Here is a 72,089-nt window from a genome sequence, read left to right as displayed (position 1 = left end):
ATTGTAGGGCGACAGTCTGGAAAGCGCTTAGAGTACTGTATCCAGACATGTCTGATATGGGAGCTATAATGACGAAAAAGATGCTGGACAGAGATGATCCGCTTGTTTACATTCCGAATTTTCAGGAACAGTGGTCCTTGGAAACGCCCAAATCTTGGGGAAATTCTATACCTGTGTTCTATCATATATTGTGCCAAGGGCTGCCAGACCCTGTACAGAAACAGCTCAAGACGTTAGTAGGTATAGAAGCCAAACCGTGGTTGGAGATTCAGCTGACTATTGCGCATTATTGTAGACTCTTGCAGGAAAAGAATCGCAAAAAAATGATGCTAAGAAAAGCGAAGAGGCGAAGTTACTACAGAAGAACCTGTCTAAATATGCCATTGAGGGGGCAATGTTGACTAGTGTAGACGGATCAAATTCACAACAGATGACGAATATGCCACAGGTGATTTACCAAAGGCAGTTTGATCAGGGTAATAATGGATTCACTCCGCGAGTAAGGAGAGGATTTCGAGGAAGAGGTTTTCACAATAATCAATGGAATTGGCAGAATAATCAGGGAAGCTTCCAGAACAATCAAGGTGGATTTCGAAATATGCAGAATGACGGTCAAAGCATGGAGGATGGGCAGATTAGGAGGCCACCTATATGTTGGACAGGTAGGATGACAGGGCATTTTGCTTGTGTGTGTAGAAGTCAAGGGATCGTGCAAAACGGACAGTTTTTAAGAGCGGGGGACTTCAAACACACCTGCGTATTCACAGCAGAGTGGTGATGGGGTTGCTTAGAATCAAACGATGCAGCAACAGCTGACGCCGAGAGTCCAGCAAGGCTTGCAAATGCCACAGGTAGCAGTCAATCTGCCGCAAGGGCAGTCACAGCATTCGCCCACACAGATTCAGCAGAGTACAAGTACAGGACAGTTAATGACTCCTAGAGTAGGGGGTTTCACTGTCAATGGAGGGAATCATTTTACAGGTAACAGTATGAGGCTGTACCCACAATAGGACAGTTCACTGGGAGATTTGATGTGTTCAGTACTATCTGTGACACCGAATCCTAATGTGAAACCGAGGGTAGACATCAATATAGGAGGCAAAGGTTTTTCATTTTTAGTAGATACGGTTGCAACGTGCTCATGTATACGAGAGGGAAAGTTTTCAATATCTGCCAATGCCATAAATACTCAAAGTTTTTCAGGAGCTACAAGTAGAGTTCCTTTTACTAAAGAATTACCAGTCTCTATAGGAGAATGTGACATGAATGTGCCTTTGCTATATTCAAGGCAGACACCTGTCAATATATTGGGTCGGGATCTAATGACAAAGTTGAATATGACAATCTTGTTTACTGATGAAGGCATAGTGTGCTCGACATCAGGAATACATTATTTAAACGTGAGCATATTTATTATGGCATTTTCAGGACAGATAGCCATGAGTGCAATACGTTTAGAACCAGAGGTTTTTCATTATGGAGTATGCATTTTATTGACATGGCTACCAGGACTAGTAGGCAGAATGATGCGAATACCTGATGAATTTCTCTTTAGACCAAAAATACCTATGCATGAAGAAGAGGGACAAGTTTTTCCCTTGGAGCTACAAGCAGCCATAGTGCAAGGTGAAATGGCTTTGCTTGATGGAAATGATGATAGGGGCAGAGGATGGTGTGCAGTAATTGTCATCGGGGAAGGTTACAGATTAACTGACGTCACTGATGACAATCTATTTGGAGATCATCCATCTGATGACAAAGTGACATTTGATATGAGTATTACTTATTGGGTGAGAGCAATCAAATGAGGGGTTCCTCAGAAAATGATGCTAGCTCAAAAACGTCCTGAGTACTTTGACGAAGATATGGCAAAAGTGCCAGTTTCATTATGGACCACAGGCCCTTATGACTTAGGCCTGAAAAAGGGGGTTGGAGAGGTGAAGATTAAATTGAAACCAGGAGCAATTTTACCTCAAGCACGACAGTATCCCATGTCTCGAGAGGCAGATGAGGATATTTTTAGGACGATTTCCGCCATGATGGATCAGGGTATCTTAGTGACGTCAGAGTCACTGTGTAATACTGTGATGTACCCTATCAAAAAACCTCAGGGGGGGTCTTGGAGACTAATTCAAGATTTACACCCGATAAACCAGATTGTAGAGGCCAAGTTGCCTCTAGTTCCTAATCCTGCTACAATCTTATGTAATATGCCTGTTGAAGCACGATATTTCACTGTGATTGATTTGAAAAATGTGTTTTTCTCAATCCCATTGCAAAAAGAATCACAGGATCTGACGTCATTCACATCCAGACAGACTAAGTTGAAAAGCATGAGATTACCTCAAGGGTATTGTGAGTCTCCATCGATGTTCAATAGAGTCCTGCAGATGGACTTAAGCAATATCGATTTAGGAAGTGTTGTGTTGCAATACGTAGATGACATTTTAGTACAGCACCTCAGAGGAAGAATGCAGATGTAATTCTGTTCAGCTGATGATTACACTTGCTGACAAAGGATATAAGGTTGAAAAAGAGAAGTTACAGTATTGTCAACAAGAGGTGTTGTATATTGGCCAATTGATTTCACATGACGGAAAGAAGGTTACTCCTGAGAGAGCTAAGGCTATTTTGAAGACCACAAAGCCACACACAATAAAACACATGCAGAGATTTCTTGGATTATGTAACTATGTCAGTGCATGGGTCTTTCATTATAGCTCATATATAAGGCCTTTATTACAGGCTTTAAAGAAAGCACAGGGAACGCAGGATAACATCGTTTGGACTGAGGAAATGGAAGAAGGGTTTGAAGAGTTGAAAAAAGCAATTTGCACAGCTCCAGTTTTAGGGATTCCTAATTATCCTGAGGAATTCTTTGTATTTTCGCATACAGATGGCACTGTTATGACAGCAGTCCTTACACAGAGAACCACATTGGGGTACAAGCCCCTTGCATATTACAGTGGGATTTTGGACCCAGTAATGAGAGATCACTTTCTGTGCAAACAATCACTGGCAGCCGCCGCTTTCGCAATAGAAAAAGCTGCAAGCATAGTGATGGGATGCTCTATGACGTTATTTGTTGAGCATGCACTATTTGCCATTCTAGAGACACAAAAAGGCACATTGACTTCTCAAAGGGCATCTGCCTATGAGGTAGTCATATCAAATCCGGCGATCAAAATAGTTCAATGCAGAATAGTGAATACTGCCATGTTTGTAACTGAACCACTGGCAGAGGATGAGCATGCACATGATTTTTTGAACTATGACGAAATCCCTATGATAAAAGAAAATGACTTCACCGGTGGAGAAATAGTTTATATTTATGGTTCTTCAAGAATTGATCAAAACGATGGACAGAGATACACAGGTGCCGCTGTGGTAAAACACACAGCTAATGGGGAGTTTCAGACTTTGGTAAGTGCACGACTCCCGTCTCATTTTTCAGCACAGGCTACAGAGTTTGTGGCGCTGATTGTCGCGCTTGAGAATCATGTAGACCAGGAAGTAATGGTTTACAGTGATTCCGCCTATGTTACCTCAACGTTGCATGCAGGGTTAGCACGTTGGAAAAGGAGGGGCTACCTCCGAGCAGATGGCATGCCAGTGCAGCATGCCACCTTATTGGATAGACTTAATAAGGCACTGCAACTTCCAGGAGCCACTGCAGTCATTAAATGTGCAGCACATACTAAAAGGGCAGACTTTATCTCACATGGTAACCAAGCAGCAGATGATGAAGCAAAACTCGCTGCATGTTCAGAAAATGTAATGACCTTTGATAAACCTGATGTAAATGAGAAAATGGTTGTAATGATGAACGTGTCTGAAAGATATAGTGATTTGTCAAGAACGCAGTTGATGGAAATTCAGGGGGAAACACCTCAAGATGAGAAGGATCTGTGGATGCAAAAAGGGTGTTCTTTAAACCCCTCTGAAGCATTGTGGCAACAAGACAGCACTGGTAAACCAGTGATGCATGTAGCCTTATTAAGGGTGGCACTGGAACAGCTACACTACCCTGGACACACAACTAGAGAGAACCTTGCTGCAACTATTGCAGAGGATTGGTTTGTACCAAATTTGTAAGAACATGTTGCGTTCTATGTAGTGAACTGCATCGTGTGTCGAAAATGTACGGCTGGGCACACACTGCGCACAGTTAGGGGAGTTATTCCAAGACCTACTGGCCCCTTTCAGCATTTGCATATCGACTATGTCGACATGCTGCAAGTATGTAATGGATATAGATACATGATTGTTGTAGATTGTCCTTTTTCAAGATGGATTGAGGCTGGTCCATGTACACACCCAGACTCTACCTGTATAGCCACATTCTTTGAGCAGGAAGTGTTTCCCAGATGAGGAGTATGTGAAGTAATGAGGTCAGACAATGGCCCACATTTTGTGAATCAAACATTTGAGTAGATCAGCTTGTTTCCTGGTATAAAGCACAAGTTCTCTTCGGCCTATCACCCACAAGGAAATGGGATCTGTGAATGGCTCAACAGCTTGCTTAAAGAAAGGATGGCCAAGTTGTAGCTTACCTTGAAGAAAGGGTGGTTGCATTGCCTAACACTGGCATTATATGCATTGAGGAACCAACCAGGTTCGGACCACAAACTCACCCCCCCATGAGATAGTGACAGGGAGACGGATGAGGACACCCCTCATGCCTCCATCCATGGTTAGAAGTGATGCTCAGCCAACAGCAGAACTGTTAGGAATGGAGCTACGTGAGTATCTTATGTGTATGACTTCAAGTAACTCTGTCATTTCAGGTCACCAATAGCGAAAAGGGTGTGGGGCAGTACAGAACACAGAAAGAGATGCTTCAACAAGTCATGTTCAAGAATTATGTCTTCCTCAATTATTCCACGGAGATGCAGTCCAAATCCGTAACTTCACGAGGAAGTGGCACGAGCCAAGATTTAATGGCCCTTTCATTGTGGAAGGTGTCACGGCATCTGCAGTCAGAGTGCAAGGCAGATGTGCTTGCACTTTCTTATGCGACGTCAAAGTTTATACTGGAGAAACCCCTCTGCCCCACCCCCTAAAGAAGCAAGCATCGGCGAAGAATCTCAGCAAATGCAGACAAGGTCTATGACGAGGAAAAGGACGCAGAGGCTGTCGAGTAAAAAGAAAAGATTTCATTGGACTGTGGCTTGGTTCGGGACACTCTTTTAGCCATCTCTGAAAGGGTTAAGGGAAGCTGATGTGAACACTCTCTGCTGTCATTTCAGGGTGAATGAAAAATCTTTTGTTCTTAAAGCCACAGGAGCATTATTAACTTTGGACTGCTGCATGCTTTAAGCCTTGATAAGAAGAGAAATATGCCAAATTCTGAGTTCATTTTCGACAACTCGAAGAGGGTGCAGTACCCCAATTCATTCCTCACTGAGTTCTTGTTTGGATTTGCCCATGGTGATTCCCAATGACAACATTTCAAGGATCATATTTGAAGTTTTTCTCTTCATTCTGCGCACGTATCTGGCTATTGTGGGGAGAACTGCTAGTGTTTTATATTTTTCTGCAAGATCCTAAGAATGGTCCAATTGTAAGAAGGTTGCTCACAGCATTTATTGAGCAGATTCTGCAGTTCCCAGAGTATAGTGAGGACAGGACAAATGCCCCTATCCGCTGATGAGGCTCACAGACTAGTAGGTGTTGTTTTCCATTGTCTGATTGAAGAATACCTGCATCTTGTTTGAAGACACACTGATGTGCACACATTCCTAAGGGATCTGAGAAACAGTGCAGCACTAAACAAATTCTTCAGAGGCGTCACACTGCAAGTGAATGCCTATTCCGCAAGAAATCTGAGATCAGAGTGAAACTTTGCTTCAAGGGACAGATCGAGAGGTTGCTGGTTAGACAGAAGGTTTGTTTCATGCTGAAAGAAATTCATCATGTTGTCTGGTCTGAGGCAGATTCGAGGAGTAGACTGGGAACTAGTGCATGTCGTTGAACTTGTCTAGACATACTGAGAGCGTTTTTTTTTCTAACTGGTTAAAGACTGGTTCCAAGGAGACATTGCAAGTTTATTCTTGGTATCCAGGAAAGCAGACAGCTGATCGAGGATGAACTTGCTGAGTCAAGACAGCAGCTTCCAGAAGCATTACACAATGTTGATGTATTAAAGTTGCTTTTTCCTTCTTTAGGCAATTAAGATGGGAAGCATAAGCAGTAACATCGTTATGCCAGATGCAGAGAAATGTCCATGTTGTCCACAAAATCGATGCTGCAAATTCACATATCTCTGTGTTATTTATGCTTGCATTATGTTCATAATTATACTGCTTTCACGCACAGTACGCACATCGTACTATATTGATGTACGTGGAGCTAAGACTCCTGTGAATCTTCCTTAGCAGAAGGAAGGTGCAATCGTGGAAACTACTGGGCATCCGGGACCCTATTTAGTTATTCCTGTTCCAAAGAAAGATGATACATTACCTGAGTCTGAGATAAGTGTCACTAACAATCGTTCACATGCAAGAAGTATCTTAGAGACCCTTTTTGAACACAAGAAACAGGCTTGGCAAGACAGGCAGGACAAGAGGTTGTTGATGATAAACCTATACAGGTAATGCATGCAAACACTCCTTGTCTTGTGGTAAATGACCCAAAGATGATCCCAAAAAGACAGTCACACATGGAGATTTTGCAAGACATTTTCATACCCAAATGGTATGTTGAGAGGATGAAACGTTCTTTCTGAACTTTCTCCTACTCAGACAACACATGTAGGTGTACCCCGACCACTGTTAGATGTACCTATGATTTATCCAGTCAGAAGGAGTTATGCTGACACACTTCATGAAATGATGAGGAGAATGAGAACTAAAAGAGGGACCCAAGAAGATGATTTCGAACTGAATGATTACCTAGACAGTTCAGCTCACTTGAGAAATAACATCTGTTATCAGCATATGAAAGAAGTGGGAAGAAGAACCTCAAACGAGGAATGCGTTGTGTGTGCACTCCTGCCTTACAGTATGGGGAAGTCTAAAATCTTTATTGCTATTGAAATAGATGTCCGAACAGCACACTGTCTTTCGTACGTAGCACTTTGCAAAACCAGAGGCCAGTACATGGGTCGAGATCCCTACCTCAAATGGACAACTGAATGGACATATACAGATGATGATGACTATATCCAGGATGCAAAGACAAGAAACAGAGCCCATACTAAGAATCATGTGATCAGATACGAAAAGCCTGGAGTGAAAGGAGCTGGAATCAGATGGGAGGTAAACAAAAAATTGGAGAGTCCAGGAAAATCTGCAGAGGACATTCGAAGATGGAAGAACAGAGGACAGATGTAGATCTGGGGATCAGTGTTATCACCAGACGGATGGGAAGAAGGAGTGGTGATCTACAGAGCCTGGGTGGTCATTGGTTGTTACAAACCTGCCATTGACATAGTGCAGAATGGCTGTAAGTGATTATGGCCAAGACTTGCTAAGCTACTGATTTAGGTCGAAGATGGAGGAGGACTCCTGCAGATAGTGCCATTGGAAAGTTCAAAGCTGTGCTTCAGAAATAATGGCACAAGAAAAGTCAGAGAGAATCAGAACTGTGGTTGAATCTTTGATGTAGCAAGAATGATACATGGAACAGCAGTTATCATGGATCATTATTGGACTTGTGGATCCAGGGCATACCTGAAGCTACCCAAGGATTGGGGAGGACGGTGTTCATTAGTGAATGTCCATGTTCCAGCACTGGTGATTCCAAAAAGTGACCTACACCTTGACAGTTTTCCAAAAGCAGATGCCCACCTGAGGAAGAAGAGATCTGATGCTGATAAAGAGGATGAAAAGGGAGAACTATTTCTAAGCTAAGTCAATAAAAGCTTTTGACTCCATTCTGTATGAGTACAGGCTGCTCAGCCAGACCTCATCAGTGTTCACCTTAATTCTCATGCCGAGAATCCAGGTTGGAGCAAATACGAAATGGCTTCAAATCACCATATGGGAATTGCTACAGATGATCAACACTACCATAAAGGGGGTCAATGCTATCAGAGAAGAGATGGGAGCTATACGACTGATGACTCTTCAGAACAGATATGTCTTGGATTTGATTACAGCAATGGATGGAGGTATTTGTGCAAAAATCGGAGAATCATGTTGTACATGTACACCTTCTCATGATGACGAGAATGGAACCTTGACAGAGGCCATAGACATGTTGACGAAGCTCCATAGTCAGATGATAGATGAAGTAAAAGACATTGCTGATTACAGCTGGTTTGGATCACTCTTCTCTTGGATTCTACAATGGATGGCAGACATGTTCAAGTTTCTTGGAGCTCTGATTGTGTTGGTGTTGCTTGGATTTTGTGTGATCAAGATACTAATCTCACAATGTAGGAAGACAGCAAAGAAAGCCGTAGGGATGAAGATCATGATCAATGTCAAATCAGGATGGAAAGCTAGAGACTTGACAGATGAAGAAATCAGAGACTTTGCGAAAGCCAGTATCCATGCACCTGAGGGGACGAAGTTCCTTTAGCCAAAGAACCATAAGAAGTATATAGGGAAGATTAATGTATTGCAGTTCAAGTGGACAATGTAGTCTTATGACATAGAACAAAGATGAGCATGTTAAATTAGCTGGACCTCTGAAGGGAGTCATAAAGATGTGGATCCCAAAGAAGCTCTTCTTCAGACCTAAATGCCTGGATGTGAAGGATGATGAGAAAGTGGTCGATGAATCGCTCAGAGGGGGGAGTGTAGAGGAGGAGCCAAGTACCCATACCTCAACCGTTCCGCCCCTTTTAGCTGTATGTTGGAAACCAGAGTATGTGACATACAAAGAACAGTTGAACCAACAAAGAGCAGAGTATGGACTCTGTGTGGTACCAGTGAAAATACTGACAGCAACGAGACTCCTGGAGGCAAGGTTCCCATTGAGAAAACCATACCTGCATACAAGAAAATATGATGGCCATTTGAATAAGACCCCTGAAGAAGCAGAGCAAATAAAGGCAAGGAAGAATGATAACGTCACCAACCATCGCCAGTATACGTCACAAAGACCTGAGATGACGTACCTAGAAGAGATGCAGGGACCAGAGAATGCAGATATTCTATAAGGCATCAAGAAGGTATCAAGGATAAGTGACATCATGGGATCAAGGTGAAGAAGCTTATGCCACAGAAACAGATAAAGACATGGGGTCATTTTACACATGTACAGATGCAAAAGAAACGCAAGCAGGCAAAGTAATCTTGAAAGCTAGCCTCAAGTTAATAGTGAATAGATTGCGGCAAGTGCCGACATATACATATATGCAAATAGACAAGTAAAGGATGGATGTTTCCACTACGCATTATAGCAGTGCTGGACAGTAGCAAGAAGGCCTCATTTCTCGTGTGTTGAATCTCAGCAGACGAGGCTGGACGAGCCAAGAAGCCAAGGTTTTATCAAACTAGAGTGCACTGACATTGGATATAAATCGTGTGAAAGAACAAAACTCCTGTTCAGAAGGCATGAACATAACATAACAAGAAAGACATCACAGGTCTATTAAAAAATAGTATTAAATGCACCAAAAGGCTCGATTCCATGGTCGCTACTCACATGGAAGGATGAAGTTGGACGAACGAGATGGTCACACCTATGCACGAGTGCAGAACGTGCCCTCACTCCCTGAATTTCTCAGAGCTAAGAACACTCCCAAGGCCGAGCTTCAAAGCCGAATTGACAGTAGGCCACTGAGGAGATGATGGATGATGGATTGGTGATGGTTAAGGTGAGCTAACCAGCACCTGGATGGCCAGCCTGGATGCTGCTAGACATAGATGGAAAGGTACTGACTGAGGTTTGAGTGCCAACCAATTGTAGAAGACTGCGTATTTAGGGCTCCTATAGTTGTGTAAACCGATGGGACATTGTGTATTTTACGCTCGTAGTGGTCATTTTTAGGGGAGGGCTTAGTTGCCCCACCTGATGTTAAGTAACCAATCACATATTCACACTTTTTTAGACTAGTATGGATCGTGTATTTAGATGTTCACTAAGAGCCAATTACCCATACTCATAGGTTTTTGTAGTTTGCCACGTAGGATGATGTCATTGATGATGAATTTCTTGTATAAGACCCCAGTTTTTACTAAGAATGTTTGAGTAAAAGGATCGAGCAAATTTGTTGATGTTCATTATGCGCCCTGTTTTAGATAATTGATATTAAAACAGTCTTCCTTTTGCCAACTACCTGAGTCGTTTTGATTATTGGTGTATGAATAGAAATCTGCATCCCCATCCATCTCCAGGGTAATTGCTACTCACCTTAAAGAGCTGGGCTATCAGGTTCACAAGTTATAGCATCGCTGAAGAAGTGGGCATCGCTCGCTGGGTGACGGCATAAGATGCAGTGATTTACTAAATCGAATGCCGCCGAGAAGTCCAACAGGAGAAGGATGGCTATGTCGCCTCAGTCTCTTATCTGATCCATTTGGATTTTAGGTCAACCAGGGCCTTTTCCGTGCCATGGCCTAGGTGGAAGCCTGATTGTCGAAGCCCCAGCAGATTATGTGTTTCTAGATAGTTTTGGATTTGTGCATATGTAACCCTCTCTAGTATTTTTAGCAGGAAAGGCACAGTCGTAATAGGCCTGTTGTTCGTTGGTACTTTTGGGTCTAAGGAAGATTTTTTCAGTAGGGGAAGTATGCAAGCTTCCTTCAAATAATCTGGTACTTTATTGGTGGGAAAAGAGTTATTTATAAGTGAGGTGATGAAAGGTGCCAGGTTGTCAGTGCAATCTTTGATTAGCATAGCAGGACAGATGTCACCTTGACATCGTGATGGTTTAAGGCCTTTTATAATTCGAGTGTTTTCCTCTAAGGTAATGGGAGAGAATTCAAACAAGGGGGACAGTTTAGGTGGGTTAAGTTCTGCCGTGGTTTGAGCAGGGGTGGCAAGTTTCAGTTTTTTCAAATTCATTTTTGAGTTGGAGGGATGAGATTTTGTCCATCAGAGCCTTTTGTATATTTTCGCACCAGGCTTGACCCTTGATGCAGAGGTCTGGGGGCTAAGAAGGTGATTCTAATTCTCTCAGGACTGAGAAGAGTTCTTTCGAGCCAGAGTTACCATTCTCTATAGGTAGGGTGTATGCGTTACTCTTTGCTTGATGGGTGGCTTCTCTGTATTACGTGGCTAATGTGGCGAATTGTTGTTTATTAGTGACTGAGGTTATTTTTTTTCCAATTGCTTTCTACATTTCTTTTTTTTTGTTTCGTAGGTCTTTGAGTTCAGGGGTGAACCAATGGTTGATGTGTGATTTAGGTTTAGCTTTGCAGTTGCCCAAAGGTGACACTATGTTGATTGCTGCCTCCATGGTTTGGTTATAGGTGACTACCAAGGAAGAAGGATCAGCAGAGTTCTCGGTGTGTGTGTGGTGAGTTGTGTTGGAATATGCTGCCAAAAAGTAATCTTAATATTTTCATCTTTGTTGGAATCAGAATAGCATTTAAAGGCTAGCATTGGCAATAAGAAGTAGGGGTATTTGTGTTCTACCACAAGTACTCAACGCTCGTCCTATTTTGTCTCTTTCTCTGCCCACCGTCAGGTCCTTTCAATACTTTTCCCTTATTCATGGAATTATTTGCCTGTAAAAGTGCAATTTGTGTGCCATTCTGCACGCAAATCCCTGTTTGGCGAATGGGGATTTGTGGGTAGAATGGCTCGCAAATCCCCGTTTTGCACGCAAATAATTCCATGAATCAGGGCCTTTGAATTAAAAGATGCTGCCACCCTTTAACCCAATGGGCTCCCTGGCAAAGAAGCCTTAGTAGGTTTTCTTAAGTGCTCATTTAGGGCTTCAACTTACCACTCGCTGTCTTTCTTTGATTTCCTGTACAGAGGCCAATACAATTGTCCAGTGATAATCTGCAGCTACTGACCCCCTCCCTGCATGGCTTTATCAAGGATTTTGCCATAAGGTGGGGCCGATGGTATGCACATATTCCCCAAGGAAGCAGCAAGCTGCCACATTCCCCACAGCATGGGTGGATGGCCAGCTTCTCATGCCCAGGAAAAGGTAGGATCAGCCATTATATGCCCGATAGCAGTTGTGGCCTGTCTCAACATTCCCAGCAACACACATGACCAGCTGACATGCCCATCACCTTATCCACCAGTGTCCACATGTTCAGCAACAGGTATGATCAATCCCCACACGCCTACTCAAGCTCAACCTTCTTTTTTCTTCTGCACTCACTTTCCCTTTCTTTCTATTCCTCACCCTCCTCAACACATCTCAGCCAGTCAGATAGCTCAGTCAGCTAAGATATAGCTGTCTTCAACCTCAGTATAAGGGGTATACGTAGCACCAGGACCGACTTAGACTTTCAACCTAAAAGCAGCATAAAAGCAGCACCTTTTATTCGTAGTGTACTACAAATCTAAAGTGGTTCTAGCTCTGCTCTGCATTAAACACATTATTATGATTTTGTATCCAGCTTTATATCTTTCCCTCCCTTTTTTTTCGCCTTCATTTATTTTCACACTTCTTTTTTTGTTACCATACCAATATCATTTTTTTTATATTTCTTTTTATCGATTTAGCTGAATTGAATCAACTTTTCAATAATAGATAATAAAAGAAATTCGTTTTTTTAAAAAGACATTTTGCAATACAAGTCAACCAGATCTAAATATAGTGAAATTAATCATATGACATAAAACCATTCAAGTTGGTAAAACCATTATTTTCTTTCTCCTTTACGCCCTCTTTTCTCTCGAGCTTCATCTTTTTTCTTGATATTTCTAAATGCCACTCTTGCATCCCTCCTTTTTCTCTCTTTTGCTGTTTTCCCTGTTTCTCGTCGGTCCAGATTAATCCCCACCCCCTTGCTCTATATCCCTTATCACTCATTGTCTTCCTCTTCACTCTGCTTTCTTTTAATGTTTTTCTCCATCTCTTTTTTCTGGTCTGTCGCATTTTTTTCCCTTTCTTTTTCTTTCCACATTTCTTAATTCCTCTTTCTCAATCACCTTCTCTTTTACCTCATGCCTGTGATAGGCCACTCTCACTCCCCGCCGCCCAGTGCCAAGCCCAAGTAGGCTGTTTACAATTGTCTATCTGTTGGTCTGGTTGGTAGCCAAAGAAAACTGCATAGTGTCGCTGTGAGAAAGGTGCTGAACTTTAGGGAAAGTCCAGAACCAACTTCACTGCTGTGATGAAATCTTTGCACCGAACAAAGGTGAACAAAGATACGGCAGCTGCTTTTACAGGTCAAATTGTGCGAGAGATTAGAAGCATGTTCACAGACTTTGTGAAATATGCCAGAGGTTTATCAGAGAAAAAATGTTACAAACCACCACAAGTAATTGACAAATCACAGAACTTGGACTCAAAGAAGCCTGCAGTGACTTTTCTAAGTACACAATCCTCCATAACAGACTTAAATGTGTGTTTTTTTTGCTAATGTATTTCATAACTCAGCAAAGAATTATAACAACATGTATTTAAAATAGTGACTTGTCTTAACAGGTCAATTTAGAGGCCCATTCTGTGAGACCATAATACCCAGTGGGTGTTTAAGAGTTATTGAATATTTGAATAAGAGTTTGAGACTACTCCAAGGACCTGTGGTCCAACTCTGTGGAGAGCTGCACTTCAGCCCCCTAGCGTTGGACTGGCCTATAGGGAACTCTGGAGATTTCCCGGTGGGCCTTTGCACCCTGGGCCTCTTTTGTGTGGTATTTCCAAATTTTCTCATAGGAAAAGCATTGGGCTTGCTGAAAAAGTGTCATATGGGGCCACTTTGAACATTATTTCCAGGGCCTCTTTTGGTCCCCAGTAATTATTTCCAGGGCCTCTTTTGGTCACCAGTAATTATTTCCAGGGCCTCTTTTAGTTCCCAGTCCACCCCTGCGTGACCAGAACCCGAAGTCTTACAAGGAGCCCATTCCCCGCACTCCTAACCCCAACAGGGAGCTCATTTACAGCCGCCCATAATCCCAGGAAGGTGAAACGCAGCACCACGACCCACCGGATCATGTGGTGCAGCCAGCTATCGCGACAGGGGATTTAATCAATGTTAAATACACTGCGAGCAGCACTTGACATCGGAAAGCGTGATCACACAACGGAAGCCAGAAGAACTGTGCATTACCCCCAGATAAAGGACAGAATCGGCTAGAAGATCCTGTCCATCACGCATCGCTGTCTCTCAAACAACGCCCCCTCCTACCGTGCCACAAACTCTCAAGACACTCACTGCCAAGGCCGCTATGATCGGCCTACAATCACTGCCTCGCCACCCCCAGATTCAACCGCAAGAGAGCAGGGGGGTCCAGCTTCCCAGTCCGTGCCCCCACACTCTGGGACGAGCTCCCCACCCACCTGTGAGGCGAACCATCATACAACAGCTTTAGAGTTTCTGTAGGCGACCATCACTTCCTTGTTGACAGCCTGTGCACCATTCACCTTTTCGAGGACATTGCTTCGTACTCGTTGAATAAGGTCTTGCCATTTCATTTTGCATACCCGCAAAGGTCTTGAGTCTATGGTGATTTCCAACCTTTGCCATTGATTGTCTTGCTGTGTGGACTAGTGTGTGGGCTGCAAATACTCTCAGTCTTGTTACGATGGCAAGTTGACTCTCTGTGGGGCTAACCCCCACTGAATCTAGCCTGCCATGAGGATTCTTAGACTATAAAGCAGCTGCGGCCCAGTTAGAGGTTTATCACTGCCCAGGGTGTTCAGAATAAAACATTCCCAACCACTATTGCTTCAGCTAATTATAGGAGTTCTTCCAATAACATTGCTTTAGGACCGGTGACATCATTTCTATGCTGATGTTTTGTTATTATCCATAATTAGCAAAACTTACATTGTGTAATAAAAAAAATGCATTTTACAATAACCTACTAAGCCGATTTTTAGTTTTGGCCATTAGGAGGCAGAACCGCCTATAAGCCTAAACTATTGCATTAGAGTGCAGACAGGGAGAAATGGCATATGAGAAGGGACACAGGTGTTGTTTGTTTTTTTGCCCACCCATTGACTGCCCATGGTCATGCTAATCCCTATGGTCATTCCCACCTAGTTCCTACCCATCCCCACCCAAAACACCTCCTCATGGGAACTCTTTCAGCACACTTTATTTAAGACTTACCATCAAACTTTGCACTCAAAGTGCCTGCCAGTGTTTTTTCAAAGCAGTCTTCTCATAGTTAATGACTTAGGTCCCGATTCATGGAAATGTGCGCAGAAATCCCGCAAGGGCCGCGCGCCGAGAAGGACACTGCACAAGCCTGCGTGCTGAATAAAAAATGCATGCCCCATGTATTCATGGAATTCTCTGCGCAAAGTAACCGTATTTGCAAGTTGTGGCCGGAACGCCCCAACACGCCCCCACGCAAAGCGAAAACAGCCAGAACAGCTACTGTTGCGTGCTCCCCCAGACGTGAATACAAGCACCCTTCAACAGTGGCATAACACAAGATCTGGGGGCCCCTCTGCAAGCCATGCTGAGGGCCCCCCCAACTCGGCAACAAATCACGGGTCGTGCCACACTCTGGGCCGGCTTAGATTACCACGCTAGACCAATACACACAAACGTGTTGCTGAAGGGGTATGCCGCACACTGCACTAGGAGAAAGATATAAATATGTGTTTTAATGCAATATACAGCACACTTTCTGAGAAAAATGTGCTGAAAAGCCAGTGTTTGCTATTGTTTTGTAGGGGAACACCAATCCAATAAATGCAAGTCACCAACAGTGCACAGGAACATTAATGCTTTGCTATTAAAAATGCCTTGCCACAATGAAAACATGTCCAACTGGCTGCACAATGTAGACCAGTGTAGACACGTAATAACATTACAGTAAAGCATGCAAGGGCACATTTAGACATACCTAGACTGATTGCACCAAAATGCCAGTCGAAGCAATAAGACTCATCAAGAAGGGAGCACACATTCAAGCCTGCGTCTCTGCGGCCTCTAACAAAACAGCCAAACTTTTTAAAATCTGAAAGGAACTGGCCAATACCGTTGCGGTCTCTACCTCTCCTGTTATCTCAAAAGGCCCTCTGTACGGCTTTGTCCTCGCGCTTCTCTGCTAAAACTCAGGACATCCTGTCCACTATCTCCTCTTCCTCTCCCTCTCTCGGGCCCCCCTTTGGCCATCTCTCCCTCTCCTCCTCCCTTCTCCTCTTTCTCTCTAACACCTGTCAAGGTTTCTAGACAAGTCCCATCTATGGAAGTGTCGTCGAAACAGGTGCTCGCCCGCTCCTCCAGAATCATCAAGGACCATATTGACACCCTTGCTCCATCCTTGGCCGATTTCTGTAATCATTATTTTGCCACTGGAACTTTCCCCTCTGCCAAACTCTAGGAAAAGCTGGACATCTCCCAGCTTACTCTGCACTCTGAATCTGTTGGTTGTCTCCATGACCATCAGTCTGGCTTAAGAGCTGCCAGAGGCCTGGAAACTACTCTCCTGAACACCTGTGAAGATTTGATCTCTAACCTTGATTCCAGCATTCCTTCTGTCCTCATCCTCCTTGAACTTTCCTCTGCTTTCGACACGGTCAACCACGCCATCCTGATCAATTGACTCAGTGAGAACCTGGGCATCATGGATCAGGCTCTGGAGTGGCTGACCTCCTTCCTCTTGGGCCACCCCTCCCAGGTCCAACTTGGTCCCTTTCTCTCCGCCACCTCTCTCTACCTGTGGCGTTCCCCAGGGCTCTATCCTATCACCCTGGTTTTTCAACCTCTACTTGGCCCCTTTGGCCCACCTGATCTCTAACTTCTCCTCTAACTTTCAGTGTTATGCAGATGACACTCAGCGTTCTTTCAGGCTCCCCTCAGCCTCCTCTCCTCTCTCGCTCATTCCTGGTGTCATCTTCAACTCCACTCTCTCTTTCTCTCTTCACATCTCGGACATCGCCAAGAAGTCCCACTAGCAGCTCCACCTCCTCAAAGGGACTCTTCCCTTTCTCACTTTCCCCCCAGAAGCTCACTGTTTCCAGAGCCCTGGTTCTCTCTAAGCTGGACTACTGCAATAGACACTTTCTCAATCTGCCTTCCTCTACTCTCCACCCTCTGCAACTAATCCAGAACAGGACTGCGAGACTTATCCTTGGCCTCAAGCCCAGGGACTGTATCTCTCCAGCCATGAAATCTCTCCACTGGCTCCTGGTGGCTGAAAGGATCAAGTTCAAGACCCTTTGCATTGTCCACAAGGATTTCTGGTGCTGCAATCCGCACTACATCCAACGCTCTCTTCCAAAATACCTTCCTTCTCGAGCCCTATGGGTTAGATGCTTCTCCAGGCAGAGTGGGGGGTAGATCTCTCTCCTCTACAGAATGCCTCCCTACCCTCCCAAACTTGAGCCGGACCACCTGAAGTTCCGGAAGCAGCTCAAAACGTTCCTCTTCTCCTCTGCATTCTCTCTCTCCCTCCCTTGCTGACCTACCTGACCTGCCTGTCTGCTGTACCAACTGGTTGCTTGGCTTCCCCCAGTCTCACTGAGTCCAGGCTCTTTCTTGATCAGTCACCCTTGCACTGCCTCCGGGCCTACCACGCAGTTAAGGGCTGTAACTGTAACCCTACAGTCCTGTGTTCTCCTTGCACTACCGAGAGCCGAGCTGCCCTGGCTGCACTTAATCAGAGCATTTCTACCCTGTTTTCCCCTCCCCTCTCCCTTGCACTTCTCTTTCTCACACGTGCACGATCTGAATGACACAAGGTCTAGTAAGATCATTTGTCTTGTCCTCCCTCTGTTTTCCTTCCCTTCTCTTGTCACGCCTAAAAACACTTGTGTACAGGTGCATTATATAAGACTTATATCATATAATTTTATCACAGAAGCCCAGAAAAATATAAAATGCCGCAGTAAGAAACGGCTAGACTGGCAGAACCCAAATGCCAGTCTAGCCAGGTAATTACACTTAGCAGGACTGCTTTATCAGAAATGGCCACTTAAAAAAAGTCATACCAAACTGAGGAATGACTAGACTGTCTGCAACAAAATGCCTCTGTAGCCACTAATACCACATATCATTCCTGCTTAGCATGGACATGGACGGCCATTTTGATTTATTGCACAATCCCGCCCCCCCCCACACATGCCCTCTCCCTCCCTTCCCTTACCCACCCTCCAAAATCAGCTTATTGGCCCAGAATTACCCCACGTCCCTCTTCCTTGTCCCAGTGCTTACGTATGAGGCTCCATGCCTCATAGGTAAGTACTGGGATGAGGAAGAGTGGGACTAGGAGCAATGAAGATGGTAGCTAAATCAGGCATTACCTTCACGTACCTCTACCTCATCCCAGTACTTGTGTATTTGGCATAGTGCCTCATACACAGGTACTGTCTCATGCACAAGTACTGGGATGAGGAAGAATAGGGCTAAGAGTAATGAAGATTACCAATAAGTAATCAAGGCATTAAACATAAGTAGTGGTGCAACACCATTGAGCTAACTGGCCTTCAGCACTCCCCCCCTCCTGAAATTGTGGGCTATGTTGACTTGACCTGGCTCACCTACAGAGCAGTTGCCCAACAGAAAAGGACACAGATGTTAAACGGCACCTGGGTTTCGCTGTTAACAAGGTCCCGGCCCAGCAATTACTAATGTACAGCATTTCACTGTTAGTACCTGCATTCAAATGCCAATTTTTGTAGGCAATTGAAATTGTGATGTGGGTTTAGTACTTGCATGCCAGGGGAGTGATTGGAAGGATTGAGAGGGAACAGGAGACCAGTCATTCTCACAGCAGTCCATAAGTGGGTGCTTTCAGACTTAAAGGAGAGAGTTAACTGCTTCTAACATTGAAGCTGCACTAGAATAGTCTCGTTAAAATGCGTAAAGAAGTTTGATGCCCCCACACAAATAAGTTTGTTCCTCTCCCACCACACATGAAGTTAGCGCCTCTCCCAACATTTGAATGGTTAGCCCCCTGAAATGTAGGTTTTGTTGAGCCCCTGAACACAAGCACACACACCATTCACCATATATACACACGCACACCGAATCATCCATCCATACATTTAAGTGTGCATTCTTTCACCATACAGGCACACCCAGGCAGCCACCCATGCATTTAAGTGTGCACCCTTTAACAATACAGGCACACCCAGGCATTCACCAGTACATTTAAGTGTGCACCCTTTCCTCATACAGGCACACACACGCAGGCACTCACCCATACATTTAAGTGTGCACCCTTTCACCATACAGGCACACCCAGGCAGCCACCCATACATTTAAGTGTGCATCCTTTCACCGTACATGCACACCCAGCCACCCATATATTTGTGTGCACCCTTTCACCAGACACTCACACAGACAAGACAGTCACCTATACATTTAAGTCTGCACCCTTTCACCATACAGGCACACCCAGGCAGCCACCCATACATTTAAGTGTGCATCCTTTCACCGTACATGCACACCCAGCCACCCATATATTTGTGTGCACCCTTTCACCAGACACTCACACAGACAAGACAGTCACCTATACATTTAAGTCTGCACCCTTTCACCATACAGGCACACCCAGGCAGCCACCCATACATTTAAGTGTGCATCCTTTCACCGTACATGCACACACGCATACCCAGCCACCCATACATTTGTGTGCACTCTTTCACCATACACTCACACACGCACACGTCATGGGGTCGAGGGGAGCCATAATACTTCAAAAATACATTTTTCTTTTTTAAGTCACTCTGACTTCGTAAAGAAATTATTTCCGTTAAGGACGGAACCATAACGGAAATAATTTCTTTATGAAGGCAGAGTGACTTCAAAAATAAACTATTTATTTTTGAAGTCATAGGGCTCCACCCACCCCATGACATGGAGGCCTCCAGCCTAGGGTCTTCATGTCATAGGGTGGGAGTAGCCCCCAGACTTCAAAAAGTTAATTTTTGAATTCATTCTGCCTTCATAGAGAAATGATTTCTGTTACAGAAATAATTTCTCTGTAAATGCAGTGAATTCAAAAAAGAAATATAAAAAAAAATTGCAAACAATTTTTTTTCCATTTATTTTTACTTCAAGTGGGGCCCCGTCACAGGACATGGTTGCGGGCCGCCCCGCACCACAGGGAGTGCGGGGGCCCCAGTTACGCCAGTGCCCTTCAAACAGGGCGTCGGGTTCCCCGCAAGCAGGCATGCATCTTGGGGACCCTGAGCAGGGTCCCCAGTAACTGTTGCTGGAACCCCGACAACATGCGTATGAAAGAAATTAACTCAGTAATGACTCTGGAAATCTGCGTGCGAACCCCTGTAAACCGTTCCTGCAACCCGCTAAACTGCACACCCCTAAATTCAATCGGAACCCCGGTTGTGAACACACACTTCTATATCCGACATGACACCCGACCTCTGTGCTGCGATTCCTCTGTGAAAGTGCACTTTTGCTTTGATTTGTGTATACATTACTATGCCAAGAGGCTGCGCAGGTGGTTCCATGAAAACGTGTCGTTCTGTGCAATTGTGGCCGTGCGAGGGATTGCCTGAGTGCTGTCCCTCAGAACGCCAACTTTTTCGCATGTTTTTCCCCATTTTCTGTGTTCCGCCCCCTTCCCAGCCCTCTGCACAAGCCACGCTCTGCGTGGTGTATCGCACAAGGCGCTCGACGGCTCACAGAGACGTGCCGAGCCTGCACGCACTCCACGCAAGTCCAGGAAAAGTGCTGCGCAGTCCATTCCATGAATCGACGAACATGGGTTTGCGCACATAATGGTGTGCAAATCCCCCATTTTACACGCAAATATTTCCATGAATCAGGCCCTAAATTGGAGCTGTAAACAGGTATTGGTGTAATACAAATGTCTAAACCAGGTCTGCCTTCAGCCACCCAATTTATAAACGCTATGTGTGTCCTTCACTGAAGTCCTGTTAATAACAGCCATTGGCAAAGCCAAAGGTTTTGGCTTGTGTGTTAGTATTAGCCATTTGCCAGACACGGCTATTAGATGTCCAGGTACTCGCACCATTTTGCACCTGCTACCATCAATGGCCAGTTAATGCCAGTACTGCAGTTCCTGGCAAATGCTTTCCCCATGCCTAAACAAAAGCCCAAACTGTTGCCATTGCCAATGCTTGTTTTAATTGAAATTGCATCTATTTGCTGTGCTGCAATGTGAGCCACCCTCCTCCCCACCAACAACCTAGACAGAGTACAATCTGGGCTTTTAGCACACCTCCCAAAAGGTGACCCATGTGATCCTGTACACCGCTTGCTTGGTTTTAGATTTAAAGTTGTGTATCCAGGAGCATCAGTGAACTTGAGGAGGACTACTTCCGGGCATCCCCAGCAGTTCCTGGGGCTGACAGATAAACCTCCTGACCTCTGAAGGGAGCTTAGTCCAATGTCTGTCTCTATGCTGACTTTCTGCTCACATACTGGTCCTTTTTAATGCAAGTCCCTGGAATCCCACAGCATTCAGCTACCTCATGTTGGAAGCAGTGGGGCAGATTTCTGAAGAAGGGGACCAGGGAGTTTGGCCTCTGCCATGACTACCTAATACACACCATGTGCTCTTTTTGTTCTGGATGAATGATCATCTGGACAGGGAGATACCGGACCTCTTAGTCTACTGACAGTGTCCGCACCCCTACCGCAACCGCCGGCCGAAGCATGAGGCCATCAGCCCGCTCCCAATCATAGTGGAGTTCTCACACTGTTCAAAGGACTACATTTCCCAGATCACCTGGGGCACACTGTGAATGTTTCCGGCTGCTCCAGCACTACAAAGCCCAGGCCACACCTTCGTGGGCTGTTTCATAAGTGGAAGGAAAGGCCAGTAGGGGGTTAAGGACTTCTTCATCCTTCCACACGGTTCGCTGCAGTGTGCCACCCTCACCCAAAGACTACTTCACCACTATTGTTTCACGAGTCGCCCTGCGGTCTGTCCAGATTAGGCCAAACCCCTGGCGGACTTGCCACTTCCCTCCCACCATATTCAGGCCTGTTACATGCCCAGCTAGACAGGCATCAGCACTTTGTTCAGTGTGTGGTAAGGGGCTTGGCAGCACTTCCAACCTAGACTCCCAAAACCTCTCTGTGCTTCTTTATGATCCATGTGGCAGTACAACTTTTATTTGAATCATGCAACGCCAGGCAGATTGCTTTCAAATGGCCCAATGAAACCTCGGGCTCGTGTAGGTCTTCCTCCAGCAGGGTGTTACATCTGGCAAGTCAGCAGAACATCTGTCATGGGGGAGGAGTGGCTGTTCTCTTTGGGGACAACCTTAGATTGATGTATATGCTGTCCATCGTGGCCCTGTGTAAGTGGGATTCTCTCGAATGCACCACCCCTCAATGTTGCTGATGGCTGGGGCGTAATACCTCGGTCCAAAACCTCTTCCTATATTCTGTGTCCACAATACCCCTCAAATGTGCCTAGAGATTTCAACCTTCATCTATGTTACTTTTTATTTATTTAATTGGTTATTCATAATGCGCTGTATACCTGAGTTCGGGTTCCACCCGCGATCCGGGATTTGAACCTCTGTTGCTCTGTGTGGGCTTGTTTCACGCCTTGACCCCCATAGTTCACCACGCCTTGACCCCCATATTTTTCGTCAACAAGTATTAGCTCCTACAAACAGCAAAGGGTGTACCTTTCACCTCTGATACCCCATTTTAACAACCTTCTAGTAAACAGGACCGCTTCCACTACATGACCAGATCGTGCCCTGTGTTCTGGGGTCACCAGACTAAACTCAAGAACTCACCTCATTCCGACCCTGGCGTTAACCAAGGCGCTATTAGCGCCTTGGTTCACGCCGTTATCTTTCCGACTCCGCCATGGTGAATGGCGGAATTACCACCCCATTCCAAGGTTGGCGGGGTCGGTAATTCCCCATTCACCAAGGGCCCTTCCCCATTCCCATTTTTGCCCCATAGGGCTCAATGGGAATGGGGAAGGCGCTAATTACAGCACCGTAAATTACGGTGCCGTAATTAGCTCCTAGGTCCCTTTGCGGGTTGGTTTTTTAACGCCTGCAAAAAGCAAGCGTTAAGTACCAACCCGCAAAGGGAATTCGGAATAGGGTGGTAAGGGTTTAAGGGCACCGGTCTCGTTACCGGTGACCGTTAACCCTTACCGCCCGACTCGGAATGACAGTCAGCTAAAAAAAATAAAAAGCAATTAAAGTTATTCAACTAGACAAGAGCTTGCCATGGCACCCTGTTCAGAAGCGCACTGTCCTTGCCTATATCCGGGCCCCAAAGCCACGGGGTCGCATACCTGTCATTTGAACAATCCAGGTGAGTGCCTCCCACAGCCATGATCCGGTTACTAAGCAGACCCCCATTAACCCTGGTTCGCCCTAAAACTAAAATCATGGAAACAATGAAGCCGAACAGCTGCCTACAAATGCAAAAAGCACAAAAGTCCGAGGACAGGGACACAGCCTCATTCCGAGTACGGCGCTAACCAATGGCGCTATTAACGCCTTGGTTGACGCCGTACCCGGACCGGCAGCGCCTTGGTGGATGGCGGAATTACCGCCCCATTCCAAGGTTGGCGGGGCGGTAATTCCCCAATCCCCATTTACCCTTCCCCATTCCCATTCTTGCCCCATAGGGCATAATGGGAGTGGGGAAGGCGTCAATTACGCCACCGTAAATTACGGTGGCGTAATTAACTCCATGGTCCCTTAGCGCCATGGATTTTAACACCTGCTAAAAGCAGGTGGTAAGTCCGCCATGGCGCTAAGGGACCTCGTACTCAGGCGGTAAGGGTCGGCGCTGTTAACGCTGCCGTAAACCCCTTACCGCCTGAGTTGTAATCAGCGCCGGTTTTTAACACCTGCTAAAAGCAGGTGTTAAAACCACCATGGCGCAAAGGGAACTCGGAGTATGGCGGTAAGGGATTACCGCCACCGCTCTCGTTAGCGGTGGCCGCTATCCCTTACCGCCATACTCGGAATGAGGCCCATACAGTCACCTATGCAAAGATTATGAAAGAGCTCACCTGGAGGCAATACCACCCACTGGGTCCATAGGACAGGCCAAGGGTCTGCAACCTGTCGCTCTCCAGATGTTTTGGACTACTACTCCCAAGATCCCTCACCATCAATAATGTTGGCTGGGGCTGATGGGAGTGGTTCTCCAAAATGTTTGGAGAGCCAACGATGGAAGATCCCTGGGATAAGCCTTGTGGCAAATCAAACCAAAGCCATGTACAGCCTGGCACAGTCTCTCTCCTGGCCCAAACAGCGTCTTTCTAGTCTCACCACCCCCACAGCCTGTTGTAACCATCCCAAAATATGTGTGCATAAAAACCACATTATAAGCCAGAACCTGGGCACAACTGATAAATGCACAACTATGTCAAATGCATCTCATTTGGGTCGCATACCTCATTAGCCCACGCCTGCTGCGGGCTACTCTCCAGAATGTACTTTGTCCTATACCAAGATGGCAGAGGTACAATCACTTCTTGGTTCCCTGAACTCCACCATTTCCATGGCCGACTTTACCTCTGTTGGCTACTTGCAACGCCCTCTGCTCTTCCCGCCTCTAGCAAACACAATGGCACACTTTTGGTTTGCATCTGGTTTTTCCCTGTTCCTTTCAAAAAAGGTATACATTGCTCCTTTCTCAAAAGACCTTCCTTAGAGCCGGTGCGATGGCAACTTTGAGCCCATCAGAAATCTTCCTATCTTATCTAAAGTGATGGAAAAATTAGTGCCAAACCAACTGCAAGCCACCTCGATTCAAATAACGGCCTGTCTTCCCTCCAATCCAACATCCATCCCAAATGCTGCCTGTCTTCCCCCCAGTATAACGTCCATCCCAATCGCTGCCTCTCTTCCCTCCAGTCCAACACCCATCCCAATCACTGCCTGTCTTCCCTCCAGTCCAACATCCATCCCAATCCCTGCCTGAATTTCCTCCAGACCAACTTCCATCCCAATCGCTGCCAGTCTTCCCTCAAGTCCAACATCCATCCCAATCGCTGCCTGTCATCCCTCCAGTCCAACATCCATCCCAATTGCTGGCTGTCTTCCCTCCAGTCCAACATCCATCCCAATCGCTGCCTGTCTTCCCTCCAGTCCAACATCCATCCCAATCGCTGCCTGTCTTTCCTCCAGTCAAACATCCATCCCTTTCGCTGCCTGTCTTCCCTCCATTCCAACATCCATCCCAATCGCTGCCTGTGTTCCCTCCAGTGCAACATGCATCCCAATCGATGCCTGTCTTTGCTCCAGTCCAACTTCCATCCCAATCGCTGCCTATCTTTCCTCCAGTCCAACTTCCATCCCAATCGCTGCATGTCTTCCCACCAGTCCAACATGCATCCCAATCACTACCTGTCTTCCATCCAGTCTAACTTCCATCCCAATCGCTGCATGTCTTCCATCCAGTGCAACATCATCCCAATAGCTGCCTGTCTTCCCTCCAGTCCAACTTCCATCCCAATCGCTGCCAGTCTTCCCTCCAGTCCAACATGCATCCCAATCACTGCCTGTCTTCCATCCAGTCTAACTTCCATCCCAATCGCTGTATGTCTTCCATCCAGTGCAACATCATCCGAATCGCTGCCTGTCTTCCCTCCAGTCCAACTTCCATCCCAATCGCTGCCAGTCTTCCCTTCAGTGCAACATCCATCCCAATCGCTGCCAGTCTTCCCTCCATTGCAACATCCATCCCAATCGCTGCCTGTCTCCCCACCAGTCCAACTTCCATCCCAATCGCTGCCTGGCTTCCCTCCAGTCCAACATACGTCCCAATCGCTGCCTGTCATTCCTCCGTTCCAACATCCATCCCAATCGCTGCATGTCTTCCCTCCAGTCCAACATCCATTCCAATCGCTGCCTGTCTTCCTCCAGTCCAACTTCCACCCCAATCGCTGCCTGTCTTCCCTCCAGTCCAACTTCCATCTCAATCGATGCCTGTCTTCCCTCCAGTCCAACTTGCATCCCAATCGCGGGCTGTCATCCCTCCATTCCAACATCCATCCTAATCGCCTACTGATCCTGCAGGGAGCTCATCCACAGACCCTTTGTTATCCAGGCAGCTCAGCCCCAGCACCCTTTATCCTGCAGGGAGCTCAGTCCCAACACTCCTGATCCTGAAGGGAGCCCAGCCCCAGCACCCTTGTCCTGCAGGGAGCCCAGCCCTAGCACTCCTGGTCCTGCAGGGAGCTCAGGCTCAGGGCGCCTTGTGCTACAGGTAACTCAGCCTCTGGACGCCTTATCATTCAGGGGGCTCAGCCACAGCTCTCCTGACCTTGCAAGGATTTCAGCACTCCTGATCCTGCAGGGAGCTCAACCCCAACACTCCTGATCCTGCAGGGAGCTCATCCACATGACCCTTATTAATCAGGGAGTGCCACCTCAGCACCCTCGATCCTGCAAGAAACTGAGCCTTGGATGCCTTATACTGCAGGAAACTCAGCCTTAGGACGCATTGTCATTCACAGAGCTCTGCCCGACACTCCTGATCCTGCAGGGAGCTCATCCACAGACCCCTTTTTATCCAGGCAGTTCAGCCCCAGCACCCGTTATCCTGCTTGGAGCTCAGTCCCAACGCTCCTGATCCTGAAGGGAGCCCAGCCCCAGCACCCTTGTCCTGCAGGGAGCCCAGCCCCAGCACTCCTGATCCTACAGGGAGCTCAGCCCCAGGACGCCTTGTGATGTAGGTAACTCAGCCTCTGGACGCCTTATCATTCTGGGGGCTCAACCTCAGCTCTCCTGACCTTGCAATGATTTCAGCACTCCTGATCCTGCAGGGAGCCCAGCCCCAGCAGTCCTGATCCTGCAGGGAGTTCATCCTCAGGACCCCTTACTATTCAGGGAGATCAGTCCCAGCACCCTTGATCCTGAAAGGAGCTCAGCCTCAGGACAACATGTACTGCAGGGAACTCAGCCCCTGGACGCCTAATCATTCAGGGGGCTCAGCCCCAACTATACGGGCCTTGCAAGGATTTTAGCACTCCAGATCCTGCAAGGAGCTCAGCCCCAACACTCCAGATCCTGCAGGGAGTCCAGCCCCAGCACACCTGATCCTACAGGGAGCTCATCCTAAGGACCCCTTACTATTCAGGGAGCTCAGTCCCAGCACCCTTGATCCTGCAGGGAACTCAGCCTTAGGACGCATTATCATTCAGGGAGCTCAGCCCCAACACTCCTGAACCTGCAGGGAGCCCAGCACCAGCACTCCTGATCCTGCAGGGAGCTCATACACATGACCCCTTATTAATCAGGGAGCTCAGCCCCAGCACCCTTGATCCTGCAGGGAGCTCATCCACATGACCCCTTATTATTCTGCGAGCGTAGCCCCAGCACCCTTGATCCTGCAGGGAGCCCAGCCCCAGCACTCCTAATCGTGCAGGGAGCTCATCCACAGGACCGCTTGGGAGTTCAGCCCCAGCACCCTTGATCCTGCAGGGAACTCGGCTTCGGGACGCCTTATGCTTCAGGGCACTCGGCCCCAGATCTCCTGATCTTGCAAGGATCTCAGCACTCCAGTTCCTGCAAGGATCCCAGTCCCATCACCAGTGATTTTGCATGGAGCTGAGTCCCAGCACTTTACCCCATACACACATTCCCAACCCTGTGCACACTAATGCAAGACGATCCGATTTGTTTGGTGTAACGTTTCCTGGATGGCAGCTTAACACTGAGCGCCCCTGCTATAGGGCGCTATATCGCCCAGCCCCGCTGACCCCCATATGATCAATACCTCCCTCTGCAGCTCAGTCCCCCCTCCTCCCCGCACCCTGACACCCAGCTGTGTGGCCACATCGGACCCTTCCGGGTGAGCAGAAGAGTCAGCAAATCGCGAGTCATAAAGAGGCTCCGGCCCCGGCCTCGGGGAGACCTTTGGCCAGACAACCCGGCTCCGCTGAGAGTATAAAACGGCCCTCTCTGGGATCCAGCTCAGCCCAGGATCACACCGCTCCGACAGGGTGCGCTCAGGACTACCAGGTACGCGGCCGGGATCCATAGCGCTTCTAACCCTCCTTCTGGGCGCAAATTCGGGATTCCAACTATGAGACTGCACCAGAGGTGTATATGTACCTCCTCCATGGTGCCCGCCCGTATTATATCGGAGGCTATTCATACGTGACCCCACTGTGTCCCTGTCATTTAGAATGCTATGCATATGTGCCCTTTCTGGGGTAGTTAGGCATATGTTCTCTCACCCCGCCCTGCTTATTTAGGAGGCTGTGTTTGTGTGAACGTATTCTCCGCAGTTCATCGTTCCCGTATGGCGCCCCTCTTATTAAGGAGGATGTGTTTGTGTGCCCCATGTGGTGCCCCTAGTTATCAAGGAGGGCAGGGGATGTATACATGTGCCCTTGCTGTGTCCCTGTCATTAGGGAGGCTGGGTTTGTTAGCCCTTGCTATGCCCTTATCATGAAGTTGTGAGATGTGTATGTGTGCCCTTACTCTGCCACTGTTATTAACAAGTCTACCTAAATGCACCCTTATTCTGCCCCTGTTATTAAGGCGGCTGTGTTTGAGGGCCCTCGTTGTGCACTGTTTATTAAGAGGGTATGCATATCTGCTCTTAGTGTGCACATGTTATTAAGGGGACTGTGTGAGTCCCTTTATTACCCCCTTGATATTACAGGGGCTATGTAAATGCACCTTCAGTGTACCCTTGTTATTAAAGAGGTTATACATCTGAGTGAGCCCTCACGCTACCCCTGTTCTTAAGGAGGCTGTGTTTGTGTGCACCAACAGTCCCCTTGTTTTTAATGAGGGTATGCATATGTGCACTTACTTGTCTCCTGTTATTATGGACTCTGTATGCGTGTGAACCCTTATTGTGCCCTTAGATACTGTGCCCCTGCTGTTATGCACAATATATGTTTGTGTCCCCTTACTGTGCCCTTAGTTACTGTGCTCCTGTTATTATGCACTATGTATGTTTGTTTCTCATTAGTGTGCTCTTAGTTACTGTGCCCCTGTTATAATGGACTCTGTATGTGTGTGGGCACCTTATTGTGACCTTACTGCGCCTCTGTTATCATGGATTATGTATGTGTGTGACCCCTTATTGTGCCCTTAGTTACTGTGCTCCTGTTATTATGCACTATGTATGTTTGTGTCGCATTAGTGTGCTCTTAGTTACTGTGCCCCTGTTATAATGGACTCTGTATGTGTGTGGGCACCTTATTGAGACCTTACTGCGCCTCTTGTTATCATGGATTATGTATGTGTGTGACCCCTTATTGTGCCCTTAGTTACTGTGCCCCTGTTATAATGGACTCTGTATGTGTGTGGGCACCTTATTGAGACCTTACTGCGCCTCTTGTTATCATGGATTATGTATGTGTGTGACCCCTTATTGTGCCCTTAGTTACTGTGCTCCTGTTATTATGGACTCTGTATGAGTGTGGTTCTTTATTGTGCCCTTGGTGACTGTGCCCCCGTAATTATGGACTCTGTATGTGTGTGGCCCCTTATTGTGCCCTTAGTTACTGTGCTCCTGTTATTATGGACTCTGTGTGGGTATGCCCCTTTATTGAGCCCTTAGTTAATGTGCCCCTGTTATTATGGACTCTGTATGTGTGTGTGACCCCTTATTGTGCCCTTAGTTACTATGCCCCTGTTATTATGCACTCTGTATGTGTGTGGCTCCTTATTGTGCGCTTAGTTACAGTGCCCCTCTCATTATGGACTCTCTATGTGTCTGAACCCTCATTGTGCCCTTAGTTACTGTGCCCGTTATTATGGACTCTATATGTGTGTGGTCCTTTATTCTGCCCTTAGTTACTGTGCCCGTTATTATGGACTCTGTATGTGTGTGGTCCCTTATTGTGCCCTTAGTTACTGTGCCCCTGTTATTATGGACTCTGTATGTGTGTGACCCCTTATTGTGCCCTTAGTTACCGTACCCCTGTTATTATGGACTCTGTATGTGTGTGGCCCCTTATTGTTCCCTTAGTTACTGTGCCCATTATTATGGACTCTGTATGTGTGTGACCCCTTATTGTGCCCTTCGTTAGTGTGCTCGTTATTCGGTATTATGGACTCTGTATGTGTGTGAGCCCTTATTGTGCCCTTAGTTACCGTGCCCCTGTTATTATGGACTCTGTATGTGTGTGACCCCTTATTGTGCCCTTAGTTACCGTGCCCCTGTTATTATGGACTCTGTATGTGTGTGACCCCTTATTGTTCCCTTAGTTACTGTGCCCATTATTATGGACTCTGTGTGTGTGTGACCCCTTATTGTGCCCTTCGTTAGTGTGCTCGTTATTCGTTATTATGGACTCTGTATGTGTGTGACCCCTTATTGTGCCCTTAGTTACCGTGCCCCTGTTATTATGGACTCTGTATGTGTGTGACCCCTTATTGTTCCCTTAGTTACTGTGCCCATTATTATGGACTCTGTGTGTGTGTGACCCCTTATTGTGCCCTTCGTTAGTGTGCTCGTTATTCGTTATTATGGACTCTGTATGTGTGTGAGCCCTTATTGTGCCCTTAGTTACCGTGCTCCTGTTTTTATGCACTCTGTATGTGTGTGACCCCTTATTATGCCCTTAGTTACCCTGCCCCTGTTATTATGGACTCTGTATGTGTGTGACCCCTTATTATGCCCTTAGTTATCCTGCCCCTGTTATTATGGACTCTGTATGTGTGTGACCCCTTATTATGCCCTTAGTTACCCTGCTCCTGTTATTATGCACTCTGTATGTGTGTGACCCCTTATTATGCCCTTAGTTACCCTGCTCCTGTTATTATGGACTCTGTATGTGTGTGACCCCTTATTATGCGCTTAGTTACTGTGCTCCTGTTATTATGGACTCTGTATGTGTGTGACCCCTTATTGTGCGCTTAGTTACTGTGCCCATTATTATGGACTCTGTATGTGTGTGAGCCCTTATTGTGCCCTTCGTTAGTGTGCTCGTTATTCGTTATTATGGACTCTGTATGTGTGTGAGCCCTTATTGTTCCCTTAGTTACTGTGCCCCTGTTATTATGGACTCTGTGTGTGTGTGACCCCTTATTATGCCCTTAGTTACTGTGCCCCTGTTATTATGGACTCTGCATGTGTGTGACCCCTTATTATGCCCTTAGTTATCCTGCCCCTGTTATTATGGACTCTGTATGTGTGTGACCCCTTATTATGCCCTTAGTTATCCTGCCCCTGTTATTATGGACTCTGTATGTGTGTGACCCCTTATTATGCCCTTAGTTACCCTGCTCCTGTTATTATGCACTCTGTATGTGTGTGACCCCTTATTATGCCCTTAGTTATCCTGCCCCTGTTATTAAGTTAGCTCTGCATATGCACAGTCCAATGATGGTCCGAGCGATGGCATAAAATGAGATTTCAAAGTCGGGGCCCAGGCCAAAGCTCTCAAGTTAGATTCAAAGTCAGTGTCCTGAAAAAACCCCAAACTGACCCTTGCACTCAGAATGCCTAATGCGGGCCCTCCTCTGGGCTTTAAACTGTGGGCATGCAGGGAGATGCTGACTGGGCGTGGCGACCTTTGATATTGTTATCATTATATTTGCACTGACAGTCTGCACATTCTTAAAAAAAATACAAACCACAGCACTGCTTCTATGACACCATTTTGTAAAAGGGCTCTGACTTGTACAGTTGAAGCATTGGTGGCTTGGCCAATACCTTGTTCAATATGAATAAGTTCCAGGGCGTAGCACCCAGTGGCCAAAGGCCCGTAGAATGACGGTGAAGCGCTATATGAAAACACATGATCCTTGCTGTCATTTGTTGCTACTGTCCCCGCTTTGAGGTTCCTGCAGTTAGGGAAGAGCACGGAGAACCCTGTTAACGCCCACCCCTTTTATCTGTTTGTCCTAGGACAAGCCACACAAGAGTTCCACCATGAGAGGCCTGATCTTCACGACTGCGGCGCTCGCCCTCTTCTTGGCCGTCTTTGCAGGTGAGTGCTGACTTGGTTCCAATGTCCAGACACGTGCGCAGGTGTCTGCACCACGAGGCGTGCGCAGGTGTCCTTAAGAGGCAGCGAGCAGGCGCGTGCTCTATGACACCCAAGCAAGTGTGTTCACCAGTAGACATGGGTTGTTTACATAGCCGGGCCATCCCCCCATTGGCCGCGCCCCCCACCCACCCCCCACCTATTGTGGCCATAGTATGTCATAATTAAATCACGCAATAACCACAAATTTGTAAAGTATTTGGAAAACAAGGTCACAGTTTTATTTTGGAGCAACATAAAAATGGGACGGTCCCAGCCACATACTAAAGAATGGCATGCATAGGGTAACCCTTGTCATTCCCTGTCTAACAGAGGCATAAGCAGACATACACTTCTGGATGCACTGCCAGTCAGTAAACATTTCCAGGACCACTAACTAACTTCCAGCAGATCTCCAATCCTCGCTATTTTTGACTACCTCCTTCACCCAACTCCAATAGTTGCCCTACTCAGAACAACAAGCCCACTACATCTAACATACTTACTACTCCATCCCCCCAAGCCACAGAGGTCTCCAAGACCCCAACTATCGTTGGAGCACTCTTGAACGTGAGATCGCTTGTCGCCCATGCCCTAGACATTGCCGACCTAATATCAGAAGGCAACCTTGACTTTCTCGCTATTACAGAGACGTGGCTACACAATGCAGCAGGACCCTCGCTCATGCTAGCCATCCCGGATGGCTACACGATAATCAGAAATGACCGAAAAGGTGCAAGAGGCGGCGGCATCGCCATAATCTCCAAAATAAGCTTCTCACTCAGACTAGTACCCACCCAATCTATCCAATCCTGTGAGACTTTATCTGCTAAACTCCAGATAAATAATAATCAAACTCTCACCATCCACCTCTTATACAGACCACCAGGCCCCCTAGGCACCTTTGACGAGGATCTCCACAACCTTCTCACTAATAACCTCAAACCGTGCTTGCAAATAATCCTCCTTGGGGACATTAACTTAGGTTTCCATGACACCACGGATACTAATGCTACATTGGTAGGTAACCCTATTCACGCACTAGGCCTATCTCAAAGAGTTGACAAGCCTACGCACCTGAAAGGAAGAACGCTAGATTGGATAGCCGACTGCAACTGCTCAGCCACTATCCTACCCATAAGATCCCTACCTTGGACAGACCATTCTCTAGTGTCCTTTAACCTAGCCACGTCCAGACCTAACCCCACAGTCCTTCCAATAGCACCGCCTTGCTTAACCAGAAATAAAAAATGTATTACGGTAGAGAAAGTGATCCCAGCTATACTACCGACCCTCAATGCATTACCAGCTAATCTAAGCCCCAGCACCCTAGTACAAGAATTCAATCATATCATGCTCGTCACCCTAGATAAACTGGCACCTCTCAAACTCAGATCAAGCAAACCAAAAGCCCACCTAAACAAATGGTTTACTCCACAATTAAGAGACTTGCGCATCCTGAAAAGAAAAAGTAAAACCACCTGGAGGCTCTGCCCTTCAGTCGACAATAAAGGCAAACTAACCTCTCTCTCCTCACTTTACAAAAAAGAAGTTTGCCAGGCAAAATGTAATTCATATGATGACCACATAGCCAACTCTAATTCCAGCATGAAAGAGCTCTTTTCTATTCTAAAGGAACTTGAGTCTCCGATCGCCACACCGGACATCTGTACCATGGACAAACCTTGGTGCACAGACATCCAGCAAGCCCTAACAAATAAAATTATTACTCTCCAAAATAAAATCCAGCAAAAAAAATAAGTACTTAAAATTCAGGATTTGCCTAAAATGCCCAACACCAATAATCTTTCGGCGCACAGTGATTCCTTCCACTTCTCTAAATTGACCACCTTGGAAGTAGAAAAATTATCCTGTCGCTTAAACCATCTAACTGTAAAGGCGACCTCTGCCCAGCACAGTTAATAAAAGACGCTGCCAGAGAATTATCGCCATTTATTACCGAATTGATTAACGCCTCCTTTGCCTCAGCCATCATCCCGGCTAACCTTAAACAATCCTGGGTACTCCCCCTACTTAAAAAGCAGACATTAGACCCTCTCATCCCTACTAATTACCGCCCCATTACTACGGTACCGTTTCTTCTCAAGATTCTGGACAAAGCCGCCTATAACCAAATTCAAAAGCATCTAGAACTACACAACCTCCTAGGAGAGAGACATTCGGGCTTCTGTCCCTTACATCGGACTGAAACTGCCCTTATTGACTTAAAATCCCAAATTGACGAGCTACGAGACAAAGGGAGAACAGTACTTCTGCTACTCCTTGACCTCTCTGCTGCCTTTGATTTGGTGGATCATAAAGCCCTCTGCAGTCACTTGGATTCCGCTGCCCATTTCTCTGCGGAAGCCATCAGATGGATTGAGTCATTTCTGAGTGAAAGAACGATGAGAGTCTTCTCCTCCTCGGCAGCGGCAGATCCCACTCCTATCTCATGCGGCGTCCCCCAGGGCTCCTACGTCTCCCCAACTCTTTATAACATCTTCACCAAGCCCTTGTTTGATGATCTGGACCATCTCGGTAGCACCTACACTAATTATGCAGATGATACACAGATCCTCCTCCCACTTTCTGGGGATCATGCGAAAGACACGGAATCGGTGAACAAGGTATATCTTATCATCCAGGCCTGGATGGCCACTCATGGCCTCTGTCTGAACGATGATAAGACAGAGTTGATTATCTTGGGCACTCAAACCAACATCAAAAAACTAGGTCAGGAATTCTCCTCATGTAACATAGATGGGAATATCATCCAAATATCCAAGGACCTAAAAACCCTGGGATTCTATCTTGATTCCACCCTATCTTTTGACAAACAGCTAAAATCCCTTGCCTCCTCCACGGCTTACACGTGTAAATTGATAAGAGCCGGTAAACCTTTCCTCTCTAATAAGAGCTGCTTAATCTTGGCTAGAGCCTTAATACTCTCTAGGATTGACTACTGCAACGCTCTTTACTCCGGAGCAAATAAAACCATAACGCAAAGAATACAAATATTACAAAGTAATGCCCTGAGAGCAGCACTAGGCATAAACAAAAGATCCCACATCTCTGCCGCCAGACGCCATCACAACTGGCTGACCACTGAAAACAAAATAACACTTAAGATGTTATCCCTGACCCATAAAGCCCTTAATAACTCCGCCCCTAAATACCTGATTGACAAATTCCATAGGAGAACATCCTTCAGACCGACTAGAGCTGTCAATTCCAATTGCCTGACAATACCGAACTTTAGACTTAAGACGATCGGAGGTAATAGCTTTCAGGTAAAGGCTGCAAAGACCTGGAACTCACTACCACAAGACTTGAGAGTGGACCTATCCTACCCTCGCTTTAGAAAAAATATCATCCAATTCCTCATTTCTACTGACCTCAGCTGATCTTGCATGACCTATGTCACCCTCAACCTTGTCTGCCCGCATTTGAACCTTGTATATTTGTAATTATCTGTGTCCTATGTATGTTTTGTAATTATCTGTGTCCCATGACCCCACGGTTTTTCTACTGTACATTCTGCCAGGATGTAACCTGTAACTGGATTGACCTTCGCAAATTTGTATATTCTGTAATCACTGTATTTTATATTGTATGCTATGCTTTGATGTAACCTGCAACCCTTGCATTTTCTTGCCATTGCGCCCTGCTACCCCTGGGTCTGGCGCACACAAAAAGTGAATAAACAAATAAACAAACAAACAAACACTGACAAGAGGTGCTGTAGCCTGAGTGCCCTGGAGGGGAGCCAGTGCGCATCGTTTGGATTTGGCACGAGCCCGGCCATTCCTGAACTGCTCACAGCCGAAGCGCAGTGTCAAAAAACCCTCACTGGCTAGGACCGCGCGACACTCCGCATGCGACAGAAAATGATAATTAGAAACATACCACAACACAATGCAATAACATGAGCCAATGTCTCCATTATTAACACTGTCAAAACCGCACTCCTATTGGTGATGCGAACGCCGCACCAAAACTGAACTACCTCCTAATCTAGATCGCATCATTGTACCTTGCCAATGACTTCTTTTTACCTTCTCAATTAACACTATGCTCCTAACCTAGGGTGAGGGTGGGGATCAGAAGGCGGGTGGGGGGGCGGCTGCTGAAAAAGAGGCTGACCCACAGCAGCACCCGCCTGAAAATCATCCCCCAAGTTCCTCCCATCGGAAGTCAAGCCTTGGCGGATGACTCTCCCGCCTCACAGGGGAGGAAGAGTAGAGGTTGACCACCCCCAGAAGAGGCAGCCAGAGGGGAGCCCGCTGTGTAGGCTGTTACTCAAGTGCCCCCTGCGGGGGCTGGTCAGCCTCTCAACGGGTAGGGGCAAGTGTGTTCGCCAGTACTTGCACACAAGTTTATTCACCAGTTGAAATGTGCAGGTTATAGCACCAGGAGACATGGCCAGAGATGCACTAGTGAGGTGGTCAGGCATGTACACCAGGAGACATGGCCAGAGATGCACTAGTGAGGTGGTCAGGCATGTACACCAGGAGACATGGCCAGAGATGCACTAGTGAGGTTGTCAGGCGTGTGCACCAGGAGACATGGGCAGATGTGCACTAGTGAGGTGGTCAGGCGTGTACACCTGGAGACATGGGCAGATGTGCACTAGTGAGGTGGTCAGGCGTCTGCACCAGGATACATGGGCAGAGATGCACTAGTGAGGTGGTCACGTGTGTGCACCAGGAGATGCGGGAAAGTGTGTGCATTAGTAGACAGAAGCTGTATACACAAAGGGTGGTAAACATGTGTGCAAACCAGAAATCATGGACGGGTGTGCACAGTAGACAACACCAGGAAACATGGGAAGATGTACACTAGTGAGGTGGTCAGGCGTGTACACCTGGAGACATGGGCAGATGTGCACTAGTGAGGTGGTCAGGCATGTACACCTGGAGACATGGGCAGATGTGCACTAGTGAGGTGGTCAGGCGTGTACACCTGGAGACATGGGCAGATGTGCACTAGTGAGGTGGTCAGGCGTCTGCACCAGGATACATGGACAGAGATGCACTAGTGAGGTGGTCAGGCGTCTGTACCAGGATACATGGGCAGAGATGCACTAGTGAGGTGGTCAGGCCTGTACACCAGGAGACATGGGCAGATGTGCACTAGTGAGGTGGTCAGGCGTGTACACCTGGAGACGTGGGCAGATGTGCACTAGTGAGGTGGTCAGGCATGTACACCTGGAGACATGGGCAGATGTGCACTAGTGAGGTGGTCAGGCGTCTGCACCAGGATACATGGACAGAGATGCACTAGTGAGGTGGTCAGGCGTCTGTACCAGGATACATGGGCAGAGATGCACTAGTGAGGTGGTCAGGCCTGTACACCAGGAGACATGGGCAGATTTGAACTAGTGAGGTGGTCAGGCGTCTGTACATGGATACATGGACAGAGATGCACTAGTGAGGTGGTCTTGTGTGTGCACCAGGAGATGTGGGCAAGTGTGTGCATTAGTAGACAGTAGCTGTATACACAAAGGGTGGGAAACTTGTGTACAACAGAAAACATGGACGGGTGTGCGCAGTAGACAGCACCAGGAGACATGGACAGATGTGCACTAGTGAGGTGGTCAGGCGTGTACACCAGGAGACATGGGCAGATGTGCACTAGTGAGGTGGTCAGGCGTCTGCACCAGGATACATGGACAGAGATGCACTAGTTAGGTGGTCAGGCGTGTACACCAGGAGACATGGACAGAGATGCACTAGTGAGGTGGTCTCGTGTGTGCACCAGTAGATGCGGGCAAGTGTGTCCATTAGTAGACAGGTGCTGTATACGCAAAGGGTGGGAAACGTGTGCACACCAGAAAACATGGACGGGTGTGCGCAGTAGAAAGTACCAGGAGACATGGACAGATGTGCACTAGTGAGGTGGTCAGGCGTGTACACCTGGAGACATGGGATGATGTGCACTACTGAGGTGGTCAGGCGTCTGCACCAGGATACATGGACAGAAATGCACTAGTGAGGTAGTCACGTGTGTGCACCATGAGATGCGGGCAAGTGTGTGCATTAGTAGACAGGAGATGTTTACAAAAAGGGTGAGAAACACGCGTGCAAACCAGAAAACATGGGCGGGTGTGTTCAGCAGTACTTGTACAGGTGAATTCACCAGTAGATGTGCGCAGGAGACATGGACAGATGTGCATTAGTGAGGTGGTCAGGTGTGTACACCAGGAGACATGGACAGATGTGCACTAGTGAGGTGGTCAGGTGTGTACACCAGGAGACATGGACAGATGTGCACTAGTGAGGTGTTAAGGTGTGTACATCAGGAGACATGGGCAGATGTGCACTAGTGAGGTGGTCAGGTGTATACACCAGGAGACATGGGCAGATGTGCACTAGTGAGGTGGTCAGGTGTGTACACCAGGAGACATGGACAGATGTGCACTAGTGAGGTGTTCAGGTGTATACATCAGGAGACATGGGCAGATGTGCACTAGTGAGGTGGTCAGGTGTATACACCAGGAGACATGGGCAGATGTGTACTAGTGAGGTGGTCAGGCACGTACACCAGGAGACATGGGCAGATGTGCACTGCTGAGGTGGTCAGGCGTCTGCACCAGGAGACATGGGCAGATGTGCACTAGTGAGGTGGTCAGGCGTCTACACCAGGAGACATGGGCAGTTGCACACAACGGGTGGTAGTCAAGTGTGCACACTAGGAGACCTGAACTGGTATATCCACCAGTAGATGTGTTCAGTTGTTAGCACCAGGGGAGCGAGACAGGTGCACCAGTGGATGTGGTCAGGTGTCTGCAGCAGGAGAGCTAGGCAGGTGCACCAGTGGATGTGGTCCGGTGTCTGCAGCAGGAGAGCGAGGCAGGTGCACCAGTGGATGTGGTCCGGTGTCTGCAGCAGGAGAGCTAGGCAGCTGCACCAGTGGGTGTGGTCAGGTGTCTGCAGCAGGGGAGCTAGGCAGGTGCACCAGTGGATGTGGTCAGGTGTCTACAGCAGGGGAGCTAGGCAGGTGCACCAGTGGATGTGGTCAGGTGTCTACAGCAGGAGAGCTAGGCAGTGTGGTCAGGTGTCTACAGCTCGAGAGATAGGCAGTGTGGTCAGGTGTCTACAGCAGGAGAGCTAGGCAGGTGCAACAGTGGATGTGGTCAGGTGTCTGCAGCAGGAGAGCTAGGCAGGTGCACCAGTGGATGTGGTCCGGTGTCTGCAGCAGGAGAGTGAAGCAGGTGCACCAGTGGATGTGGTCCGGTGTCTGCAGCAGGAGAGCTAGGCAGCTGCACCAGTGGGTGTGGTCAGGTGTATGCAGCAGGAGAGCTAGGCAGGTGCACCAGTGGATGTGGTCCGGTGTCTGCAGCAGGAGAGCGAGGCAGGTGCACCAGTGGATGTGGTCCGGTGTCTGCAGCAGGAGAGCTAGGCAGCTGCACCAGTGGGTGTGGTCAGGTGTCTGCAGCAGGGGAGCTAGGCAGGTGCACCAGTGGATGTGGTCAGGTGTCTACAGCAGGGGAGCTAGGCAGGTGCACCAGTGGATGTGGTCAGGTGTCTACAGCAGGAGAGCTAGGCAGTGTGGTCAGGTGTCTACAGCTCGAGAGCTAGGCAGTGTGGTCAGGTGTCTACAGCAGGAGAGCTAGGCAGGTGCAACAGTGGATGTGGTCAGGTGTCTGCAGCAGGAGAGCTAGGCAGGTGCACCAGTGGATGTGGTCCGGTGTCTGCAGCAGGAGAGTGAAGCAGGTGCACCAGTGGATGTGGTCCGGTGTCTGCAGCAGGAGAGCTAGGCAGCTGCACCAGTGGGTGTGGTCAGGTGTATGCAGCAGGAGAGCTAGGCAGGTGCACCAGTGGATGTGGTCCGGTGTCTGCAGCAGGAGAGCGAGGCAGGTGCACCAGTGGATGTGGTCCGGTGTCTGCAGCAGGAGAGCGAGGCAGGTGCACCAGTGGATGTGGTCCGGTGTCTGCAGCAGGAGAGCTAGGCAGCTGCACCAGTGGGTGTGGTCAGGTGTCTGCAGCAGGGGAGCTAGGCAGGTGCACCAGTGGATGTGGTCAGGTGTCTACAGCAGGGGAGCTAGGCAGGTGCACCAGTGGATGTGGTCAGGTGTCTACAGCAGGAGAGCTAGGCAGTGTGGTCAGGTGTCTACAGCTCGAGAGATAGGCAGTGTGGTCAGGTGTCTACAGCAGGAGAGCTAGGCAGGTGCAACAGTGGATGTGGTCAGGTGTCTGCAGCAGGAGAGCTAGGCAGGTGCACCAGTGGATGTGGTCCGGTGTCTGCAGCAGGAGAGTGAAGCAGGTGCACCAGTGGATGTGGTCCGGTGTCTGCAGCAGGAGAGCTAGGCAGCTGCACCAGTGGGTGTGGTCAGGTGTATGCAGCAGGAGAGCTAGGCAGGTGCACCAGTGGATGTGGTCCGGTGTCTGCAGCAGGAGAGCGAGGCAGGTGCACCAGTGGATGTGGTCCGGTGTCTGCAGCAGGAGAGCTAGGCAGCTGCACCAGTGGGTGTGGTCAGGTGTCTGCAGCAGGGGAGCTAGGCAGGTGCACCAGTGGATGTGGTCAGGTGTCTACAGCAGGGGAGCTAGGCAGGTGCACCAGTGGATGTGGTCAGGTGTCTACAGCAGGAGAGCTAGGCAGTGTGGTCAGGTGTCTACAGCTCGAGAGCTAGGCAGTGTGGTCAGGTGTCTACAGCAGGAGAGCTAGGCAGGTGCAACAGTGGATGTGGTCAGGTGTCTGCAGCAGGAGAGCTAGGCAGGTGCACCAGTGGATGTGGTCCGGTGTCTGCAGCAGGAGAGTGAAGCAGGTGCACCAGTGGATGTGGTCCGGTGTCTGCAGCAGGAGAGCTAGGCAGCTGCACCAGTGGGTGTGGTCAGGTGTATGCAGCAGGGGAGCTAGGCAGGTGCACCAGTGGATGTGGTCAGGTGTCTACAGCAGGGGAGCTAGGCAGGTGCACCAGTGGATGTAGTCAGGTGTCTACAGCAGGAGAGCTAGGCAGTGTGGTCAGGTGTCTACAGCAGGAGAGCTAGGCAGTGTGGTCAGGTGACTACAGCAGGAGAGCTAGGCAGTGTGGTCAGGTGACTACAGCAGGAGAGCTAGGCAGGTGCAACAGTGGATGTGGAGAGCCTCTGGAATGGTCAGCAGTGCTGGGCATTTTAGTGTAACACGCGTGCAAGCTCTGCGGATTATCGCGATAGACAGCATTTGCTACGTCCCCGTCGTCTGCATATGGAAGGACGCTACTTGGTTACAGGTTTGTACAGGCCAGACTTTGCACCGCCACACGCGTGCAGTGCAGGTTCACTCGCCTTCCTGTGCCCCCAATAGCACCTATCCTCTGCTCCATTATGATCTATCGAGTGTAACAATGTGTAGAGAAGCAATGGTGCATACGTTAGAAACATCATACATTGTGGTTAAATGACCAGTGTGAAGAGGACAGGCCTGTCTCCTGGTACACTCACCAACAGGCTACATTTGAGGTGCACTAACAGAGCTGAGCCAGCGTAAGTCCCAGTACTGGAATTTTAAAACGTGTGAAGTTTAGGACCAGAGTGCATTTGTAGACAGGTGCACGGGCCTAAATGCTAAATACATCAAGAACTGGAGCTGCAGGTCAGGACTTAGGCGCATTGACAGCTGCGCATGGGTTCCCGGACTGGCCTTGGGTAAGGAGTCCAGATTCTGGCTAGGGTGCATTCGCAGAGATGTGTGAGCTTAAATAATACATTAACAGGCGCAGGTGGGTGCTGCAGGTCTGGATTGAGGTGCATTGGCAGAGCGGTGTGTTGGCCCCACTACTAAATGAGCAGGTATGCTGCGGGGGATACTTCCGGTCACATGCACAGCACCAGAAAAGCACGGGGGGCTGCAATTCAGAGTGGAGGTGCAGTGCGCCAAAGGTGGGAAGTGGTATTCATGGAGCCCCGGCTAACTCACGTGCATTCAATGGCAGCCGAGAGTCTCGCGTGGCGGGGGAAGGGCAGGGGTCCGCCTGTAGCCGTGTGCCTCAACTCACGCAGTCTCGCCTCTGTTTTCATTGTAGAGCTCAGCTCAGCTGAGGAGGAGTCCTACTTTAAGAAGACCTTAGACACGCTGCAGGGGGTGTCCGCCGACATTTACAACAAGGCCTCGGAGACCATCACACAAGTCCAGGACTCTGCAGTGGGGCAACACGCCAAGTAAGTACCCTACACACGCTTCCTGCGTGAACACCGCAGAGGCTGTCTGAGCACCCTTCCATGTCACTGATCCAGCCCACGCCTTTTCTTTTACAAATCACTGGTGCCAGCTGCTTACATTCTACTTATTCAGTGGAATTGAACCAGAACTACAAGTCCCAGAATGCCTTTTTTTCTTTTAAGGAAGTCCTAGAACTGGAAAAGCAGTGTCCCAGTGGCATTGGGGCCAACCTACTCAGAGGCCAACAAGGCATTGCGGGAAATTAGTAATGACCAGACACGTTATTTCTTCTCAGAAGCTGGTAGGCAGAGGCGTTGACAGGGTAGGTACTGAGCGGGCAAGGCCCACCCAAAATCTGTAAATGCCCACTCACTGCGGTGGGATCAACTACATTCATTTCAGGCCCCATTAGCCTACGCCTCTGCTGGTAGGATGGGGTAGCACGGTCAGTCGCGCATCAGGTGGTATCCAACAAGCATCACCTCTACCCTTACCCGTTTCTATGCAGGGGCCTGCCTGCCGCCCCCTCTCTCCCCCCCAACCCAACCCACTAACTACCTTAAACCTGTACATTGTTCCACTCGGTCCTCTTTGTATTTTCTGCCCCTGCTTGAAAGGGTCACATGGCTGAACTCCCCACTCCCCCAGTGCTCCCAGATCAAGGCCACAGCCCCCCATTCATGCACTTGCTAATGCCATGTGCCTGGTTTATAGTTCTCTGCATGGTATGAGATGCAATGTAATAGACGCTCCTATAGAAAGGCCCCTGCAGGGGTCCCCAAAAGTCCCAAGGGGCTGGGAACCGGTAGATTTCATCCACAAAGGGATCTGAGAATAATTGCCCAAAAAGAGGTCTTGAAAGATATATATTACAGCGTCGGCAATAGAAATGCTCAGGCCCTCACAGGAAAAGCCATTTTCCAGATGCCTTTAAGTAACTTTGGCGCTATTCAACAAGTGTACACAAATCCTTCAAAAATATGCACAAGGATATGCATCTTTTTGGAACATTTCAGAAAGTTGCATACGGGTGGGGCGCAGCATGGAGGTTGGGGTGAACGTGGGAACTTCGCTGAAAATTGCTGAGGGATTCCATAGCTTAAAAGGGGTGCTTTTTAAATCGCACATCTATCTGCATTGTGTTTTTTTCCAGGAGCGTCTCTGGCCTGCAAAGATTTCACCATTTTAAACTATTATAAACTCTGCCCTTACCCTTCCTTCCCTATATAAATCTATCACATGCATGTAAACATCCTCCCGCTTTACCCTCTCCGTGCCTCTGCTGCCCTTTCCTATTCTCTCGCAGACCATGGTCTGTATGCCCCTGGGGAGGGCACAATGCACCAACCCCCGACAAGCCTCGGCATTGGGAGCCCTCTATGGTATTGTAGTCGTCATTTATATAGCGCCTTTTCCCATTTGTAAGGCCTCAATACGCTTTGTGGTAGAAACGCCCTTGGGGACTAAATCCAGGTATGGGAAAAGTTCTAGGAGGAGATTTAAGATGCGTGTGTGAATTTGGCCGAAATTAGGATTTAGGAGGGCCGGCTAGGCTCCTGTAAGCAGCCCAAGAGGTCAGGTACGTGGGCAGGTGCTGCGGCTGGTCATGACAGAGCACCAGTGCTGGAGACTTGATGTGTACCCAGCTAGACCGAATTTGTAGTAGGTTGTCGCTGTATTCCAATGGCAGAGGTGTTGAGGCATGTCTGGGATTTCAGTGCAAAAGTTATGTGGCCAGCTAGAGCGATTTTGTCATAGCCGTAGCTGCAATCGAGAGTGCGCGGATGGAAAACCGTGCCTGCAGCAGGTGTCCACAGAGGTGGTGCGTTTATACATACCTTAAATTCGGAAGGAGTTTATCTTCAATGTCGCTGCGTCAGTGGTGACAGGTGCAGTATTAAAAAAAATACTCTTACCATCATAGATTTCAAACACACAGTTTTTGATCAACTGATACACAATCCAAACATTTGGGAAATTAGTTTAGCAGTATTAATGAAAAGGAGTTTTAAAACTAGCAGTGAAATATGCAGGATTTTGCTGTGTTTGCTAGACAACTGCATTTTCAGTTCAGGGGCCGTTTTCACATTTCAGCCGCGTCTAAGGGGGGCTGTTCTGGAAATTTCCTGGAGGGAAACAACCCGCAGAGGCTGGGTGGATCACAGGTTTGTTTCATAGATGTTTATAACTCTCTTTTTGGGGTGTGCACATTAAAGCAGCATATGTTGAATTTGAACAAAAAGAAAGATAAAAAAAAGCGTATGTGGACCTTGTGTTTAGTCACCACACGACAAGAGGTGAGGTACCCTCCTTCTCACACAATCAGCATTGCTTGCGTACAAGAGGTCAGGGTACCATCCTTCTCACACAATCAGCATTGCTTGCGTACAAGAGGTCAGGTACCATCCTTCTCACACAATCAGCATTGCTTGCGTACAAGAGGTCAGGTACCACCCTTCTCACACAATCAGCATTGCTTGTGTACAAGAGGTCAGGTACCACCCTTCTCACACAATCAGCATTGCTTGCGTACAAGAGGTCAGGTACCATCCTTCTCACACAATCAGCAAACAAGAGGTCAGGTACCATCCTTCTCACACAATCAGCATTGCTTGCGTACAAGAGGTCAGGTACCATCCTTCTCACACAATCAGCATTGCTTGCGTACATTTATTTGGACTGAACTGTGGGCTACTGAGTGTTAAAAATAAAAGCCCAGTATCAGAACTATGCAGTCCATGCAGTGCCCTGCGTTACCCAATGGCATTGCAATATTGTGAAGTTGTAATTGTAGCAGAATTTGAGGGATAGTAATCTACAGAAGCCCGTCCTAATGTACCCCACCCTCTCCACCCAAATAGCCGAAGAAACATAAGCCCTCCAGTGCCATCAAAGCGCTTTATTGGAAGGCTTCATTTTTTATCTACATTTTCTGACATTTCTTATCTTTCTTACTTCAAAAACACGGCAAAGTGCTTGTGTATTTACCAAGTGGCCTATTGCACAGACACTCCCAAGGGGACCACAGGCGCTAAAAGGGAGTTATTAGTCATTGTGCAAAATTGCAACAAACTTGAAATGCCTTTGCAAATCAGACCATGATTATCCTGGAGGGCGTCTCGTAGTTACAAGTCCATACCATTCTCTACTAAGTCCATTAAGACCACAAAGAACATTCTACTTAATGAATGGAATCATGGGTGGGCTGGGAACCAAAAGTGGCCCTGGACATGTTTTTCAACGTGACCCCATATTACACTGTGTGAGTGAAGGTAGCCAGCGAGCCCAACCCCTAGAATATTTGGATAAATGGGCCAATAGCGGGGGGCAGCTTTTGGTGCCAGTGGGGCGGCTAATAGGGAGCCAGCGGGAGCCTGGTGGGCGCACTATGAGCCAAGGGGAAGACAAGGGGGGCGGCCACCCCTCGAAGCCACCCCCTGGCTCTACCACTGAAATGGGCACAAAAAGTGTATTTCAATCACACTGTCCACATGTAGAAATTACAAAGTAGTTGAACATAATAACACAAACTGGTATAAAAATGTGTTAAGAGTGAGGAAAAACATACAAGAAGCTTTATAGCAAATTATTTTCTTCAAAGGGATGTGGAGGATGGGGAGCTGGGGGAAGGAAGGGGGGCTGATTGGGAGCGAGAGAGAGTGTAAAAGGGGCAGAAAACTAGAGTACCCACAGTAAAGAGGTGCTTAGGGGACAGGCCCACCGGGAAATCTCAAGAGTTCCCTATACGCCAGTCCACCTCTGCCGAAGTTTCATAACCCACGCTTATCCGGCGCAACAGCGATTCATCAGGTAACCAGCCACTATAGACTCTGTCAATCCTGAAAGAACCCGGAAGTAGACAGTGAGGTCAGAATCAGCAGGACACTGCACTGTCAGTTTCTTTCTCATAGTGGGCCGGAAGAGAAGCCATGTTTGAATGTTATAGGAGTGGCATAACGACACATAGCTCTGAAGGGGAGCGCAGCCACAAACTAAAGGTTCTTCTTTTCTGTCCTGCAGGAGCTGGATTGAAACAGGAACTGGCTTCGTCCGGAACGTCTACGATACCATTGCCGACAAAGCCCAAGAAAAATGGGAGGCCTTTACTGCATAACTGCCAGCTGATTTGCTCCCACGCTGATCTACCCTCCACCCGCCTCTGTTAAGTGATGCGCGTGCTGTTCACGAGGACCCGCGCAGCACCCCCACGCACCACACCACGCAGATGGACAGCCGTCAACGCAACACAATTTTATTATTCTCCACTATGAAGACTGCACATACTTTTGCAATTGCCCAATTAACCAGTCAATTTCCCATGAAACCTGCAATTCTCGTAAAATAAACGTGTTTTTATGAATTTGTGTACATTTATTCCAAATAAAAATATATGAAATGGTTTGCATTACAATACATTCTGCAGGGCGCAGCAAATAGAATCAGCGTTGGTGCCCCTTTAAAGTGAGGGCAAAGATCACTAGTAGTGAATACAGAGCAGGAAGGGCACCCCTCTCCCTGGCCTCCCAACCGCTACCAGCATTCTACCAAGGGCATTTGCCAACTGGTCTCATATCATGAGGGGCACTTTCTTTGAGCCAGTCCTGCCTTTTTATCTAACTGCGCGTTGCTTGCTGGGATTTATAGGTCCATATTTCAATTAAAAAAAAAGCACAACCAAGATTCCAAAGATGCAAAGTGTGGTTAGCTAAAAAGCCCTGGAAGTATATGTATGAGCACATGGCCTGTCTGAAACACCAAACATTGTTATGTTAATGCACTTTCACTCTGCTCTCTAGCAGCCTGGGCTACGCCACCACTGGGAGCCGCACGCTAAGCTCCACCGGTGTTCACCTTGCTAGCCAAGCGCTACAGGCTGCGCGCAACTCTACGCGTCCACGGATATTCTGGCCTGTACCCCCCATATGCTAGTCCCCTATTGGGCAGGCTCTCTTTCAAAGTCACTCATTCTTCACCTACAGGGTCTGCAACCTTTGGCTCGCCAGATGTTTAGTAGTACAACTCCAATCCGCCCTAGCCAGTATAGCCAATGGCGAGGGGTCATGAATGTTATAGTCCAAAACATCTGGAGAGCCACAGGTTGCAGGTCCCTGGACATCATCAAGTACCCTTAGCCCAGTAACACATTGGCCAGTATTTTATAGAAGACTTAATTTTGACAAATCATTTGTAGTTATTGTGACAAGTAGTTGTGTATATGCAATGGATTAGCAATGAAATTCCACTCATCTGAATATTTTCCAAAGCGCTTGGCACACACAATTCAGTCACTCTTTTACTCTCTTAAGGCTGGAGGATTCAGTAAAAGCCCTCGAATTAAACGGGCATTATTGATCCAATAGAACTTAGTTTGAATGAGGGCACTAACTGGTGATAAGGGGCCTCTAACTCATATGAACTAATAACCCCTCTCAATCAGTATACGACTATCTGGTACTGCTATTTATCTCTTTTCAAGGTACTAATTATGATGTTATGCTACAATACAATTCAATTTGCTTGGTGAGTACATAAGGCAAAAATACAACTGTATATTTTAGCGCCTTTTTAGAAAAAGGCACCCATAGGTGTTAGCTTCTCTCAACGAGCATGTTCTGAAAGCATTGATGAACATGCTACAGTTCATTATTTTCCCATAGCTGCACCATGCCCTCGTTAGAAGGCATTGCCTTTGGCTCTCAATCCCTTACTGGGAGGGTGTCAATTATCTCGCGATAGTGCCCTGCAGAATGTTCATTAATGTTGAATCGAAAGACAGAGGCAACCCAACCATCTCCTCAGTTGGAAGGAGGGCCTTTGCAAGGATTCATGCTAACCCAACTCGGGTGCCATTTTGGAACCCACTCTCTTAGAGAGGCTCCAGAAGTGTTGTTATTAGGATCAAGATGGTGGCAAATGATGTCCTCTCGCTGGTGGCACTCTAGCTAGAATTTCTTCACTGGAGCACTGCTTCTGATTGGAAAAGCTGTCCACAATTCCTATACATGGGATATTTGAGCGATCAATCAGCGCAGGCCTGAGGAGCAGGCCATCCACTGAGAATCATTTTGCACAAACATGTTTCAGTCAACAATCCCTAAACTCAGCGATTTAAGTTTGAGACAGAAACCGAGGGAGACTTATAGACAACACCCAAATACGCTGTACTTCAAATTTTCTGGAGGGACTTTTAAGGCAGTTAGGACATATTTGTGGATATTGTATCCTTAGGAAAGAGGTTTGGAGGAGAAGGAAGGACTTGTGCGATGTTCCATTTTGACTTTGAGTGGTACCTGATGGGCAAATTAGGGACTGCATTGACTACGTGTGGACCATAACTGGACCATTCGCTGAATGATGTCCCATTAGAACTCAAATTAAAACCAGACATCATGAAATAAAGAGGCATTGTGCTTTGCTTATTGTTGATGATGCTTCTTTGGATAAAGATGGTGTTTTTTACTTTACCGGGTGGCGTTCAGTGCAGATGTCTGACTATGACAAAGCCCTTAAGGTGTTGTGATGACATCAAAGCAAGGGGGAGCTGCAGTCTTCACCAGTGTTCACCCAGGCTGCCTGTGCAGCCTCTCCAGATGCTGCCAATGCAGCTTCCATCAGTGCTCCCCATCTGAGTTTCCCCTGTGCTCCCAGTGCAGCCCCCAGCAGTGCCCCCCCCTTGCTGCCTGAGCAGTCGCCATCTGTGCTCCCAAAGCTCCATGTGCAGTCACCGTCAATGCTCCCCTTGCACCCAGTGCAGCATCCATGGGTGCTATACCATGCTCCCATTGCAGCCAACATCAGTGGTCCCCATGCTCCCATTGCAGCCAACATCAGTGCTCCCCATGCTGCCAGTGCAGCCACCATCAGTTCTCTCCCATGCTGCCAGTGCAGCCACCATCAGTGCTCCCCATGCTGCCAGTGCAGCCTCCATCAGTGCTCCCCCATGCTGCCAGTGCAGCCTCCATCAGTGCTCCCCCATGCTGCCAGTGCAGCCTCCATCAGTGCTCCCTCTTGCTGCATGTGCAGCCTCCATCAGTAGTCCCCATGGACCCAGTGCAGCATCCATGAGTGCTATACCATGCTGCCAGTGCAGCCACCACCAGTGCTCCCCGTGCTCCCAGTGAAGCCTCAACAGTGCTCCCCCTTGCTGCCTGTGCAGCCTCCAACAGTGTTCCCCTTGCTGCCTGTGCAGCCTCCATCAGTACTCCCCATGCTCCCAGTGCAGCCTCCATCAGAGCTCCCCATGCTACCAGTGAAGCCCAATCAGTGCTCCCCATGCTCCCAGTGCAGCTAGCATCAGTGTTCCGCACGTTGCCAGTGCAGCCCCATCCGTGCTCCACAATCTGCCAGTGCAGTCTCCATCAGTGCTCCTCATTCTCCCAGTGCAGCCTCCATCAGTGTTCCACATGCTTACAGTGCAGCTAGCATCAGGGCTCCCCATGCTCCCTGTGCATCCTCCATCTGTGCTCCCCCATGCTGCCAGTGCAGCCTCCATCAGTGCTCCCCCATGCTGCCAGTGCAGCCTCCATCAGTGCTCCCCCATGCTGCCAGTGCAGCCTCCATCAGTGCTCCCCATGCTGCCAGTGCAGCCTCCATCAGTGCTCCCCATGCTGCCAGTGCAGCCAGCATCAGTGCTCCCCATGCTCCCTGTGCGGCCTCCATCATCAATGCTCCCCTTGCCCCCCGTGCAGCCAACATCAATGCTCTTCCTTGCTCCGGGTGCAACCTCCATCAGTGCTCCCATGCTTACAGTGCAGCCTCATCGGTGCTCCCCATGCTCCCAGTGCATCCAGCATCAGTGCCCACCCTTGCTCCGAGTGCAGCCTTCACGAGTGCTATCCCATGCTCCCAATGCAGTCTCCATCAGAGCTCCTCATGATATGAGTGAAGCCCCCATCCATGCTCCTCATGCTTCCAGTCCAGCTAGCATCAGTGCTCTCCATGCTGCCAGTGCAGCTACCATCAGAGCCCCCTATGCTGCCAGTGCAGCCTCCATAAGTGTTCCTCCATGCTCCCTGTGCAGCCTCCATCTGTGCTCCCCCATACCTCCTGTGCAGCCTCCATTTGTGCTCCCCATGCTGCCTGTGCAGCCTCCATCAGTGTTCCCCTTGCTGCCTGGGCAGCCTCCATCAGTACTCCCCATGCTCCCATTGCAGCCTCCATCAGTGCTGCCAGTGAAGTCTCATTAGTGTTCCCCCATGTTCCCAGTGCTGCCTCCATCAGTACTCCTCCTGCTGCTTATGCAGCCTCCACCGGTGCTCCCCCATGCTCCCAGTGCAGCCTCCACCGGTGCTCTCAGGCTGTTAGTGCAGCCTCCATAATTGCTCCCCCATGCTGCCTGTCCAGCCTCAACGGTGCTCCTCCATGCTCCTAGTGCTTCCTCCATCAGTGCTCCCAATGCTCCCAGTGCAGCCAGCATCAGTGCTCCTCTTGCTTCCAGTGCAGCCTTCATCAGTGTTCCCCCATGCTGGCAGGGCATCCTCCATCAATACTCCCCATGCTACCAGTGCAGTTCCATCAGTGCTCCCATTGCTCTCTGTGCAACCACTGCCAATGCTCCCAGTGCAGCCACCACCCACCAGTGCTCCCCTTGCATCCAGTGCAGCATCCATGAGCGCTATACCATGCTCCCTTGCAGCCAACATCAATGCTCCCCCATGCTGCCAGTGCAGCCTCCATCAGTACTCCCCATGCTCCCAGTGCAGCATACGTCAGTACTCCCCATGCTGCCAGTGCAGCCTCATTAGTGCTCCCCATGCTCCCAGTACAGCCACCATCAGTTCTCCCCATGCTTTCAGTGCAGCCTCCATCAATGCTCCCCTTGCGCCCAGTGCAGCCTCCATCAGTGCTCCACATCCTCCCAGTGCAGCGTCCATCAGTTCTCCCCTTGCTCCCAGTGCAGCCTCCATCAGTGCTCCCATGCTTACAGTGCAGCCTCATCAGTGTTTGTTTGTTTGTTCATTTATTTATAGTGCGCGTCCAACCCGGAGGTAACTTGGCGCAGGTTACAAGGATATGCAGTTACTCAGTTACACATAATGGCATTACAGTGAAACAAATGTTGCATAGATATCATACTTACATATAATATACATAATATACAGGTTAAAAATGCAGGTCAGTTTGCATTGTCAAGTCACAGGTTAAATATATACATGATGAGGGCCTATAGGGTGTGATGGTCTGCAAAGGTAGGTCTTTAGAAGTGAGCCAAAGTTTGGCTTCTTTCCTGAATTTATAAAATGACTGAACCGTTTGTAGGGTAGTAGGTAGTGAGTTCCACAGTTGACCAGCCATTACGGGGAAGCTGCTGCCCCCTGCTTTTTTTTAGCTTATACCTGGGCACTTGTAAGTAGCCGGCGTTTGAAGATCTGGTATGGTAGGTAGAATTGTTTTTGGCAAATGTGTCGACAAGGTAGGGAGGTGCTGAATTATTGAGGCATTTAAGTGTTAGGGAGGCTGTTTTTAGTTAAATTCTCTCTGGGATGGAGAGCCAGTTGTTACCACGTCTGATGCCAGTTATGTGTTGTTTTCTAGAGATGCCTAAGGCAGTTCTAAGAGCATTATTTTGCAAGATCTGGAGTTAGTTCGTAATGTATTTGCTGGCACCTAGGTATAGTGCATTGCAGTAGTCGATCTTGGAGAGTACTAATGCTCTGGCCAGCGTGATGCAGCTTTTGGTGGACAGGAAGGGTTTGCAAGCATGGATAAGCTTGCTGGTATAGGCTGTAGCTGAAGTAGTGGCGCTGACCTGTTTGCGCAGATTCAAGGAGGAATCGAGATAAAAACCTAGCGTTTTTACCTCTTTGGCTACCTTGATGTAATTTCCGTCAAAATTGAAGGACAGGTATTGGTTGCTAATTTTTTTCAGATTAGAGGGTGTGGCTAGGACGAGTAGCTCGTTCTTCTCATCATTCAGGCATAGGCCGTGGGTGGCCATCCAAGCCTGAATGATTTGATAGATTTTATTGATGAGAGCAAGGTCAGTGTTGTACTCGCCGTTCAAGAGAATGAGGATCTGGGTGTCATCAGGGTAATTAGTATAGGTGACACCCAGACAGTCACGATCGTCAAACAGTGGTTTGAGGAATGCGTTATACATAGTGGGCAATACACAAGATCCTTGAGGGACTCCACAGGATATGGAGATAGGGTCAGCAGCCGCTCAAGCTGAGAAGACTCTCATTGATCTGTTGTTAAGAAAGGATTCAATCGAGGCTGTTGCTGCTACTGAAAAATGGGCTGCTGTGGAGAGATGCTTGCAAAGCACCTTGTGATCAACCAGATCAAAAGCAGGTGATAGATCCAGCAGTAGCAAGAGGGCAGATTTCCCTTTATGTTTTAGCTCGTCAATCTGGATTTTCAGGTCAATCAAGGATGTTTCCATGCCAAGTTGGGGTCTGAACCCAGATTGACAGAGTCCCAAAAGCTTGTTAGACTCCAAATATGAATGTATTTGGTTGTAGGCAGCTCCATCAAAAATATTTAGTAAAAATGGGACAGTGGTAATGGGTCTAAAATTAGTGGGGTTGTAGGGGTCCAGGGTAGGTTTTTTTTAAAGTGGAAGGACCCATGAGTTTTTTTGGTTGGTAGGGATGGTCTTAGTGAGGAAGGAGGCGTTAATTAGTTTGGTGATGAAGGGGGCAAGTCAGTTGGATGGTTTGAGTGAGGCGATAATGTTTTGCACTTCTAGAGTAGTCACTGCAGAGAATTCGAAGCGAGGATGGGATTTGGGGAGCGTGGGGCTACGTTTAGTGGTGTGGTTTTGCGCTGGTAGGTTGAGTTTTTTAAAGGCTATTTTCTTTTGGAGCAGGCTCTTTTTATTAGTTAGGGTGTCTTGAATTTTAGTACACCATTCTTTGTCTTTAGTGCAGCCGTCAGTCGGTGGGGTAGAGTATTCCAACTCTCTAAGGCTGGAGAAAAATTCTCGTGTGTTTGAGCATGCTTTGTCGATCCTCTTATTGTAGATGCCACGTTTTGCTAGCAGGATATCTTCCTTGTATTTAGCAGAGATTTTTTGAAGGGTGATTTTGTGGGCCGTGGAATGGTTATTTTTCCAGGCCGATTCACATTTCCTTTTTTCATTTCTTAAGGCTTTGAGCTCAGGGGTAAGCCACGAGTTCAGGTGCGCTTTTGGTTTACTTTTGCGCAATTATAAAGGAGCTATGCTGTCTATGGCAGTGGTAATAGTTGTTTTATAGAGGTCCACTAGTTCCGCTGGATCAGAGGTGTCTTGTGAGGGATTGAGTAACGGTTGGAGGAAGGGTATAAGATTATCCACTGTGATGTTCTTTTTATTTCTAGTTGGCACGGATGGTGCTATGAGGCTCTCTCTATTGGGAGGCATACAGTCTTGGAGACTGAATGAGAGTAGAAAGTGGTCATTCCAGTGTAAAGGTTCAATGGATGTTATGTTGGTTACACAGTCTAGAATTCTTCATTTTTCGTGCGTGGGGAGGAGGACTCTCTGAGTAAAACCTCGGTCAGTCAGGGAATTAGACAGGGCCAGTGCATGTTGGTCTTTAGGGTCGTTGAGGCTGAGATTAAAGTCACCTAGTGAGGCAATTTGAGATGAGGGCTTGGTGTTGGTGGCAAGGAGGGAGATAATTTCTTCTTCAAAAAGGCCAATGGGTCCCGGGGGTCTCTAAATCAGATGCATTGTAATTGTGCGTGAGTTGAAGAGGGGGAGTTTAACAGTCAAAAGTTCACAGGATTCAGTGTTGGTCTGTGATGACATTCTAAGCCCTAATTAAGCCTTAGCAATAAAAGCAATGCCACCCCCTCTGGCAGAGTCTCTGTCAGCCCTGAGGACTATGAAATTGTTAGGAGTAGCAATGAGGAGAGAAGGGCCTGTGGGTGCGATTTCTCGCCGTCACCATAACCAGTACAAAAGGGACCCTATAAAAACTCAAACAGAAAAGAGTTGAGTAAACATTGCTTTATTAACACACAAGCATTCGCGAATGGGCCACAAGTTCAACCGTCTCGCAAAGCAAGTCGTCAAAGTGCCACCCTTTCCCCTGCACATCGTGGTCCTTTTATACCCATCTGTTTTACATTGTCATACATTGCTGCACATAGATTATGTCCACCACAAGGCGGTTCCTCCCAGTCATGACTTTGCATCAACGGTCAACAGTTCAACATCTGCTATTGTGGTTTCCTGTTATCTGTTATTCGCTCTCTCTCGTGCCCCTCTGTGTCCTTATCTCTGTGCACGAGGCTGTGCTTACTCATTCCTTCCCCACCCGTAATCTGCAGATAGTTTTAGCAGGCTCAGCATGCTTCGACATACAGTGACCAAACACAATTCTTCTGTTAAAAACAAGTTCTTGCCAGGTCAGCAGGTCTTAAATGCCGCTGTATAAAGAGAAGGCCTCTTCTTTTAACAAAGGGTACATTCTTTTAACACATATGGTGATTAGTACAAACTCCAAGTGTGAGCACAACATTACATATGTATGCGTACCTTCAATCCTCCCTTTGCTCACACTTGAGCATCAATCTAAACAGTCCTAGCATAAGCAGATGGCAGGAAAGCAACATCATCACATACTGTATGTACCATAATCTTCTCCAGGCCTCCCATGTCAAAAAATTCCTGTTGTACATGGCTTTTATCCATTGGATTTAGGCGCGTTATGCTGGAAGAACACATGGAAACACAGCACGACACACATACCGGGAAGCATTGGATGCAGAGACAAATTCCTACAACTATTGCCGCTAGAACCAGTATAGGCGTAAGAAGTTGCCATCCAATTTCTTTCAGGAGCTTCATCCACCAGCTATCTCCTGACCCTTCCTCCTGGTGGATGCTATCCGCCACTTTATGCAGTTTGTTTACTCCATCCAGGATTCCTGTACTCCCTTCTGGTATGTAAACACAGCATTGGGATCCCACCAAAAAACAGACTCCGCCCCTTTCTGCAGTGAGTATGTCTAAGACATACCTATTTTGGAGAGCCACTTGCCGAATTGCTTTCATTTCATAAGTGATGTTTTCCATTAGGTCTGCAGATTCTTCGATTACGAACTCAAGGGCCCTGTTTAGCTTTTGGATTTCTTGACTGTTCATAAAGATGCCCGCTGGAGGAACTAGGACCCCCATCAGATCTATAAACGTTTCCCATCCTGTAGGTTGATACGTAGGAATTTTTGGGTTTACTGCTCGTTTATTTCTGCTGTGTATTTCTTTATGCAGAGTAGACGGGGCATATACCATCACAGCCGGCATTATTCTGGCTATGTAACATACCCCAACAAAATCTTTGGCTAACCACAAATAAGCCCTCTTGTTACAGACATAGGCATGTCCTTCAATCTGTAACAATCCCTTCGTGTAGTTATTTAGATTCACCATTTGACTGCACCCCGAGATCATTCTTTGATTACCTCTTGCGCTCCTCTTAAAACATATATTCTTTGGCCTAAACTCTTGTGTGATGGTGATAGGGGGAGGAGGTTCTCTTACTATCTGTACCATAGCAGGTGCAAGCCCGATTCCCTCAGTTTTGATTTTATAGCGTATCTTTTCCTTTAGAAGGGTTTTGTTCTCTCCTCTAACATAAAAAGCGGTATTCGGTATCATGTATTGCTGTGCTGACACTATTCTCATGTAAATTAATGTACACCCGGCATCCTCAGTAACTGGCGATGCGTACACTGGGATGCCTTCACTGCTATGTCGGGGCATGTGGGTGCAGATCCAGCAATCAGTTTTATTCACTACCCCATATGTTGTGTTTATTATCTTCACGTATTCATTTTTAGCATAGTCTTCCGGGTCGTGTTGGTCATAGGCATCTCGATTCCTGCTCTTGACCCAATCTGTTCTCCCTGTTTCATTTGACTCGGGCAACAGGTTCTTTAATTCATATCTAGATGGATGTTCCAGATACCAGAATATTATGGCAAATGCTATTAGTACTACTATCGTGCATACAGAAAACAAAATTTTGCCTCTTGTGGTACAAACTGGTATTTTCCTCTTACCTTCTGTGTTTGAGGAGCATACACTTATCCGTTCAGGGACTAAACCAGCATACACGGGTGTAGACATAGTTCAGTATATGGCTCAGTATACAGCGTATATCAGTTGCAACCTAGCGATATAGCAATATCCCCTATTTAAAGCACCAGTGTCCTTATTACTCTAATAGTGGTAGGTCTCACTGAAAACCTTCCTCCGATCTGTCCCACGTCTCGTAGTGCCTGTCCCAGGAGGGGAACGCCGAAGGCCCTTCAGGCTACAAGCCCGTCGTCTTCAGTAAGGCACAATTCTGCTAAAACCAACAAGAGAGTCCAAATGTTCATCTCCCTAATGATCAAAGTTCAAAACAGTGTCCTTACACGTTGCTTGGCACATACACGTCACGGGATCGGAGACGATGGGCAAACCTACTTATGGCGTCTGGCAGTACTGTTGCAACCTGGGGTTGGTTGGTTCCCTTTTCCGGAGGAATCAGTAATGGAAGCGTCTTCTTGACGTGATTCACGTGGTACCAGTGCGGTTTGCCATCAACTTTTACCGCAGTTTGTGTTGCGAGGAGCACCTGAAACGGGCCCCTCCATCTGGGTTGCAGTCCGCTGGTGCGATCGAAGGCTTTTATAACAACCCAGTCACCGGGCTGCACGTCGTGACCTTCTCCTATCAGAGGAGATGGAGCTACTGCGTTCACCTGTGCATTAATAGAAATCAGTCTATTAGTTAACCCAATACAGTACTGTTGTAATGCAGGCCATGCTTGCTCAGACAATCTCTTAGGTGATATGGGGGTCCCAATACTTGGTGGGCGCCCCATAACAATTTCGAAAGGAGATAAACCATGTGTACGCTTAGGCATAGTACGCCTACTCAATAATGCAATAGGCAATGCATCCGGCCATTTCAGTCCCGTTTCAGCACAAGCCTTTGCCAGTTTGTTCTTCAGTACCTTATTTGTGCCCTCTATAATCCCAGCTGATTGAGGATGAAAAACTGCGTGGAAACGTTGATCAATACCAAGGGCCTTGCAAACTTTGCTTACTACTTCACCAGTAAAATGAGTCCCATTGTCAGACCATAGATATCTGGGGACCGTATACAAGGGCACCCAGTGTTTCAATATGCATTGTGCTGTGGAGGTGGCACTATTGTCCCGCAGGGGATATGCTTCCACCCATCCTGAGAACCCACATTTCATCACCAAACAGTAGGAATGTTTATTTACAGGCTCCAGCTGTATAAAGTCCATATACACCACCTCAAAAGGGCAGGTGGGTAACTTACTGTGGCCCGCCGGGGCCGGTACACCTTTCCCCACATTATATAAAACACATATTTCACATTGTTTTGCCCATTGGCGACCATACATTCCCAATCTTTTGTTGTACCACACAGTACTTAAAACTTCTTCCATAGTTCTTGCATTAACGTGGGTTGGACCATGAGCCACGCTCACTATCACAGGTAAGTATGCGTCAGGTAGTACCCAGGTGTTCGTTTTGGTATGTGCCCATAGCCCATCTACCGTCTCCTCATATTGATCATCCTTGTGCCAAGATAGTCTTTCTTCAATGGTTGCATCTGCTTGGATTTCCTTTACGCGCTCCTTCGTCCCTTCCATAGTCACATCCCTCCCCACTATGAGCTGTCGGGCTTCCCACCGAGTGTCCCTTGTGGCAGCTAGTTTAGCCATCTGGTCAGCCAAAGAATTTCCCTGCGTGACATAATCCAGTGTTTTTTTATGCGCTGAGCACTTCACTACGGCCACCATTTTGGGCAGCGTAAGGGCTTGCAATAATTCAGCAATCAATCGGGCATGTTTAATAGTATCACCTTGGGAGGTTAAAAACCCACGCTCTCCCCAGAGTTTACCAAAACTGGAAACCACCCCATGAGCGTAGGCTGAATCAGTATAAATTGTCACTTTCATACCGCTGCTTAACACTAATGCTCTCGTTAGCACAATTAATTCTGCTGCCTGGGCCGATTTTTCACACACTTTCCCACTCTCAATCAACCGTTCCCCTGTAGTTACTGCATACCCTGCTGTTGTCTCCCCATTTGGCAGTTTGAAACAGGAACCATCACAGAATAATATACCCTCATTATCAACCAGCGGGGTGTCTTGCAGGTCTGCTCTACCCTTAGTGTGTTCTTCCATTTGGATCACACAATCATGCCTAATGTCATCAGGTGAGGTGGGCAAAGGAAGCAGTGTCGCTGGATTCAAAGTGTTACACCGTTCAATTTTTACATTACTGGCAAACAGGATCATCTCATACTGTGTGAGTCTAGCTGTAGTCAAATGCTGTGTATGCACTCTATTCAGAAGAACATCTACCGTATGTGGAACCTTTACTGTTACTTCACTCCCTAGGATGATACCTGCACTTTGTTTTAGGGCTGTCGCTGCTGCAGCTACTGCTCTCATGCATGGGGGTAGGCCTCGAGCTACTGAGTCCAGAGTGCTAGAAAAATATGCACATGGTCTCTGTTTACCCCCTTGTTCCTGTGTCAAGACTGACACAGCGCAACCTTCCTGTTCATCAACAAAAAGGCAAAATCTCTTAGTATAATCAGGTGTGCCTAAGGCCGGTGCGTGGCATAGAACATCTTTCATAGCTGTCAGGGCTTTTTCCATCTCAGGTGTCCATTCTAATGGGCCGTTTTCTTGTACTTCTTTTAAGGCTTTTAGCATGGGCTGGATCAATACAGAGAATTCAGGAATCCAGTGCCTACAGTAGGATAAAACACCAATTATCCTTCGGAGACCCTTTGCCGTGTCTGGACCTTTTATGGACTGTATCAAAGCAATGCGATCAGTAGATAGGGTTCGCCCCTCTTCGGACAGCTCAAAGCCTAAATAATGGACCTTTTGTTTTACATACTGCATTTTGGCTAGGGCTACCTTGTGCTTATTCTCTGCTAAGTGCATTAGCACCAATCTGGTCACATAATGGCATTCCTCTTCGGTGGCTGCACATAATAGCAAATCATCAACATATTGTATCAGAGCAGTGTTAGCGGGTAGGGCTAGGTTATCCATCTGTGTTTTTAGTGCTTGGCTGAATATGGCGGGACTTTCTGTATATCCCTGCGGGGCTCTAGTAAATGGATACTGTCTATCTCGAAGAGTGAAAATAAACAGGTATCTGCTTTCTTCGGCAATAGGAATGCTGAAGAAGGCATTTTTCAAATCAATTACCGTAAACCATTTCGCTGTTTTGGGAATTAAAGTGAGTACACTTGAAATATTAGGGACAACTGGATATCTGGGTTCTACTATTTTGTTTATTTCTCTCAAATCAATAATAAAACGATAGGGTAAGGCTTCATCACCTTTCTTGTGTACTGGAAGGATCGGAGAGTTACAAGGGCTATCATTTGTTGGCTCTACCACCCCTAACCGTATCATGTCCTGTACTATTTGATATAGTGCCTGCTCTCCCTCGTGTGATATGCGATATTGTTTTATCCTGGGCAACCTGGCACTGGGCTTTAGTTTGATTACTACTGGGGAAACATCCAACACTCCTACATCATTCCCATGAGTGGCCCATAGTTCATTCGGGATGTCTTGGAGTTCCGGGGGCAGGGTTTGCATTACTCCTATCATACTCATAGGTTTGCTTATGGTCATTCTCACTCCCTGGGGGGAGCAATATATTGTGGCCCCTAGCGTTTTTAATGCATCAATACCTAACAAGTTTTCTGGGCAGTGATTTGGTCAACAGCCACCCATTCTCCCATTTTACCCCATGAAGTTCCGCTTCTACTATTTCACTTACAGGAGTCCTTATTGGATTTCCCCCAAATCCAACTGATACCTTGCTTTTATCCGATAATGGGACAGCGGGGACGGCTCTGATATTCACGGAACTGTTTCCAGCTCCCGTGTCTACCAGACATCTCAAGTTTCGGTGGGGGCCGATCCTAATAGAGGCATAAGGCCCCCTTTGGTCTATAGGAACCTGCACCACTCCCGCTATCTCATTCCGGCATCCACAGGACATATCGCTTGTGTTATCCTGAAAATCATCGTTATAGTATACCCCTTCTCCACATTCTTCACCCTGGCATACACCTTGTACTTGTGTCGTTTGTCGTGGCTGATACAGTAGATTGGGGGGAGGCGGGGCCGGCCAGGGAATATCCCCTCTTGCTTGTCCGTCAAAGGCATTGGGTTGAGGGGGTTTAAACATTCTATTGTCTTGGTTGCCGTACCCACCAGTCCTATTTCCTGGGGCGAATGTTGTCTGTGAAGGGGGCCATACGCCCCTTACTCTCCCACCACTCTGGGGACACTGGGATTTCCAGTGTCCGGGTTTCTTGCAGAAGGCACATACATCTTGGGGTAGCCCATCCCTCCTCCCATATAGCGCACCTCCTTGCACTGTACCTCTTCCTGTCCCTTGGCCCCCTATCATGTTGCTACTATAGCCCTGTGACGGGCCGTTATAATTGTAGTTATACCTGCCTTGGGGCCCTTGATGCAACTGTTGCATCAACACTTTGGTTTTTAAATCCTTCTCTTGTCGTGCCTTTTGTTGTCCCTTCACTCTTTCCCCTCTTTCGTAATACCTGGCCATTTCGAGGAGATCCCGGGGGTTTCTAGTCATCCATGTACTTTCTGCCCTCCTAATGTTCTCCTGAATTGGCCCGTGGAGCCCCTCTACAAAGTTTGTGGCAAAGTACCGTTGGCCCGTTTCAGACCCTATCTCTAGCCCACTGTGCGCTTTGAATGCTGCTTCATAACGCAGAAAGTACTGTGCTACTTCCTCACTTGCACCCTGTATCACAGCGGACAGTTTCTCCACATTCACATCAAATGGGGGTAACACCTTTTCTAGAGCCCTCAGGACTGCCATGCCATGCCCCCTTAGGGGTTCAGGATATTCCTCATGCAGTTTTCTATTTTTGCTCGCATTCATTACATCTTTCCATTTTATTGTTTCATTGTCTTTGGCACGAAAGGGGGTCCATATTTCTTCTGGGACAATGGCTAACAATATGTTATCTACATCCTCTACGGTAAATAACCCTGGTCTGAATAACTTTCCTACTTCTTTGTAGAATCCTGCCGGGTCTATACGGGGGTCGGGGATGGACTTGGTGATATGCATTAATTCAATTCGGGATAAAGGGACATACACATAGGTGCGCATCATGTTACCAGTGGCTGCCTCTATGGTGGGTTGGCACTCTCTCATTGGCATTAATAGTAACTTTTCCGTATTTGTTTGTTCACTCACAGGGGCCTGCGCTGGTGGCGAAACAGAGGATTGATGACTAAGAGCTTTCTCTTTTATTTGTTTATAATCTTTTAATAGTTTCTCCACCTTAGCCATCCTCCATTCTTCCGCCCCTGAATCATCCACTCTTATATTAGATAGCAGTTTCTTATCCAATTCCGTCCTAATCCTATTCCACTGGGACACATATCTAGGCTCCTTTTCCTCTTCTATATCATCCACCCTAATAAGAAGATATTTAATTACGTTTACTTGTATAGGCCAGCCAAGGCCCTCCATCAGACTCACCAGGGTGGACATGGACTGCGAGTGTATGGATGCTATCATACGATTAGCTACGTTTTGGCCCGCCTGGTCTGCATCTTTGAGTTTAGCCTCTCTTTCCCTCACCTCTCTTTCCCATGCCCTCTTTTCCTTCTCCCATTCAACACCGCCCCTTATGACTTCCGCTATTATGTCGGACATACATCCCCATAACTGAACACTGGACGCAGACACTGGTAGTAACGCGACAGCGTCCTGATATGCTGAGGGCAGATCCGCAGTACTCTGTCCTCTCAATTTACAGTTACCCTCATGAAAGGTATATAGTTTAGTGGCCACTGTCCTAAATTCCAAAGGTGTCAAACGCCCCAATTGGTCCCGTAGGCTGTCATTGAGGGGTGTGCCATACAGCCCGGTCATAAGGATTTGCAAGTCTCCATCTCTATCCTTTTCTACAGTAGTCGTTCTCCTATGGTCTATCAACCTATCTGGGTCTCCATACTTCATTGGGAATTCCACCCTTTCACCCTCACTGTCTGCCGGTGGAGCTGTAGCTCCTGGAAACAATAATTCAGTCGTTGTTTGTTCTGCTTCTAGCCCTATCACATCTTCATATCGAGGCACCGGCACGGCAGGATACATACCCCCACTGTTCTTAATCATCATATGTCTATCCAACTGATCTAGCCTCTCACCCTTCTCTTTTATCTCTAGATCATGTAATTTTTGATTTACCGTTCTCTTCTGCTCCTTTGCTTTTTGTTTATTCTGAGCATTGCGCCTGCGCATTGCTTCTACCCTCCATAGTCGTATAGCCTCAAACTGTGCGGGTCTAACCCGTCTTTTTACTAACTCTATTTCTATTTTGGATATGCGGTCTATGTCAAAGGACCCGGTATCTGGCCAATTATGTTCAATCAAATCTTTTGTATATTCAGACCACTCCCTTAAAAACAATGTCGAGTTCAATCCATGTTTAATCAACATATCAAATGCAGGGGTTCCTTCAAGGGGGGCATAGTGTCTCTTGCCTATACCTCCCTTGTGGGAAGCCGTTTGACCCATCTTGGCGGTATACCGCAATTGCCTAAAACACTCACCTTTCCCAAATATGCACCTATTGGCTAACAATAATAATACATCCTCCTGGCGTATCTAACATATCATATCATCATTTCAACATTACTTCTTCATAGACGGACTTACCACCGTCCTCTTCACAAACCCTGAATCATTATTTCCTTATTCCATCATGCATCCGTCCATACCACTTATCTTAAGGGTCCCGCCAGAGTGTTCCGGACCCGAAGGGCGACAGCCTGCTGTTCCACCGCCAACGGAGCCGGAAAAACAAGGATGACGCGTTGGTTGCAATCAAAGGTGCGGATTCAGTTGTTGGGGCCCCGTGATCAATTCCTTCTCTGGTTCCGCCGCGGCGTTCCTCACCCAGTGACGGACTGTCGCTCCTTCGCGTCCCACTTCTGACACCAAAATTGTGGGTGCGATTTCTCGCCGTCAGCATAACCAGTACAAAAGGGACCCTATAAAAACTCAAACAGAAAAGAGTTGAGTAAACATTGCTTTATTAACACACAAGCATTCGCGAATGGGCCACAAGTTCAACCGTCTCGCAAAGCAAGTCGTCAAAGTGCCGCCCTTTCCCCTGCACATCGTGGTCCTTTTATACCCATCTGTTTTACATTGTCATACATTGCTGCACATAGATTATGTCCACCACAAGGCGGTTCCTCCCAGTCATGACTTTGCATCAACGGTCAACAGTTCAACATCTGCTATTGTGGTTTCCTGTTATCTGTTATTCGCTCTCTCTCGTGCCCCTCTGTGTCCTTATCTCTGTGCACGAGGCTGTGCTTGCTCATTCCTTCCCCACCCGTAATCTGCAGATAGTTTTAGCAGGCTCAGCATGCTTCGACATACAGTGACCAAACACAATTCTTCTGTTAAAAACAAGTTCTTGCCAGGTCAGCAGGTCTTAAATGCCGCTGTATAAAGAGAAGGCCTCTTCTTTTAACAAAGGGTAAATTCTTTTAACACATATGGTGATTAGTACAAACTCCAAGTGTGAGCACAACATTACATATGTATGCGTACCTTCAGGCCTGCTGCAGCGTGTAGCCAGGTCTCCGTAATTGCTAGGAAGTCTAGATCTTTTTCAAGGATTAAGTCAGCAATGTCTACTGCATGGGCTACTAGCGATCTAGCGTTGATCATTGCCCCATGCATGGTTGTGGCCGTTTTGGTGCAGACTGGGGGAGCGGACTGGGCAGGCGTGGGTCTAGCGTGCTCCTCATGCCAGTGCAGCCTCATCAGTGCTCCCCCTGCTCCCAGTGGAGCATCCAACAGTGTTCCCCTTGCTGCCAATGCAGCCTCATCAGTACACCCCCATTATCCCAGTGAACTGTGCATCAGTGCTCCCCATTCTTCCAATGCTTCCTCCATCAGTGCACCCGCATGCAGCCAGTGCCTCCAGCATCAGTGCCTACCCTTGCTCCCAGTGCAGTCTCCATCAGAGCTCCACATGCTACCACTGCAGCCTCCATCAATGCTCCCCATGCTCCCGGTGCAGCTAGCATCAGTACGCCCCATGCTCCCGGTGCAGCCAGCATCAGTTCTCCACATTCTGCCAGTGCAGCCTCCATAAGTGCTCCTCATGCTCCCAGTGGAGCCTCCATCAGTGCTCCCCCTCCTACCAGTGCAGTCTCCATCAGTGTTCCCAGTGCAGCCTTCATCAGTGCTCCCAATGCTGCCAGTGCAGCCATCATAAGTGCTCCTCATGCTCCCAGTGCAGCCTCTGTCAGTGCTCCCCATGCTCCCAGTGCAGCTAGCATCAGTGCTCCCCCATGCTGCCAGTCCAGCCTCCATAATTGCTTCTCATGCTCCCAGTGCAGCCTTCATCAGTGCACCCCATGCTGCCAGTGTAGCCAGCATCAGTGCTCCTCATGCTGCCAGTGCAGCCTCCATCAGTGCTCCCTTTGCAGCCTCCATCTCTGTTCCCCCATGCTTCCAGTGCAGCCCCCATCAGTGCAGCCCCGAGCTCCCAGTGCAGCCTCCATCAGTGCTGCCCCGTGCTCCCAGAGCAGCCTCCATCAGTGCTCCCTTTGCAGCCTCCAGCTGTGGACCTCCATGCTGCCAGTGCAGCCTTCATCAGTGCTCCCCCATGCTGCCAGTGCAGCCACCATCAGTGCTCCTCATGCTTCCAGTGCAGCCAGCATCAGTGCTCCACCGTGCTCCCAGTGCAGCCTCAATCAGTGCTCCATTTGCAGCCCCTATCAGTGCTCCCCCACACTGCCAGTGGCGTCTCATTAGTGTTCCCCCATGCTCCCAGTGCATCCTCCATCAGTGCTCCTCCTGCTGCCAGTGCAGCAATCATCAGTGCTCCCAGTGCAGCCTCCACCAGTGCTCCCCGTGCTCCCAGTGCAGCCTCTATCAGTTCTCCTCCTGCTTCCACTGCAGCCAGTATCAGTGCTCCCCTTGCTCCCCATGCTGTCAGTGCAGCCTCCATCAATGCTCCCACATGCTGCCAGTGCAGCCTCAACAGTGCTCCCCATGCCTCCAGAGCAGCCTCTATTAGTGCTCTGCATGCTCCCAGTGCATCCTCCCCATCGGTGCTCCCCATGTTGCCAGTGCAGCTTCATCAGTGCTCCCCATTCTCCCAGTGAAGCCTCCATAAGTGCCCCTCGTGCTCCCAGTGCAGCCACCATTAGTTTTCCCCCATGCTCCCTGCACAACCCCCATCAATGCTCCCCTTTGCTCCCAGTGCATCCTATATCAGTGCTCCCCATGCTGCCAGTGTTGGATATCTCTGTGCCACATGAATACCCTACCCTGTTGCTACCAGTGTAGCCCTCATTGGATCTCCCGGTGAAGCATCCTGTCCTGCCTCCATAGAAGCTACCAGTGTAGCCCTCATTGGACCTCCAGGTGGAGCCTCCAGTGTAGCCCTCAATGGACCTCCAGTGTAGCCCTCATTGTATCTCCCGGTGGAGCATCCTGTGTAGCCTCCATAGAAGCTACCAGTGTAGCCCTCATTGGACCACCCAGTGGAGCCTCCAGTGTAGCCCTCATTGAACCTCCCGGTGGAGCCTCCAGTCTAGCCCTCAATGGATCTCCCGGTGGAGCATCCTGTGTAGCCTACATAGAAGCTACCAGTGTAGCCCTCATTGGACCACCCGGTGGAGCCTCCAGTGTAGCCCTCAATGGGCCTCCCGGTGGAGTCCCCTGCGCAGCCTCCATATGAGCAACCTGTATTACCCTAATTGGCCTTCCAGTGGAGCCCCGGGTGTAGCCTCGGTAGGAGGTACAAGTCTAGACCTCAGTGGACACAGATGTAGGGATGGCAGGAACACAACTGCCACAGTCTAAATAAAACAGCAGACGGGTCGAGCAGCCAGTACACAGTTAGGCCAACTGCTCAGTCTTCATCACAAGGTTTCAGTACCTGGGATATAGGCTATTAAAATCAAGATATTGCCATTAATACCATACTGGGCGCTCCACCACTCTTTTTAAGCTCAGTTGATGTTTTACACATTTCCTACCTGGGTTGACAATAACCCTGGATGATTGGGAAGGGAATCCTTTGCCAGAAGTGCCGTGAAAAATTGCAAAAGCTATTTTGTGACATTGCACATCCAAAAAAAAAGAAGAAATGAAATGGCTATTGATCAATTGTTTATGTCCTCTTTTTCTGTCCCCTGATATACAGGCGGCTCAACACCGCACCCCAGGGCTAGCTTCCTATATAGGCTGTAGCATCTTACCACTGTCGCTTTTCATGGACTATTGTATTAATCATGTAAAACTTTTGGATTGAGCGTGTGGAACAATAGATGTTAATACTTTAGATGCAATCAATTCTCTACAAAAAAAAACTGATCAAATTGATCACTGTCTCGGTTTCTGTCTCACCCTCTGATTTTATGCTGCATGCACAGTACATGTAGTGAGAGTGATAGTCACTCTCATTCAAAAGTTTGGTTCAACCGCCCTTTTCTTTCGTGTTAAAAAAGTACTAGCTCGGACAAAACCTACTCAGTCCTCATTGGACCTCCCGGTGGAGCCCCCTTGCAGCCTCTGGAGGTGCTACAACTGTAGCCCTCATTGAACCTTCAGCTCAAGCTCCCTGGGCAGTCTCTGTAGGACGTACCAGTGTAGTGCTCATTAGAGCTTCCAGTGAAGTCCCCTGCATAGCCTCGGTGTGTGAACAACCTGTATGACCCTCATTGGTACACGTGTAGCCCTCATTGGACTTCTCAGTGGAGGCCCCTGTACAACCTCCGTAGGAAGTACAAGTGTAGCTCTCATTGGACCTCCCAGTGGAGGCCGGTGTGCAGCCTCCGTAGAAGGTACAAGTGTAGCCCGCATTGGACCTGCAAGGGAAGGCCACTGTGCAGCCTCCATAGGAGCTACAAGTGTAGCCTCACTGGACCTCCAGGTGGCACCTCATATACAGCCTTTGCAGGAGTTACACTTGTAGCCCTCATTGAACCTCCCAGTGGAGGCTCCTGTGCAGCCTCCTTAGGAGCTACAAGTGTAGCCCTCATTGGACCTCCCGGTGGAGGCTCCCGTGCAGGCTCCGTAGGAGCAACAAGGGTAGCCCTCATTGGACCTCTGGGTGGAGGCCCCTGTTCAGCCTCCATAGGAGCTAGAAGTGTAGCCCTCATTGGACCTCTGGGCGGCGCCCCCTGTGCAGCCTCCGTAGGAGCTGCGAGTGTAGCCCTCATTGGACCTCCCAGTGGAGGCCGCTGTGCAGCCTCCGTAGAAGGTACAAGTGTAGCCCGCATTGGACCTGCAAGGTATTTAGGTATCATGGTCCTTAAGCACTCTATGCACTTTGCATTTGGATTTTTCAGTTTACATATGCATGTTCCACTTTTAGGATCAAGTGGAACAATTATTTGTTTTCACTTTTAAATATCAAGTCGAATAATTTCTCTTGAGTGGAAACTATTTTCTCTCTTTCTTTGACAAACTCTGTTGGACCCTATAGAAATAAACAAAACTTTCTGAGATTCTGAATGCGAGTTGGAGTGCCCTCGCGTCTGATTTCTTATTTTCTGAAATCTGATGTCTGTACGGTCGCCAGTGAGGTTAATTTTGATAAATCCACCAGGCGTTCACATGTGAAGTTGAACACATAGCTAATGAGGGATAGGCTAGCATGTACTGATATGCTGAAACTAGACCGCTAGCATCAAGTATCCAGACGGGTGATAACTAACAGTCAAGCACATGCTTGCCATTATTATGACTGCACACACTGCTAGTATTATGGACTTCTACAGGGCTTTATGTGGGGTAAGAAATTGAAGGGGGCCCTCATTTGGGGGTGTGGCTTGCATGATGGACGTGGACTGAAAAGTACACAAACCATAGTGAGGTTCACAAACAAATATATAAATGTATGTAAGCATGTATATATTTGTATGCATACCTTACCATGGTCTGTGTACTTTCCAAGCCATCTTTTATAAACATAGAAATGTGTTGCATATTTCTATGCTTCAAAAGACGGCTTGAAAAGACACAAACCATAGTAAGGTATGCACATAAATAGATACATTTTTACAATAGGTTGTGTACTTTAAGTTGGCTTGAAAAGTACACAAACCATAGTAAGGTATGCACACAAATACATAACGTCGGTGACCAGGGCAGGGGGTGGGGAAACAAAGTTACACTGACTGACATCCAAATAGTCGTTCCAACTGTAAGTTTGAGCGGCACAGTGGCTGGCTGGCACTTCGGTCAGCTTGCCTGACTTGAGAATGGCGGGCGCATCTCCCATCGCTGTTGTGGCCGTGGCAGGATAATGTGTCCCGATGTGGTGTGGTGAGACCCTGGGCCTGGTAGGGCCCCGGCTCAGCCCCACTTTCGGAGACTGCCAGGGCCTGGCCCCGGCTGGCCCGGCCCACTTAAAGCACTGAACTTCTATGTGCAAAAGATTTTTAACAAGATAGCCCCTGAAGTACTGTGGTTTCCTCATGTGTTCTGCCATGGTTAACAAAACCTCAAGAACTCCCCTCAAGGCTTTCCACTGGTTCTGGCACTTTGCACCTGATGCACTGATTGTGGAGCATGCAGAGTACCACAATTCGACCAATATTGATGGGTGCATACATTGACCAACCTCTAACTACATAAAATATTGATAATAGCATAACAGCAGCGGATAGACTTCTGCAACAATGTATGGTCCACCATTTCTTAGGCACTCATGATTGGTTGGCACTCTCCTCCAACCTTGAACATTCGTCTTGTTAGCAGCACGTAAGCCACCAAACCCAGGTGCAGGGGAACAACATCAGACAACTGCCCTCCTTAGCTAATTAGCCTACCATCTCTCATCAGCTAGGCCCTCAGCCAATGCTTCTTCTCTGTAGTTGACCTTGCTGACTGTTCTCTTCCTCAGAACTGTAAAAGAGAGTGAATGCACGTTGCTATCTTCGTATGGAGCTTTATGAATAGATCTTGTCTGCTGGTCTTACACCACATGTGAGGAAACCATGATTTTGTCCATTCTGTCCTTTTATTTAGTGCTATTTGATTCAATTATATTGGGTGCTATTACTCTCTTCGGCCTCTGGAAACTTGGTTGCTCCGCCTTGCATGTGCTTTTTGCATCTTTGATTGTACAATACTTGGCGCTCACAATTATTCACTCCTTTGCTTAACCTAAGAGAAATATGTCTTACGGACATGACTTATCGTCTTGGACTCCTTTCAAGTATGGCGTGTGCTTCTTGCTGTGGCATCCTTGATCCTAAGCCAAACAAACATCCTTTATTCTGCACAAATCTGCATTCTGGCGTCTGTCAGCTCTTCAGCCTTGGTCTTTCTCTTTGAGGCTTCTCGCTTACTATTATACAATGCCTATGTCAATTTTCTCAGCATGGCTGCTTTACTTGCGTTACATTTCCTACTTTAGCAAGCTTCTACATCGTCTTATCTACCTTGCGTTTCTGCGTATATACATCTGTTACTTATCTTCTCAGTGTATATGGTTTTTATTCATATTTGCATATGTATTTACTTTATTATTTTAGTCAAATCTTCATTCTCCAGATATTCGTACGTCAGGTTTAGTGCATCCACATAGCTTCTCTTCTTCATGACGTCACTTCACACTTGTCAGACTTTACTTACAGTTCTTCTATGTTCAGCAGTGCTTACAGACTGATGACTACCGCATCAGTTCAAGGGTACATTCAGTAAGGTTGTTTCAGTGCATAACGTCTCTCATACCTTCAATGTGGTATCTGGATGATACCAGGTGTCATGCTCAGTGTTCTCTTGCTGTTCTTCCAATATGACAGAGGTGAGGGCATGGGCTATATAGATGATGTGTTCATTTGCCTCTCTACATTCTCCCCACTGGCAAGTCCTGGACCACTTTCTCAATTTTCTTCACTTTTTGTTCACACTGTGTTTTGTTCGGAATCCACATCTCTGTCACCCCACTTCACCTGCATTCTTTATGTGTTTATCCACACTCCAGGTCATGTAGCAACATTACCCATTCGGTGAACAGAATACTTATCGTCCCACATAGTTCTTATGGTCCTTAGGATACTGACAGTTTGTTCCTGGAGGTGCGATGGTATTTCCTTTCAGGTGCTCATGAGTTCGGTCTGTGTGTGCTCTTTAGCCACAGCATTCACATCGATCATTATCTTCATCCCAAATGCTTTCTTCACTTTCTTCATACATTGTCCTATGATTATTCATGTAAGACAGAATGCTAGCAACAATAACACTAATATTGCTCCTAACATTTTGAAGGTATTTGCCATCTAGGTTAGAACCCACGAGTACAGAGACGAAAACCAATCTTCATCTTCGGTCTCAACTTCTTCCACCATTTACGTATGCAGAGTTGACAACATAGTTATTGCTTCCATCAGGGTTCCATTTTATCCATCATGGGCAGGTTGTATGTACAGCAAGAAGGCCCAATTTATGTTCACATGCCTCCTTCCATTGCTGTAATTAAGTTCAGCACATACCTGTTCTGGAGGGTCATGAGCCTAATGGCCCTCAATTCTTCTTTAATCGCATTAAATCCTTTTATCTTATCATTGTATTAATGGTTTGCAGCAGCTCATATCTGGTGACTTGTAACCACTTGGCATTCACTGCAGCCTGAAGTCCTGGCAGGGATATATCTGTAAATATGACTGCTGTCCTGCCAAACAATGTGTGCTCATCTGGAATGTCATGATAAGCTTCTATTGATTTTGTCAAAAATTAGTTCTTTCTCTTCTGTCATATGAGGCTAGGCGACCTCTTCTCACTTTGGTGTGCATCCATTTTTGGAAGGTCAGTGATGTGGAGATCCCTTTGGGGGATAACCAACACAGGAACATGTATTATCACTATAGAACATATTCCTCCCCAATTTTTAGGCAGCTTCAAATAAGCTTGGGATCCACAGGCCCAATAATGGTCCATTATCACAGCAGTTCCTCCTGTCATTCCTGGCACATCAATTATTTGATTGTATCCTTTATTTTTTCCAACTTTGGTCTGACCCTTGTTTCTGAAACATAGTGTCACATTCTTCATGGGCAGTATGAATACAGGTCCTGCTTCATCTTCAACCCATGTTAGTAACTTTGCATACTTGGCTGAATCCAAGACATTCCTCATTCACTATTTGCACTACCTTCACTGGTGCTGTCATCAATATAGTGCATTGCATCCCAACAATCCTCCTTTCCAACCTGTACTGGTGGCTACTTGTCCATATACCAATAACGGAGGTCTCTCCCAGCATCCTGCCAATCCTGGTGTTTCCCATGTATCTGCACAATTCAGTCTCTTTTATTCAACAATCCTCATCTATCCTCCAATCAGACCACTAAATGAGTACAGGAGCATTCTGCTCTTCCAATCCGGATCCTTTATTATCATCTGCATTTGTATGTAAGCATATTCATTTGGGAACTTTCTTTTTGACATCCATCATAGGGTTGCCCATTTCCCTTCTTATTGCCCTCTTGTCAGGCATGCTGCTAGATAGCTGAGACACTTCACATCATGTATAGGTATTTTGCTTGCTATAAATGTTCTGGTTGCGCTCCTGGTATAAGGGATGAGAGAACATACAAAACAGCTCTCATCTGACGTCCTTCTCCCCACCTCACTCATGTGCCAGTTCTGCATTATTTTTTTTAATAGGCTAAATTATCAAGGTATGCATTTATATCCCGATAATCTTCTCCAACATCCCTCATTACTCGGTTAATTTGTTTGGAAAAATCAGGGTAAATATCACTCATGCTTTTGTTGGGGATAGAAAGAGATGTCTCATTGTTGGATACTTCATTTAAATTATAAAACATAACTTCATGCAATGCTATAAGCATAAGGAAGTAAAAAGAACACATTGTACAAAATGTGGCTACAAGAAGTATCGCAAAATGATTAATGTGTTGAATTGTATCCTGTGCCGTAAGCAGCCTTCTTGCTAGCAATGTGTACCTTACAAAATGGAAGATTCCCATTCTCTTTTGTCA

General features: G+C 47.6%; 1 protein-coding gene across 1 annotated transcript; it reads left to right on the top strand.

Annotated features, from left to right (window-relative positions):
• The first annotated feature begins 27,855 nt into the window (after positions 1–27,855).
• Positions 27,856–46,411, top strand: APOC3 (apolipoprotein C3). Its single transcript, XM_069617311.1, has 4 exons — positions 27,856–27,937; positions 31,791–31,872; positions 41,915–42,050; positions 46,072–46,411. Exons 2-4 carry the CDS (start codon positions 31,815–31,817, stop codon positions 46,163–46,165), a joined length of 288 nt encoding a protein of 95 aa, XP_069473412.1. The 5' UTR covers positions 27,856–27,937; positions 31,791–31,814; the 3' UTR covers positions 46,166–46,411.
• Positions 46,412–72,089: the final 25,678 nt, after the last annotated feature.

This window comes from Ambystoma mexicanum, chromosome 9 (genome assembly GCF_040938575.1).
Source record: "Ambystoma mexicanum isolate Mex_15411 chromosome 9, UKY_AmexF1_1, whole genome shotgun sequence".
Classification (NCBI taxonomy): Eukaryota; Metazoa; Chordata; class Amphibia; order Caudata; family Ambystomatidae; genus Ambystoma; species Ambystoma mexicanum.
Note: the sequence above shows the minus strand (reverse complement) of the source record. Positions and strands in the feature narration are given on the sequence as shown.

Bases quoted from the DNA above. Each gene is read 5' to 3' on its own strand.
- APOC3 (XM_069617311.1), top strand. From the start codon at position 31,815: ATGAGAGGCCTGATCTTCACGACTGCGGCGCTCGCCCTCTTCTTGGCC. The intron at 31,873-41,914 runs GTGAGTGCTGAC...TTTTCATTGTAG, and splicing joins CTTCTTGGCCGTCTTTGCAG to AGCTCAGCTCAGCTGAGGAG. The intron at 42,051-46,071 runs GTAAGTACCCTA...TCTGTCCTGCAG, and splicing joins GCAGTGGGGCAACACGCCAA to GAGCTGGATTGAAACAGGAA.